The sequence below is a fragment of the Arvicanthis niloticus genome, chromosome 16 (genome assembly GCF_011762505.2).
Source record: "Arvicanthis niloticus isolate mArvNil1 chromosome 16, mArvNil1.pat.X, whole genome shotgun sequence".
In the NCBI taxonomy this organism is placed as follows: Eukaryota; Metazoa; Chordata; class Mammalia; order Rodentia; family Muridae; genus Arvicanthis; species Arvicanthis niloticus.
Window position 1 is genome coordinate 18,321,013 of NC_047673.1, and position 55,191 is coordinate 18,376,203.

Consider the following 55,191-nt stretch of genomic DNA (forward strand, 5'->3'; position numbering starts at 1 on the left):
GTTAAACCTGAGCTGGCTGGTTGGGCCTTTGGGCTCCAACTTTCCCATCATTTCTGGACACGTCTTACATGGAACACAGCTGCACGTGGGCCCCCACAGGGAGGATATGGAGAAGGGCTGGGTCTCCATCGAAATGGACCTGTGGTTGGAACGGCATTTTCCACTGTGACTGTGCTGAGAGGTGGGACCTAAAGGAAGTGATTAGGTGTGAGGACTCTGCTCCCATGACTGTGGTGACTCTGTCTCCTGAGAATGGGGTCAGCCGCTCAGGGAGTGGGCTCCTAATGAGAGGGGCAGTTGGCCTCAGGCTCTGTCCTGTGCATGCCATGTGGTTCCCCTACCACACTAAGATGCAGCAGGAAGGCCCTTGTATGGTTGGTCCTTCCATCTTGGATTTCCCAGACTCCGGAACTATGAGAAATGATTTTCTTTTCTTTATAAATTACTCAGTCTGTGGCATTCTGTTACAGAAGCAGAAGAATGGGCCAAGACAGAGCACGTACAGTGGGTGCCATTCTAGTTGACATTTTATTTACATCTAACTTGCATAGGTTTAAACTGCAGTCTAGGCTACCATGTTTCCAGGATGAAAAAGCCCATTTTATGCACTGTGAAATGCACCAAAACATCTGAATTTTTATGAAATAGAACTGGCAGTGTTGTGCAAGGAATATTTTTCAAACCTCAAAAATTGCATTAAAAAAAAAAAAAAACAAACCTCACCATAAAATTTTCTAATCCATCCCCCTACATTTCAGCCCATAAAAATAAAGGAGTGAAAGTGGCCAAAGGGCTGGAGAGATGGCTCAGCAGCTAACTGCTCTTATTACTTTGGAGAGCACTGGCTGCTACTGCAAAGCTCCTGAGTTCAATTCCCAGCAACCACATGGTGGCTCACAACCATCTGTAATGGGATCTGATGCCCTCTTCTGGTGTGTCTGAACACAGCTACAGTGTATGTATACACATGAAATAAATAAATACATCTTTTTTTTAAAGGAAAGTGGCCAGAAATCTCCAGAGTTAGCTGGCATTAGGAATTCCTGACTCTAGACTAAAAGCATCCTGCAAGTGAGACCTGCCCTATCCTCTTTCTCTACCAAAGGAAAGAAACTTGCATTATAATACTAGTCATCCAGGAAGAGACCCGTGGAGGAGGCCACTAACGAGGTCGAGCCAAACTGGGAAGAGGAGTCAGATGTGACATTGGGGTAAGAAGTTCATGGAAAGGAGCTAAAGGCCAAGTATATATAGATATACCATATATATATATATATATATATATATATATATATGACATATGATATGTGTGATATATAATATATGATATATATGATATATGAAATATATGATATATGATCTTTATTATATATACATACATGCACACACACACATACACACAGGCTCCTCTAATCCTCGAATCTCACTCTTCTTTGTCTCATCCAAACTCATCCAAATTTGTTTTCTTGGAGTATTCTATGAAATTAATTCACAACAAGATACTAATGATTATTCAGGAGAAATGTCTCAGACATTTGGAAACTACCTTTTAAAGACAGATTAGTAGGGAGGCTTTTAGCTAAAAAAAAAACGGCATCACCCACAAAGACCCACTACCATGTTAAACCATGATCTCATATCTACCCATCTGACACTTCCTTCACAACATGAAATTCTCTCCGTAGGGATCAGCGCTCTATACTGGAGATCTGCAGGCGGTCAACATAGAGGAGTGCTCTATGTGTGTCATCTTAGCCACCCCTTACAAGCCGCTGAGCAGCCAGATTCTGGTGGACACCGAGACTATCATGGCTACCCTCAACATCCAGTCCCTGGAGATAATCTTCCATGCCCAGATGCCTGTAGAGCCAGGTCAGAACAACTCCCAAGGAAAAGAGTCTAGCAAGGATGGAATAAGGGAAGATATTAAATCCTCCCTGAGTAATTTTTTTATGAAGAAGAAGGTTTGGCTCAGTTGCCTTCTGAGGTTTTCCAACTCTGATATTATGATAGTGGGAATAACACCTACAGCCACTTCCTCTGGAATTACAAATCAAATTAAAACCCTGATTTGTATTAGATGGTCTTTGGCTCTTGGAAGAAGCATTGTCAACCTAGATGAGAAATTTTTATTTAAATATATTTGTATATTTATACACAAACTTAAATGTACTGTAGGCTTTGTTAGGTAGATAGTTAATAGTTCTATCACATGACTTTTTCAGACATCCTTATTTTATCCTCCTTTCTTCACCCCTCCCTAATTAGAACCCCCCCTTTTCTCTGTTTCCCCAACCTGATCACTTGAATTCTGACATTTCCCTCTATTGCTTCCCCGCCCACCTACCCCAGCCATGCTCCTTGTTCACTTGATTAGTTTCTGAAGTTAAGGGCAAGATCTGTTCTCACATCTGAAGATTTGGTGCTAGGAGCCTCCAAGGAGAAAGAACATGCCATATTTGTCTTCCAGGGTCTGGGTTACCTTACTCAATATGATCTTTTCTAGTTCCATCCATTTACTAGACTAGCCCCTGGAGAAGAATCCTATAGGTCTTCCCCCCCACCCCCCGCCACCCTTTTTAGGATACTTTCAGTATGTGAATTACAGAAGATTATCTTCAAGGTTCCTTCAAACCTATAGACTAATGACCCCTCCCCCTTTGCTTTAGATTAGAAAAGCATGTTGAGAGAGAAGCAGGGTCTGCTCAAGGTGGAAATCCTCTCTTTGCCCCTTCTCTATTTCTCTTCAGCACTTGATTTAATAACTGAATGTATGCATAACCAGTACCCATGGAACTGAAGTAAATGAATCTACAAGTTGGACTCCCAAAGAGCTTCCAGCTCCTTGACCACACCTAAAGTGTATCTGAGAGCAATTCCCACTGCAAAATTGTGGTTTTTCCTTTTCACCACCAAATGGGAAAATGCATATACATTGGTTTACTCATTGACACTATACCAGTCAACCTCATATGAAGGTGTTAATATTGAAGAGTATTCTGTATCAAAAACAAAATTTTAATTCAAGAAATAAAAGTAAACCATGACTGGAAATCCCTGGACCCAGCCATCTTCTCTGGAGATGACTGATGTTTTGTACCAGGTTCTGGAACTGGGTTGTCAGGCCACATGGCTGCTGACTACAGCTCATCCATCTTGAATCATCATCATCATCAGGAATCATCATCAGGAATCAGATGTCACAGGCATGACAAAGATCTCTGTGATTGCGACTGCAAATAAAAATGTCAGTGAGTAAAGATGGGAAAACAAAATATATTCTCATCGACTCCTTGTTCTTTTTGCTAGGATGGGAAAATGTGAAGTTCTTGGGACAAAGGAGTAAAGAAGTCATCTAGGCTTTGGTGACAAGAGCCATCTATTCAATCCATCCCCCGCTTAGCAGCTAACCTAACTCAGCACCCAAGGTTTTGGGGTATTCTTCAAGGAAGAACTAATATAAAGTGCTTCCTGAATATCAGAGGGCTACTAATAGTTAGAAAGTATTTAAGTCCTGGAGTAACTGCAGGCACTTTCCCAGAGATAAAGAGAAAAGCATAGAAATCAATCTGGGACGCTCCATGGCTCTTCTATAGAGAGTCATCCCCATGTTGGGGCTGTGGGGACAGAAATGAAGACTCTCCAAAGGATCCTTAAGTGTACCAGGCCTCCTGGACATGTCTATGGGAAGCTTGAATGGTTTCCAGTAATTCTCTAATTACTACCCTGTCACACTGCAAGGGGAACAGGTTGGCAAACCTAAGTAGTGAACTAAATAATCTGTGGCATAATCTAAATATATAACAGTAATTAAGTCTGACAACTTAATTTGCCACTGAAATTTAAATGTACAGTAGCAATCTACAATTAAGCAATCTTTTGTAATAGCACCCTGCCACCCTGGGAAATTTCAGGTGTAATGCTGTGTACTATTAGGTAGCAAAAATATTGACACTAGTAAAGCGTATCCGGGCCATGATCTGACATTTATTCAAATTAACTATTGCTTTGCAAAGGAAGAGAGGTTGGATGGAAATAATTCAGTTGCTGTAGTCTGTCATCATCTACTTTAGACACTTAGAAGTCCCTTCTGCTGATGAGAGTGTTTCCATGCACAACTGACACTGGACTCTGAATGTCAGGTACTCTGAGTCCTTTCTTGGTTGGATTCAGTAGGAAGGAAGAGGTATCTCACACTTTAATAGAGTCATGAGTGTTACCCTAACAAGGGCTTGAAGAGGATGCTGGCCAGGACATGAAGCCTATGTGTAAGTGCTTTCCTCATTTTCCGGAGTGATGTCACTGTATTGTCTAGGGATAATGTGGCAGTTACATCACTCTTCCTGCCTGACCATGTTTATTGCTCACGGACACTAGAGGGGGTAGCTTATCAAAGTCCATCAGGTAATCTCACTTCCTCACTTAAAACTCTGTAAAGTTGACCCATTCTACAAACATCATACAGGGCATTGCAGGTCATAGGAAATGTGACTTTTTAACCTAGTTCATTCTGTTAATGCTGACTCATTCCTGCCTTGGCGTTCTTACTCCACTTGCTTGAATACTGTTTTCTCATTTCTTGTCCGTCATCTCACTCAGCTGATAATACCTTTGAGCTTGTGTTTTCACTTTCCCATACCAGTGACTACAGATTAGAAAAGCCTGAGGCATTCCAGAGAGAGGTTCTAGGTCATGTGTGTGTTCTCTCTCTCTCTCTCCTCTCTCCTTCTCTCTCCCTCTCTCCCTCTGTCTCCCTCTCCCTCCCTTTCCCTCTCTCTCCCCCCTCTCTGTGTTTTCTGAGGAGCACAATGAAGACACAAACAAGTGCTCCCATCCAGAGAGGATCTTGGAGACCCTAGAAGCGGAACACAGCTATTCATATACCCTTGACAAAACAATAGTCCTCCTCTCTCAGGGAAGGTAGAATTCTTCAACCAAATGTGAAGATTCAGATAGGATGCACATGGAGCCTTGAGGGAGGTAGGGAACACCTCCCTAGCTAGTCAGACCAGCCCAATCAACTCAAGACAGTATACTGAAGAGGTAGAAGGCATCAGGAGCAAGGAACCAACTGCCATGTTTCAAAGAACACTCATAGGATGGTACCACCAATTTCTTGACAGCTCCCTAAAAATTCTATAAGCAAATTAATGCATTCTGAGTCCCGCCAAAACCTGTTATTCATTACTCAAGCACTAACACTCCATGGTGTTATCTTAAGGATGATGCCAATGACAGTGAGTAGAAGTTTGCCTGTTCTATAATTCATTTGAAGTAGCACTTAAAACACACAAGTACACATGCACACACATATCCATGCACACAAACACGCATGTATACTTGTGCACATGTGCATTTGTAAACATACACATGCAATGTCCATACAGGCAAAATTGCACACACATGCACACACATGCATGCAAATGCACATAGATGTGCATGTGTGCACTTGCACACACACATGCATATGTGTGAACAAGATCTCAAAAGAAGACACAAAGGAAGCCAGCCCTCTGTACGGTAGGTTCCACAGCTAAGGACTGGCCCAACTGCTGATGGAAAATATTCATGGAAAAAGCACATTGATGCTGAACACGTACAGACTGCTTTCATCTTTGTCCTCTAAACTATGATATTATAGCTATTTACATAACATTTACATTATAAGCAATAGAAATAATCTAAGATAATGTAAAGCAGGAGAATGTGCATAGGTTATATACAAATACTACTACATTTCATGACAAGAGGCTTGATCATCCAAGAATTATAGTATCTGTGGGAGCTTCTAGTGTCAGTTCCTGAAGATATCAAGGAAAAATCATCATGTAATTTTTTTTTCTAATTCAGAAAAGGATTTAGGATGGGACCTTCAAGTACCTTTGCTAAGACAAAGCACCAGGTCACATGGTTTTCTTCTACATCCCAACCAAGCCATTTATTTGCATTTATCACCTTTTACTTATTTATTTATTTTGTTGTTGTCTGCATCAACAGAAGGCATTTCACCTGGCTTTAATGAATATGTTGGGAAAATAAAATATCAATGAGTCTCCAGCCGTGCTTAACCGAGTAAGTCGTGTTTTAAGGGGGAAAATTCAAGGGAGAGATCTTTATGATGCATAATTGATGTCCCAAGGTTCTCTCTGAGAATTCACAGTCAAAGGCCTAAGGAACCAGAATGGCGCTCAGAGAGCTTAAGTGCTTGGCTACATGTCACATTGGGCTTTTACCCAACTGATGACATCACCTAGTGGAGCCTGTTCTGTCTGGGCGTTGGGGTGCAGGAATCATGTCTGCCTTCCCTACCAGCCTGGGTTCTAGCAGAGAGAAGGAGGCCAGCAACCGCCTTACTTTTACTCAGAGAAAGTAGGCATGGACTCTAACAGCACATGTTTCTGGTGCTGATTTATCTGTCCATTGCTGGCCTTGGAGCTAGCCTTTTTCCTTTTCTGTGGCCACAGCAGTGTCAGAACTAAGGTGAGGCAGGTGATCACGTGGCATGCAGACTCCGAGGATCTATGTCTACATCTGGGGATTCTTAAATTTCGTGCCCCAGCTGTCTCCCTTACATTCATCTTAATTGAGGCCCTGGGTGATGTACGTCTGAACCGGAAATGCCTTTGGAGGAATGAAGAAGCTACTGTCTTTCACTAACATCTATGGAAAATGAGTGCCTATGAGACTTTCATGGACACAGTGAGCTCTGGGAGCAAGAAATGATGTGAAGGAAGTCAGATAAAGGAGCTGTGTATGGATGTTGGTGGAGTACCACGGGACACACAGGGATTCACTATTTAGAAAGACTGAAGGCAAAGCAGGAGCGTACGACAGGAGAATTAACACAGGTCGAATCAATTTGGTAACATCTTCTCAAGATACAGTCCTGGGCATGTGGTTTAACCTGATTCAGGAATATAGGAGTATGCTCCCAGGGTACTTTACGATTCGGTATATCAAAGCCCAGTGAGACTTCACCAAAGCAGATAAACAGATCTGTTTATGCTAGAAACAGTGGCTTTCTGAGGAAGCAACTAGCAGGCCCAATCCTGGAAGCCTGGAATGACAGTGAAGCCAACTAGGAAGGAGTGCTGCATTGCATTCTGGGTAAAGACTCTCCAAATCGAGCTGTGAGTACCTTAGACTCTTGTTTCTGACCAGTATCTGTCCACCTCCCTCTAACCACCTTGACTCTCGGCTCCAGGTTTCATGTATATTTAAATTTTTCTCTGGTTTGGAACTCCCAAATGTGTCAGTACGCTGCGTCGTATGTGAATTGGAATAAGCTGATATATTTGATAGGGAGGGGATGAGCTAGCTGCTGTCTGGCTGGCAGGTGACACCATATTAGATTCCTTAACACTCTTTTATTCTTCACACACATTGGAGCATGCCCTGGTGGAGAGTTGGTAGGAAGGCAAAGACCTCATTGTTCCTAGTAAGATATAAGTTCTGTAGTTAAGGGTCCCGTGCTGCCACGCCCCTATGATGACATCACTGCTGACCAAAGCTCTTCTCTCCTAGATCAGTCCTGTGACTCTTTCTCAGAAAGACTTCCAGGCTCCATAAGCTCTGTCATTGAGTGACATCAGTACCACCCGGTACCACCTGTCATAGGAAGAGTAGTGACATCTCAGATATTTAGTTTCACCTTGTTTGTTTGTTTGTAGAGTGGAGCCGTTACTGGCCTTAGAACTCACTTTGTAGACCAGGAAAACAGGCTGGCCTGCAACTCACAGGAACTGGCCTGCCTGCTTCTACTGGGATGGAAGACATGTGCTAAGATGTCAGGGACACAGCTCTTGCAGGTAACAAGTTGGTTTTCAGCCCCACATTTACCTGTTTCCAAAGACAGACATCATGACCACAGTCCACTCCCCTCCAGGAACCTGATAAGACTCTGATGCAGTGACTTCCTGGTTTTACTTAGAAGACTCCATTTCTAAGTATGCAGGGACTGCTGAGGAGACCAGCAGAGAGGAGGAGCCAAGGCTATGCCCTTCACACCTCTCTCCTCCATCAGGCCAACCCTGCTTTCTTCTGTGGTGTACATGAGGCAGCTGCATAAGATACGCCGGGAGAAAGATTTCTGTGGTTATGGGTTTGAAAACATCCTACGACCCACAGACACACACAAAGAACATTCTCTTAGTTTCAAGATAGGCTTCCAGAGCCCTGGCTGTGAGGGTAGCCATGCTCTGCCATCTGCACATACCTGTTCGCTCCCCAAGGATGGTCTTTCAAATGTTCTTCCAAACTGTTGTGGAGCTTAGTGAGCTGAGACCCAGCATCCTTTGCGGCACAGTCCATGACTATGATTAGACCCCAAACATCTATTTCCCGGATGTCCACACTAATAAGACAACAAGGCTAAAAATAAGGTGCCCCCCAATCTTTCTTCCTTTCCTCTTCCTCCTCTCTCCCTCACCCTTCTCTTTGAGATAGAGTCTCTCTATGGAAACCAGGCTGGCCTCAAACTCAGAGAGATTCACTTACCTCTGCTTCCAGAGTGCTGAGAGCTCCAGAGTGCGGGGGTCAAAGACCTGCACCACTATTCCTGGCTAAGTGGGTTTTTGTTTTGTTTGTTTGTTTTCTGAATGGTATTTTTAAGGTCCCTCAGCTTGTTGCATCTTTTCTACCACATAGCTTCATTCTGAATTGGAAGAGTTTCTGGAAGGATGCTTGATCTCAAACTTTCTGGGGGCTCTCAGAATAGGCAGCAGCATGTGGCTGCAATGTTAGTGTCTATACCATCGGGTGACACTCCAGATGGTGAGGCAACCCTCATGCTTCATCGCAGATTAAATCTAAAATGCTTCTGGTCGCAACATTTTCTAACACTGGAATCCAAATTTGAGTAAACATTATGTTAGAAAGTTAGTCCAAGTTTAGAAGTCCAAAAATATTTCAAGCACATTTCAACATGCATAGTTTCTTGAGACAGGAAAAAAAAGAGGGAAGATGTGTGTGTGTGTGTGTGTGTGTGTGTGTGTGTGTGTGTGTGAATGTGCAGAATGAGGGGAGCTGAAAGAAATTAAAAGGGAAAGAAAGAAAAGGGGATTGAGAAAGGCCCAGACCAGAGAACTCTAAATAAGAGTAAGAAGATGAACTCGCAGAACAAGGGTGATCTCCAAATCCCATTTCCTTCCAATATAGCATCTGAACCCTTTTGATGTCAAATATGAAATGATGCATTCAGAAGCTAAGCCTCTATGTTAAACATGCAAAGCATACGTCTCTAGAGTCATCAGCAGCAGGATAACCCTAGAATTTACACCTTTTCCTTAATCAGTGGGAAATGATTCTAATAGTATTATGTTGGATCACTCTTCACTTAGGCCATGTGTTCTTAGACAGATTGTAGCTCAGCCTGAATTTGCATATTCCAATCCCTGTCTGAGTGTCAAGGGACTGAGTCCACAAACACCCTTCTGAGGTCATAGGAAGAAGGGAAGAGCAGAGAGAAAAGCCAGGAGGATATTTTTCCAGTTTGGAGACTTCAGGGATGTGGGGGAGGGAGTCATCTTTTCACCTGAAAAATTCATAAAATTATATGGATTTTCAAATCAACATAAATCATATTATTTCTTAGGTTTGTTTGTCCCAATGACCTCCATTTTACCAGCGATATTTGTTTATTTGATAACCTTTCACCTGCCCATTGCAGTCGATATTCTTACAGCTTCCAATTACTTGCCTCGTTTAAGTACGGCTGAGGACGTGGACGTAGTCCACGCATCAGTTCTGAGGATCATCAATATCAGAAACACTAGGGGTGCTCTTTAAACTCTGGTTCTCACTTCCATTCATGAGCTCAGACCCTTTGAATCTGGGATTCAGAGCTCTCTCTTTGGTACAACTCCTCATGTAACAGATACACAGGGGCCAATTTCTGATGACTCAGATTCATGAGGACTAATTGGTAAAGGGAGTATTTAGTAACAGCTAAGGGTAGAGCTTATGAAGAATCCTACCAGCAATTTGAGGAGCTGGTTGTTAATATGTCAGATTTAAAGACTGTGAAAGTTTCAGAGGAGAGAGAAAAAAACAAACAAACAAACAAAAAACAACCCGAGGAGTCACAAGGCACTCAGCTAGGGTGTGAGAGAGTCCATGGTTCAAACTCAGGCATAATTTCATGTCAATGACTATGAAGTACAAAAGAATGAACTAGAATAAAAGTCAGAGGCTGTGAGATGGCAGAGGAAAGTATCCTCCCCAAAAGGCCCGGACTGCTAAGAAACAAGCCAGATGCCCAAAAGCAAAGGCATGAAGGAGCAAAAGAAAAAGCAGTCACAGCCTCATTTGCCTTGCAGCCGCAGAGGCTGGGGAGGAGCCTAGGATGGGAGGGAGGTTAGGTAACCGAGGCCACAGTTCAGGAGTGCAGGCTTGGTTTTATGGCAGTGTTGGCAGTGTTGGCAGTGTTGGCAGTGTCGTGATGGGAAAGCTTGGATGGCAGAATCTGACTTGTGATTGTGGAGGCGATCTGGAAGCATCTTGAACAGTGAGTGGCAAGGGAGGAGAGTGCTAAGGTGGAAAAACAACCACACCACACCACACCACACCACACCAAGAAAACCCCAAACAAACCAGGAAAGAGGGACTGGAAACAATCCAGGGTTTGTAAGATGAGTCCTTGAACTCAGGAGTAGGGAACATGATTGGTTAAAAACCTAAAAATTCTAGAACCATAACATTCTTATGTATTTGAGAACATAAGCTTTCTCTTCTTGTAAGCGGCCAGAGGTGATCTGTGAAGATGGTTTGCTACTCCCTTGACCAAGAAAAACCCACAAAATCATTCAAATTTAGAGATTCAAACCTTTGTGTTCACTTTAAGAACACCCAGGAAACTGCTCAGGCCATCAAGGGTATGCATATCTGCAACGCTACTAAGTATCTAAAGGGCGTCACTTTAAAGAAGCAATGTGTGCCATTCTGACGGTATAATGGTGGAGTCTGTAGATGCACCCAGGCCAAACAGTGGACTGGACACAGGGACGGTGACAAAAAAAAAAAAAAAAAAAAAAAAAATGCTGAATTTTTGCTGCACATGGTTAAAAACGCAGAGAGTAATGCTGGACTTAAGGGTTTAGACGTAGATTCTCTAGTCATTGAACACATGCAGGTGAACAAGGCACCAAAGATGCGCCGACAAAGCTACAGAGCTCACGGCTGGATTAACACATACATGAGCTCCCCCTGCGACACTGAGTTGATCCTCACTGAGAAGGAACAGATTGTTCCAAAGCCAGAAGAGGAGGTTGCACAGAAGAAAAAGATATCCCAGAAGAAACTGAAGAAACAAAAACTCATGGAACAAGAATAAATTCAGCATAAAATAAATGCACATAAAGGAGAGAGAGAGAGAGAGAGAGAGAGAGAGAGAGACACAGACAGAGAGAGACACACAAGTATTGCTTCCTGTAGGGAGTATATAAAACATATGGATATTTCATTTCTACTGGAGTAGAAATATAAGTTACATAAGACAAGGAATGGAAAAAATATATACATATTTACATATATGAATATATATTTATATTTAGTAAATTTGAGAAAACCTACCAGGTAGAACATTTTAATGCCATTCATACGTGTATTGTGTCTACCATATACTGATTGTGGAGAAGGGAGTTTCTAAAGGCACCTTGGGCTGTTTTGACTTACCCTTGTTCAAAATAAGAGTTTGCTCCACATTTCCTCTTCCGATTTCATCTGGATATTTCAGGTTCTAAAACTCCATTTATTTGTTTATTTTGTACCAGAATGATGGAAAAATGAAATGTTAAAAAGACCTAAGACCACCTTCCACAAAAATAGATGGCAATAATATCAGCATTCATTCAGGGAAAAATCTATAGCATATCAGATTAAATACACATATATTTCAAAAGTGTAAACCAGTAATATTTAGGGCACTGTGGCCTGACATACTCTTCTGATAACCTGTGTCGAAAAAGAACCCTTTGAGAAGGGGTAGTTGTGAAGGAAGTGGGAAAGAAGAAAGGGGAGGGTATATAGATTCTTTATCTAGAGGAAAGGGAGAAATGGACAGGTATAGTTACAGGTGAGACATGTACCCATGGAAATTGTACTTAGCATAACCAGTAGAGAGAGAGAGATGGAGGAGGGACACAGTTCAGAGAGAGATGGAGGAGGGACACAGTGCAGAGAGAGATGGAGGGACACAGTGCAGAGAGAGATGGAGGAGGGACACAGTGCAGAGAGAGATGGAGGAGGGACACAGTTCAGAGAGAGATGGAGGAGGGACACAGTGCAGGGAGAGATGGAGGAGAGACACAGTGCAGAGAGAGATGGAGGAGGGACACAGTGCAGGGAGAGATGGAGGAGGGACACAGTTCAGAGAGAGATGGAGGAGGGACACAGTGCAGAGAGAGATGGAGGGACACAGTGCAGAGAGAGATGGAGGAGGGACACAGTGCAGAGAGAGATGGAGGAGGGACACAGTGCAGAGAGAGATGGAGGAGGGACACAGTGCAGAGAGAGATGGAGGGACACAGTGCAGAGAGAGATGGAGGAGGGACACAGTGCAGGGAGAGATGGAAGAGGGACAGAGTGCAGAGAGAGATGGAGGAACACAGTGCAGGGAGAAATGGAGGAGGGACACAGTGCAGAGAGAGATGGAGGGACACAGTTCAGAGAGAGATGGAGGAGGGACTCAGTGCAGAGAGATGGAGGAGGGACACAGTGGAGAGAGAGATGGAGGATGGACACAGTACAGAGAAAGATGGAGTGATGCAGAGTTGAGAAGAGATAAAGATTCAGATTGACTGCTGGGTATGGAAGCAGGGTTGTCATGGATACAGGAAACAATGGCTGACTCTAAAGTCAAAGCACCAGAACTGGAAATCCTGATGAAGTTAGAGAGGATACACTCAGAGGAAGGGAGTGTGAGAGAAAGAACGGTGGGAGGGTGTGGGCGGAGAGTGATTTACTGATGCTTAAGATTTCTGACATGGGACATTGTCAGGAAGTGACAGCATTCAGGGTGCACCAGTGAAGCTGTTTGAGGTGGAGAATCTTTGAATATCGATCAAGTGTCAGAGAAGTGAGCCTGGGTGACTCAGTTGTAGACCACGTGGACACTGTTGGAAAGAACAGTGGTGATGCAGTTTGAGTTAGAAAGAAAACATTGCCCAAATGTAGAAAACCTCAATAAACTCAATAAACGTGGAGGTCTGTAGAAGATACTTACATAATAGAGAGGGTTCGATGGCTTTTCAAAATTCACCCTAAGGGCTGATGAAATGGCTGAGTGGGAAAAGGTGTTTACTGCTAAGTCTGATAACCTGGATTTGAGAGAATTAATTCCCCTCACAATTATCCTCTTACCTCCTTGTGTGGTACATGGCACATACACATGTACACACATGCCAAATAAATAAAATATGTTAAAATAAAAACAACTGATCTCAACTATGGTTGGGGGGGGGGGGGAAGAACAGTGTTAATGGACCAGCACCAAGAAACACAAATGATTCTGATACAAAATAATCCCCTACCTTGCCCATCTGAACTCTAATCTCTGTCCCCAATGCCTGTGAGAAACCTGTGGAATATGGATTTTGGACTTCTATGCAGCTTACATTTGGAAGAGTCTAGTAAGGAAGTGACACATGTTTGCTTTAAAGGAAATGTGGGGTCATGGTGAGTAGAACTTAGGAGAGAACACAGGTCACAGCAGATGACATGATAACGAGACTAGTTACTGTGCAGAGGCTGATCGTGGATGAAGAGCAATGAGCAGAAGAGAAGAGGGGACATCTGCAGACAGCAGTGATGAAGTACTGGCTGAAAGCGCTGAGTGGTTACTCAGCTCAGGGTCAGTCATGGGTATCGATTAACTCCCATCTATTGATACTCACTGTGAACTAGTGTCTTGTTAAGGAGTCCTGCTTTCCAAGAAAGTTTTCCCACGTAGGCACAGGCTGTAGCTGATTTTTTAAAAAAAATATACTAGTATTATACTTAAATTTGCTTTGTTTACAATGCTCTTGTTCTTTTAGCAGGATTCATTCAAATGTGGAATCTGGCAGCACAGGCATTGGTTAGGATAGATCTAAAACTGGGTGGAAATATCTGGAATAGTGTGTGTATATGAGTGCACACTTCAGGGAGACATCTCTATCCTTAACTTCTTTTGCTAACAGAAGCTTGCCCCCCCCCCCAATTAATAAGCTAATTAATGTACACATGAGGCAAGGGATCCACCAGTGAGCGACCTCTCATCATGTTTCGCAGCCCGCTAAGCACTCGTTATTGTTGGAGTTGAACCTTGCTGTAGCGAATATTACAAGGAGAAAAACCAGGGGCCTGAGAGCAGCTACTTCAGACTACAACCTGAGTTCTGTCTTATTAATAGTATGAGCACCAAAAGGCCCAGAGAACAGAGATGTCATAGCTAAGGTTAGAAATTGTCACAGGAGCTGGGAGAACAGCCAGTTTCTTAATTCCCAATCTAGAATCTCTTTGAGTATGCTAGAGTTATTTACTATTAATGAGAAACCAATGAAAGACCAAAACATTTCCTCTCCTGGCTCAGCAAAATGACATCTTTATTTTGACCATGGCCTGTAGCCGCCACTCCAACCTGAGCATCTTGGAGTTCAACTTTGCATTTTCTCACAAGTGGCTAGCCAGTGGATGCGGGCTGCCTTCTGGAAGCTTACATTCTATGCTATTCCTCTCAGCAGTATTTTCCACAAATAGCATGATGTTTCTTTACCTCAGATGACAGATGAAATTACAAACGTAGAATGACCATCATCAGAAATGCACCAAGACATAAACTACCATCCCACAACTGGCACAAGGAAAAAGAACATCTCAGTATCCCCCCATCCATCAGTCCATCCCTTGGAATAAACCTCTGCTACTTGATTTTTAACAAGGAAAAGTGGAAGCATGCCACATTTGCTTAGCAATTGACCAGAAACGTAAGCCCAAGTTGTTTTGGAAGAGACAAACATTTAATCTTATTCCATTGGATCTGGTGTGATAGGAGGAAAGCCCATTTCTCTGGTCCCCTCAAACAGAAGATGGGTTAGTCTGAGGTACATTAAAGAAGCCTTCCATGAATGGGCCTGAGTAGCTCTCAACCATGGGGAGCAGACACTGAGACCTGGTCAAGTGCTGAGAATAAAGGACCATGAGAGCTCAGAGCTGAATGGGACATCTTTATCAATACTCCTCCTTCCAACAACCAAGGCTCAGGGAGCATCTCGGAAGAGGAGTTGGAAAGAATGTAAGAGCTGGAGGAGGTAGCAGGTCTTTTCTAGACATGGCTTGGCTGTTGCCCTCATGAGCGGACACAGCTGTAGTTACCTGCACAAGACCCGCACAAGATCAAGCCAGCTGAAATTCCAGCATTGATTTGAGAGGAACTCACGGATCCCTCTTCCTGTCTCAAGGCTATTGGGAGGAGGTTGCTTCTGGGAGAGAGAATCATTATTTGGCTGTGTGACCACTGGAAGATGCCCATATATACTTCATATGTATATGGGCAGTATTATGTAGACTTGGTGGGTTATTAGAAGAGAAACACAAGGGGTCATGAAGTTGAGAGGTGTGTGTGTTTGTGTGTGTGTGTGTGTGTGTGTGTGTGTGTGTGTGAGAGAGAGAGAGAGAGAGAGAGAGAGAGAGAGGTGTCAAACAGACAGGGATGGATATGGTCATATTTCATTGTATACACATATGGTATTCTCAAAGAGATTTAAAAAGAGAACTCATCCACATGGCTCCATGGTGGTTGGAATTGAAACTAATTTTACTATGAATTAGACCAACATACATGCCAGAGACACAGCAGGCGTTTAATAACATGAATATTATGTTATATTAGGAAGGGGTGTCTGGATAAAATCTGGTAGGTTGAAGTAGGCAGCCTTCCAAACTCCTAATTCAGGAACAGTGATAATAACATAGAAGTGGTAAGACTTCCCCCCATTTCATGTTTCAAAGTAAATCAGCTCACCGTTCCACAAACTTCATCTTCAATGAAATCATTTCCACCTGGGATTCACCCTGCTAACCTAACAAGAAAAGCCCAGCACATCTGAGAAACCCTGAAGCCCAGCCTTGGTCTTACGATGGTGAGCTTGGTAAACATAGCCTCCTTGCGTTATTGATACAACAGAGATAGAGATAGAGATAGAGATAGAGATAGAGATAGAGATAGAGATAGAGATAGAGATAGAGATAGAGATAGAGAGATAGATATAGAGATAGATAGAGAGAGAGCCAACCATGTCTCCCTAAGTTGTTTTGTACAGTGGTTATGATATCCCTTCATCCTGATATCTTTAATGACTTGGGATTATTGTGCAGTTTATGAGAAACTATGTCACACGCAAAACACCAGTTACGTTTGAGTTGCAGATGAATAAATTTTGGTGTAAATATTGGTTTTTTTTTTTTTTTTTACAGTTATTTAGTAACTGATTAAAATGAGATTCACACTTGGCTCATTTGACCCTAGACCTATGTTTCCAAAATGTACAAATAAAAGAAACAAAACAGAAACATTGATTTAAATAAATTCATATAAATAAAATTATTTTTGTCAGTTAAGCTTTGGTTGTGATGCCGTCATGTCATATTTGTGGGAGCATGAGTGATTGTGAAGAACTTTGGCAGGGACCAAGGCATCTCTCTCCGTCTTCTCTCTCTCTCTCTCTCTCTCTCTCTCTCTCTCTCTCTCCCTCTTCTCTCTCTCTCTCTCTCTCTCTGTCTCTCATTTATTTAGAAGTTTACCTAGGTCATCTTCTGCTTGTCCTCCTGCTCCTCCTCCTCCTTCTTTTCTTTGTCTTCTTTTTCTACAGGCTTTGCATTTTCATCATAGCAGTCCAGAATGCAATTCCAAAGGTATGATGTCACACATCCACTCAATTGATTGCTATGGAATCTCAGGTGCTAATTTATTTATTTAAAAAATTAATTCATTTATGTAGCCCTGGCTGGTCTGGAACTTAATATATGCAACACACTGACTTTGACCTTACAGAGATCTGCTTGCCTCTGTCTCATGAGTGCTGGGACTAAAGGTGTTTGTCAGCTTACCCAGTCTCGGGTGTTAATTTCCTGTACATGATGGACTCAGGGTGATGCTCTGAAGACTGAGGCTGGAGGATCATGGCAAGTTCAGGGTCAGCCTGGGCTAGATAGTGAGTTCCAAACTAGCTTGAGCTACATATTGAGATTCTATCCCATGAAAACATATACAAAAACAAATGATGCCATGACAGACTCTGAGAAACAGGTCTCATTTTAGTCTAACTGCATTGAAGAGCTTCTTAACAATTTAAGTACCAGAATGAGTAATAGGATTTATGTTCCCAGAGATGGTTCTGCCACTTACTGCTTCAGCATTATGACGCTTGAATTCTTTCTACAAACACCCCAGAATGCTAAGTAAACTCTAAGGGAAAACTTTAAAAAGAACAGTAATAAAAATGATGGAAACACCTTGCTAGAAGCAAAAATGACAACATACCCAGAGACAGTAACTGATACTGGTGAAGAGTTTGTAGTCACTATTGTCTATAGATGAGAACCAGAACCTAAGTTAGCCATCGAGTGGAAGGACTCTCCCATCTGGAAAGAGTAATGGACTCCTTTCATTGAAAAAGCAAGAACATTTATCTTTGCTTAAGTGTCCAGCTACACTAAAATACTTATAATGATAAGTTGGATCCCCAAGTTTCTATCATGTGAGAGTGTAGTATCCAAGTTTTCATTGTATATGTTGGTGGTTTAAACTTAGTAAGTATGCAATGAGGAAAATACATTTACAGACCAGTCACATTTTCAATTAAAACATTGTGTGTATGTTTGTCTGTGCACATGCGTGTGTATGCCACTCTGCACTTGCAGAGGTCAGAGGACAACTTTGTTGAGTGAGTCCAGTAGTTCCACTTTACATGGGTCTTGAAGATGGAGCCTAGATCCTTAGGTCAGTGTAGCAAATCTTTACAGACTGAGCTCCCCACTGGCTCTAGACCAGTAACATTTTGATGTGACAGATAAAGAATCCTTTGCAAGAATGGTTGCTCCTGTTTAAGGAGCATAGATCTCCATCAGGACTCCACCATATACAAATTACCACACAGAAATCAGTAGACTTTCTGCAAATGATAAGACATACTGAGCATGTCGAGGAAGAATTCAGGTCAGGAGTATCACTCACAGAAGCCTAAGTGACCTTGAAATAAACAAAACCCGGAAGTGAAAGACTTTTAAAACAAAGCAATTAAAACACCAGTGAAAGACATGGAGGAGGTCACTATAAAATGCAAAAACTTCTCATGCTTATGCAACTGAGGAATTAGTATTGTGAAAATAACCATCCTATCAAAAGCAATCTGAAAATTCCATGAAACCTCAATAAGAATACACATTCCTTTCTTCAAAGAAATAATAAAGACAATTGTAAGATTCATATGGAAGCACAAAAGACCACAGATACCCAAAGCAATCATCAGCAAGAAGTGTACTTCTGGAGGCATTAGTATACCAGATTTCAAGTTTTGCTACAGAGCCATTGTAATAAAAACATGGTTCTGGCTCAAAGCCAGACATGTGAATCAATGGAACAGATTAAAAGACTCATATATAAAAAGTCTTTGCAACTGTAACCACTAGACTTTTGGCAAAGGTGCAAAAACCAAAATGTATCCTGGAGAAAAGACAGCATTGTAAACACACACACACACACACACACACACACACACACACACACTGGAGAAAGGATAAAATGGTGCTGAGAAAAAGGGATATCTACATGTAAAATAATGCAATTAAATCCTTAATTTTCACCCTGTCTCCCTATCAACTCTAAAGGGATCAAGAATCTTAATACAAGACTCAAAACTCTGAAACTGCTAGAGAAATCAGATTAACAGGTGATAACATATGCACAAAGAAATTTTACTTAACTGGAAAGTAAAATAAAATTATGACATTTCCAGGAAAATTGATGGAACAGGAAAAATATATATGTAAGTTATAAACATCTGAGGATTTAAATGCTTGAATAAGTTATAAGGGTCTAAGAAATGATTTAGGATATATAAATTCAAGTTATAGAGGTATAAAATAATGTAAAATAAAAATGTTTCAGATTTCTTCTCTGAAATGCTAAGATCTCAAAAGTTCAAAGTTTTAACATTGATGAGTAGAGTTCAGATAAGCTGGTGAAACACTTGACAACTATTATTAGACACAAGCTCAAGATTTTAAATTTCTTTTGGTTATTGCCTAAGTGTAGACTTAAAGGTACTTCTTGTCACAATTTTCATCATTCGGAAGACATCTCTGTCCAATCTATATGTACCCAGCCATCTGGACGAAGAAAAGAATGTTCATGCTTTTTAAGCCAAAGCAATAGCTTTTGCTATGACTCAAAGGTCTACTCCAGCTGATTACAGACAACTGTTAGATGATTTTTCTACAATATGGACTTCAATACAGATTATAATCAATACTAATGCTAACATACCTAAACTTTTATCTTTTTCATAAATTTAAAGACTCATATAAGCTTCAGGGAGATGTACCTTGAATCTACCTGTCACAGGTCAAACAGACTCCAAAATATATGATGTTATTTTTATACTTTTATAACATACACAGCTTAAAAATGTTATCCAATTATTTATCACTAGACACAAGTGGTTGATTACTGAGAGCAGTCATTGCAAAGCAAGTTCTTTTAAATAAAGAAATAGTAAAAAAAAATAATAAAAGTTACATTTGAAACCTGTTTATCCTTTAATATGAAGCCTGTTAGCAAGGCCAACAAAGCTCCAAATATAAGACTTTCCTCTAAGTTTCTTTAACTTCAGTTCCTAGTCTCTATTTGTCCCGACAGATTTCCACTTGGCTGACAGACACCATTCAGGAATCAGTTGCAGACTACAAATTGTTCCAAAGACAATCTACATCATGCAAGACCCAGGTAGTCCTACAAAACTAGAGAACCTTGGACTTGCCAAAAGCTAATATGAACCATGACAACATTTCGCTTCTATCTTTTCAGCTGGATAAGTGAACCAGATGCTTCTGATGAATGTCCCTTTGCCTAAATTCCCCCTGGCTTTTGACCAACATTCCAACCTTCCTGGGCCCTGCCAACAACATCCTAATTTCATCTGGAAAACAGTTCAGAAGAGACTATGTTGCTCCTTGTCCTCAATAAAGGCTGGAACAGGATTTTCAGGTAGGAATATACATATATATATATTCGGGCAGAGGGTAACACAATTAGATTACTTACCTGGCATGGGACAGAATTTTGTTTTTAAGGTTGAATCTAGAGGTGGGAGGAAGCCATATCTATCAATTGTAGAGCCAGCTTTTCAATAAAATGGAACAGCACAAAACAGTATTTCAGTATTATCTATATGGAGCAAACTGGGAACAGAGAAGATTCAGAGATAAAAATTCTGAGCTCTGCTTCCGGTCTGGGCCCAAGCACAGAGCAGATCCTGGGTGGCAGCTCTGCCCCCAATCTCATAGAACCCAGAGGAAGCAGGCCTCCCAGAAACTCTAACCCAGGCAGTATCTTAGGTAAGGAGACAGCAACACCCACCCTAAACAGGGAGTAACTGGGACCCACTGGGACCCAGGAATTTACTCCTGGCCTGGAGCACTGGTTCCTTCTGGTCTGGGCCTGGGCATTGAGCAGATCATGGGCCTCAGCTGTAACTCCAGTAGTAACACCCACCCCATACACTTCTGAAACAACCAAGATAATAGGAAAGACAGGCTCCAGTCAGAGACAGTGAGTGCAGGTAGCACTAAGGAGATTCAGATGGCAAAAGGCAAGCACAAGAACATAAGCATCAGCAACCCAGGGTACTTGGCATCATTAGAACCTAGTTCTCCCACACTAGAGAGTCCTGAAGTCCCCATATCACCAGAAAAGCAAGATTCAGATTTAAAATCCCTTCTAATGATGATGATAAATGACTAAGAAGGACATAAATAACACTCTCAAAGAATTTGAGGAGAACACAGGTAAACAGGTAGAAGCCCTTAAAGAGGAAACACAAAAATCCCTTAAAGAATTACAAGAGAACACAACCAAACAGGTGAAGGAATTGCCTTCACAAATGCCAGCCCAGGCTACTATACCCAGAAAAACTCTTAATCACCATAAATGGAGAAACCAAGATATTCCATGACAAAACCAAATTTACACAATATCTTTCCACAAACCCAGCATTACAAAGGATAATAGCAGGAAAGCTCCAATACAAGGAGGGAAATTATACCCTAGAAAGAGCAAGAAAGTAATCCTCTTCCAACAAATCCAAAAGAAGATAGCCACACAAAGATAATTCCACCTCTAATAACAAAAATAACAGGAAGCAACAATCACTGTTCCTTAATATCTTTTAACATCAATAGACTCAATTCCCCAATAAAAAGACATAGGCTAATGGACTGGATACGTAAATAGGACCCAGCATTTTGCTGCATACAGGAAAACCACCTTAGTGACAAAGACAGACACTACCTTAGAGTAAAAGGCTGGAAAACAATTTTTCAAGCAAATGGTCCTAAGAAACAAGCTGGAGTAGCCATTCTAAAACCTCCAGCCTGAGAACACAAAGGAAGGGACTCATGGCTCCACCCGTATAGGTAGCTGAGGGTAGCCTTGTCAGGCATCAGCGGAAGTGGAGGGCCTTGGTACCTGAAAGTTTGGATTCCCTAGTGTTGGGGGATTTGAGAGCAGGGAGGCAGGAATGGGAGAATGGTGGGAGCACACCCTCATAGAAACTCCCAGAATTATATGGATTGGACATGACAGAGGCAGGCTACCAGGAGACTAGATTTCAGAATTCAAACAAAAAATTATCTTGATACTAACATTTGTTTTGAGAATTGTATAATGCAGAATACACAGCCTTGGTGTATCTACTCATTAAGCAAGCTGAGCAGACCTGCTTGAACCTCTGATGTCCTGGAATTCCAGCTGGATGCTGTTAAGACACAGCATCAGAGGCTTATCAATTTACTCTTCCCCTCGCCCCTCTTTTAATATCTCAATGCCCACAATCAGCTTGAAGAAGTTAATGAAGAGTCGGCACTCCTATTCCCTGGGCTTGGGGACTGAGGTGGTTAATATTGGGCTGTCTTTCTAGGGAAAAGTAGTGGTTTTGTTGGAAGAGGGAGGAATAGCTAGGAGTTTTTGCATAGCCATAACCTATTGGTAGAAATCTGTATAATTGTTATTAAGATGAAGTTGTAATTTCTTAAATGGTACAAAATTTACTTTCAAAGTTAAGGTATATCATTGGTACGAGCTTCTTATTGATATAAAAGTGAGATTAATATTGTTACTCTCATAGGCATTGTGCCTATATAACACATTTAGGTATACAAGGCTTAGACCCAGTCCTTCTTTAACTTTTTTAACTGATTTGAGATGGTTAACTTGTGAGTTAAGGGTCTATAGCAAATTCATGGCTCTGAGCTTATTGTTAGGGTGTTTTCTATATTTTATTTAGAAATAGCTGAGAGGAGGTAATAGACAACAGTCCAGATTGCCTTACATGAATAGTTGGTTTTCTAAACATCAGAAGTCCACAGAATTGATGTTACAAGCATTTCTGTATTAATGTTCATTTTGATTAGAGACCTGTCTGCTCCTGACAGCTTCTTGCCTTGGATTCTAAGAAGAAATTGAGCATCTTTGGAGTTACTCCAGTTGTGGTGAGACAGCCACTAGGCAAGAATTGCCTCTTTTCATCTACAGACAAATCATTGTCCAGAAAAGGACACACTTGTGGAATAGTTGACTGACTATATCTGCCAAGACAGAGTAATCAGCCTTTAATAATTCTGCATCACTAGGTCTGTCAGATGATCTTGGTCCAGAAGGCTGAAGATCGGATGCTCCAAATTTTTTAGTATAGGGGCTTTCCAGGTTTTCAGCGGTCTCTATAAATTGGCTAAGTTTTAGAAGCTATGCTTTGTGCTCCCCATAATTTCAGTTAACTCAGTCCTTCTGGATTTCTGACAGGGTTGAAGACCTATAGTCTCATAGCCAATCCCGGCTATTTACTTTGAGAGAAAAGATTTGAGAGGATGGTTTTCAGCTGACATTCATTCTAAAGCCAAGAAAAAAGCCAGGTTCAGAACTAAGTGTTCTAGTTAGGAGAGATGACAGAGGTTCTGATTAGTCAACAAAATGATGGACTAGGTATTAGGTCTATCTTGCACCTTACTGATACAAATTGGGACAGTTATGCTCTAATTGTATTTTGAGAGAAAAGTTTTTTTTTTTTTTAAACAGGAAGGGTGATATGTAGGAGGAGCTAAGGTGGGAGGAGTAAGGAGAGGAAGAAGAGAAGTAAGGAGAGGAGGAGAGGATGATCTAGGAGATGAGAGAGAGAGAGACAGAGAGAAAGAGAGTGAGAGAGAGAGAGAGACAGAGACAGAGAGAGGGAGGGGGAGGGGGATGGGAGAACATAGAGGCGGATGTTTGCACGTCTCTGCCAGTCAAAGGTAGTTGGTATATTTAGGTGGGGTATTGGGTTACACTTCTGATTGTATGGGCATATTATTATTGAGCATAATATTATTATTGAGCATTACCAAACTTATAAAGCCTTTAATTAACATTTTTTAAAAAGTTACTAATAAAAAAAAAATTCTGAGCTCCAGTTATCAAAACAGACATGGTAAGTATCCAAAGCTGCCTTTGCACTGGCTGGCTGCTCAGTCTTCCTACATTGGGTTGGCCTTCCTTGGACCACAGATTTTTGTTTGTTTGTTTGTTTTTTGTTTTGTTTTTCATTTTTCTCTGGGGCAGGTGACTGTAGTGGCTGCTGAGCCAAGGATTTAAAGGGACAGAGAAAACAAAATTAAAACAAACAATAAACACAGAACACAGAATGTTCACACAGGTAGAAGAGACTGGTCAAAAGCAGATATGTGGTGGCCACCTCGTTCATACATTTAACTGGGCTTGACCGATTTCCATCACATCTTCCAGCATCCAAGAGCCAGGCAGGCAGAGTAACTTTTCTCTAGTGTCCCAGGCAGGAGACAAACAGAATAAAACACAGAGTCCAAGAACCAGGAGCCAAAAAGCCAGGTGAGTGGTGTGATGTCTCACTAGTGCCCTGGAGAGGAGTTCATGTACCTCACTAGTTACCTCTCTGCCCCCCAGAAGGAATCCCACCAGAAACAGATATCATAGAATGAGATACCTTACTATACCTTACTACTTATTGATGGAGGCCTCCTCAGACAAGTGCTTGCTGGCTATTATTAGTGTGGAAGTTCATTCCAATAGTCTACCAAACTGAAAGCATGCCTGAGAGCATTGGAACATCTTCAAGGTACACACCTCCTGAGGCAGCATTCTGGTACTGAAGCCCTGGAGTCCTGGAGTCCTGGAGTCCTGGAGTCCTGGAGTCCTGGAGTCCTGGAGTGAAAGTCTGGCTTCAAAATCTGGTTGGGTGATCTTAATCTTGCTGGGGCCTCCAAACGTTAATCTCACACACACACCAAAAAAAAAAAAAAAAAAAAAAAAAAAAAAAAAAAAAAAAAAAAAAAGAGTAAAGACTGTTATTCAACTTCTTTTTGTCGAATTAAACAAGCTTTATTTTCTGTCAGTCAGGGTTGTCTCTCTAAAGTGGGTAGTCTTATGTCAACTTGATACAAGCTAGAGTTATCTGAGAGGAGGGAGCCTCAACTGAGAAAATTGCCTCCATAAGATCCAGCTGTAGGGCACTTTTTTAATTAGTGATTGATGGGGGAGGGCCTAGCTCAGCCCACTGTGGGTAGTGCCATGCTTGGGCTGGTGGTCTTGGGTTTTATAAAAAAAAAGCAGACTGAGAAAGCCATGAGAAGCAAGCCAGCAGGCAGCAACCCTTCATGGCCTCTGCATCAATCACTACCTCCAGGTTCCTGTGCTGTTAGAGTCACTGTCCTGATTTGAACAGTGATGTACGAGTGCAAGCCAAATAAACACTTCCCAAGTTGCTTGTGGTCATGGTGTTTCATCACAGCGATAGAAACCCTAAGTAAGACAGTGATGTTTGAAAGAAAAGCATCAAACACAGAAGAAGGTACGGCTTATATTAGCCCCCAAACTACAAGGCTAGGGGGTTTTCCAAGGGTTTTTGGTTATGCAGTAACTTGGCAGAAGATCTCAAAATTGTTTGGCGGAACATCTAATAGGCGTGGAGATCTGTGTGTAGGGAGGGTATGGACAGGTCAAATTCTAGAAAGTGGGTCAAGATACAGTCAAACTTAAGTTTTACAGAAAACAGAAATAAACTTATTTTGACCTTGTAATGAGTCTTAAGATGGAGTCAGGCTGGTTCATCATTTAACCCTCTCTAAAAGTTCAGGGACTGTCACAGAAGAGAAGGTAGAAAGAATGTAAGAGTCAGAAGAAGCACTCTGAAATACTGTGGTCTGGATTGACATATCTATTGTAGTCATGAACCCATTGACATGGGTGGGAGAGGGGCTCGTGATGTCACGTCTCTCTTTGAAGAGTTACTGGCAGTTGCTGGGTTCCTTTCATGGGGTTCCCAGAAGTGATTCATTTTCTTATATAATGTAACCACTAGTAAGTTGCCCAAACTACTGTAAATAGTGTCCTTCCATGCTCATACAAGAACTCCCGAATTAAACTAGTGGGTCTTCCCTACAATAAATGAATGTATCAAAGTAGGAGGGGAGCTAGTTGAAAAAGAAAAGGGTTCAGTGGGAGAGGGATAAAAACCAGAGAGAGCAACAGGGGTGAATCTGATCCAAGTACACCTTATATGTGTATGGCATTGTTAAAAATCTCTTCCATTGTATACATGTATGAGAGTGCTAAAAATACTGATTAAAAATAGCCTAATTAATTATAAACTCAAGGTGAGTACCATCAATCTGTAAAGGAGTTCAGAGAGGTAGGTGCTCTCCTAGGAGAGCAATAACCTATGCTCAGATCTTAAGGACTGTTTCTTCCAGGCAACAGAGACAAAAGGCAAAAGACCCGAAAGGTTACATTTCTTCAGCTTCCGATTTGCATGTCTAAGGAATACTGGCAAGAGAAGGAAACCTTGGGTTCCAGGGCTGAGGGAGGGAGGGTAGGAAGGGGGAAAGGCCTTCATGCTAATTAGGTTTGAAAGACAGCAGGATCGGTCCAGCCACAGCCTGCTGAGAAGACAGGAACCATAGCAGCTGATGCTAAGTTCAGGCTAAACTCACTGGAAGTCCCTCCGGGGAAAGTCACAGGGTAAACCTGATAGTCCCTGTCATTTACAATCATTATCAGGCAGGCTGCTTCTGTAATTTTACTGGGGAGCCAATTAACAGCTCCCGAAGCTCGAGGGGAGGATTTCCCAGCCCGCTGCTTGTTTTGAAAAGAGAAAATAAGGGCGCTTTCAAGTGCTGTCTGCAGATGCTGTCTCTTCTAAAGGCACAATGACTTCATACAAGGTGGTCACTTCTCAGGTCAGACAAATGGTTGAAGTCAATTTCTCTGTCTTAATTTATTCTTTTCTCCAGCAACCTAAATTAGCTTCCAGATAGTCCAGTCAGCCTTGGTTCATCCTTTTCTAAGCCCTGGCAATGGTGACCCATCTTTTTACCCTAGCCTGTCTATAAGAAAATGCCTTTGCTGCATGCCACCTTGTAAATGAGTCCTGAAAGGAAAGGCCAGTTAATGAACAAAGGAGACCGACAAGGAAGACCATTCGTGTTGATCACTTAGTTTCACGGTTCCCTGCCAACATCTTTGCCCTTGCCTTCCTAATACAGTGAAGTTAAAAAAAAAAAAAAAAAAAAAAAAAAAGGAATTTTATTTTATTTTCTGCCTTTGGGTGTTTTAACCTGAGTGTATGTCTTATGTCTGAGCACAACTTGCAGTCGTGTGAGTTTATTTCTAGAAATATTTTACCAGCAGTTAAGTAGGTGGTTTTTGCCAGCAAGCCCCAGCCATCTTTCTGACTTTCCCCAACATTGCTTAGATTACAAGTTGGGCAGCTATGTCTGAGATACACACACACACACACACACACACACACACACACACACACACACGGCCCAATAAACCACTAACTACAAAAATATGAAGAAAAGCAAAGAGATGCAATAATAAAATTACTGAAAAATCAGTGACCCTGAGAGAGCTTAAAAGCATGCAGTGGGGGGCATATATTATAATATATATTATATATGTATGTATATATATATTCTGATATGTATATCATGATATACATAATACATATGTATATCAGATTATATAGATATGAGATTATATGTAATCAGTTATATGTCAGATTATATACACACACATACACACATAAATACACACACACATACACATATACACACGAACACGCACATACCGACACACACATATACACACAAACACACTTTTACCCACTGAGCCATCTCTCTAGCCCAAGATTTTTTCCCCATAGCATGTTTCTAAGATTAATTTATGGTGGTATACTTCATGTCAATCACTTTATAGTATTCCATTGGATAAATACAGCACAATAAAACTATTTTCATATCAACGGACACTTTGTTCTGTTCATCATTTCAAGCAATTTTGTATATTTGTCTGTATAAGATACATGTATGATATAGTAGTGGAGTTATAGACCATGTGAACAGCAACGCCCCCTCTCCCCTGTATGGTTTTAAGTCCTCTCTTGGTCACTGATTTTTCAATAATTTCATCATTGCATCTCTTTGATTATTTTTTCATGTTTTTATAACTACTGATTTACTGGGTCTCTTGAGTATATGGGTTTTTAAGGTATTTTTCCAATTATAAAGTTTTGTTTCACCAATGTCTTGTCCCCTACCCCACCTGGATGCTTACTGTATATGTTTTGAGCTTCACTGAAGTCCTTTAAGTATGGTATATCTCTTTGTTTATGTGGATTTTATCTATTTCCCTTTGGTTTATATATATATATATATATATATATATATATATATATATATATGTATATATATATATATATTAGAATATAAATTCAGTTGGGGCTGCAGATATGGCTCAGAAGTTAAGACAACTGAAGCTCTTTGACTTCCAGGACCCACATGGCAGCTCACAACCATCTGCAACTCCAATTCTAGGTGATCTGACTCCCTGTTCTTCCTCTGTGGCCACTACATGCACATGGCACAGACATATATGTAGGTAAAATACCCAGACACATATATAAAATAAAAGTAGTTACAAAAGCTAAAATAACAACAACACCCCATGTACATACTAATTATTGTATACTTCATGATTTTTGATATAATGATTCTTAGTACATTTAAGAACTTCCAAATTTACGTGTTTTAATATTTTTCAGATTTTTTGGAGGTTGTTTTTTTTTTCCATAGGCCTTTATGTCATTCTTGAATAAAAGCTTTTCTATTTTATCTTCACTTCTTGTTATGCCCATTTTCTCTTTTAAGGGAATGATTGGAACCTCCAATACAGCTTGGAAAGTTAGCAGTGCTGCTGGTTTCATTATAGTTCTCTGAGGATTTGGCTCACTGTCTTCGGAGCATCTGATAAGGTGTGTGCTATAATCCCTGTGTTCAGTCTGTGGGGTTTCCACCTCTGGCTACCTTCATTAAAAAACAAACAAACCAGCATCTGATTATCAGCAATTTTACTCAATTTTACGAGGTGTGTGTGTGTGTGTGTGTGTGTGTGTGTGTATACTCTGTTTATCATTCTCTGGAATTCTTGGATGTTGTCACTCATTAAAAATTTAAACTCTGTATCTATTGTTTTGTCAAAATTCTTTCTGCACCACTTTCTTGCTGTCTTCCGTCTCAGATCCAATAGTGTGCACTGGAAATCAGTCATCTGTGATGTTCAATTTCCTTATATACAACAGCAATTGTGTATCACTCACTCACATACTTCTGTCCACTTCAAATCATTATCTCTAGATTGCTTACAACACCTTGTACAGTAAATCCGTCTGTTCACTATAGACGCCATTAGAATTTTCTTCCTGTGGTCAGTTCAGTCTGTGGATATTGAACAGATGTGGACAGCCAGCTCTTTTTGTAAGCTGTCAACCAGTTTTGCCATGCAAGTCAATAGTAGCCTGTGTCAGACCCGGTCCTAAGGCAGGAGCTTAGGTGCTTGCTATTCATTTAGAGCGAAGTTACAAAATAAAATAATAAAAGTAGTTACAAAAGCTAAAATAACAACAACAACACCCCATGTACATACTAATTATTGTATACTTCATGATTTTTGATATAATGATTCTTAGTACATTTAAGAACTTCCAAATTTACGTGTTTTAATATTAACACACATTTTAACACAAGACCGATAGAGGGGCAGCAGGGATATATTATAGCATTTCTCCTACTTCCGAGATGAGATATTTTTGCTCTGTCACTTGGCTGAGATCATTTTGAGAAGCATTTTCAAGTGAAAACACTAGCTAGTTGATGGCGTAAGTCCTTATTTTTATTTAATTGTCTTTTCACAAGTTGACTGATCTTTCTATCTCCTAGTTCCATAGAAGCACTTGTTGCTCACGTCATTCATGGATGAGGAGGGTTTCTCACCTTCATCAACCTCTCAGCAGACTTTTACATACGCGACCATTGCGCAATGAAAACCCATTCCTCTTTTTCATACTATGGCGATCAGTTGTTTGTGTTATCCGTTTTCTCCGCTCCGAACTCCCTGGCATATTAGACACAGTCTGTTATCCAGCTTTGATTTCTCAGCATTACAGCATTACAGCTAACGCTGTTTCTTTCCCTGTGTCCAAAGACTTTACCGCTGTGTCCCGTCCGAAATGTCACGTGACTGAGGAAGCCCAATGGATTCCACATTCCTTCACCCCAACCCTCTTCCAGCTCAGTCCACGCCCTTCTTTTTTTGTACCCAGTTGTACAACAGAAAGTTCTTTTCCTGAGCTCCATATCTAGCCCATTAGCAAGTCTGGTCAGCCTCGTCTTTAAAGCAGATCCAGCCCATCTACTTATGGCCCCTTGTTTAATCAACACGAGTTTGTTCGCTTCGCTTCACCCTTTCACAGCCAGATTACTTTCCTGACTTTTTGACAGGTCCCGTTTTAAGTCAGTTTATTATAAATGACACTTTGTAAAAAGATTCATTCCGTAAGGTATTACATTGTTGTTGCTCCAGTATTCTCAATGCACTGAATAGTACAGATACTGAATTTTAAATAGGTATTGGTTGGGTAATGAAAAAAAATGTGAACTTTTATAATCGAAGAATCTTCTAATGGTTTTATCAAATCTCTCTTAACTAAGTCACACATAAATTTACGTTGTTTTTTTTTTTGTTTTTTTTTTGTTTTGTTTTTTTTTTTTTTTTTTATCAGAACATGGGCCATGTAGTTTTGAACCATAGACACGAACAAAACAATTCCAAATAAGAGCAGATCATTATTTTATCAAAGATAACTCCATTTAAGCATTCTGATGAGCAATATTCTAATATGAGACTCGGAAGAAATCTCCGGAGCCTGCTGCCTAGGAATTAACACTCTAAGAGGTTTAAAAATATTAATATTGTTCTTTGAAAAGCCTCTTCAGAAAGTAGGTCCCTTCTTAATCCGTGCATTTAGAGCAGCCCATTAAAAGTTGAGTAGTTAATAGAATTTACTACTTAAAGTTATCCCGACATTTCCTACACTCCATCCTCACCGCATGGTTGCATTGTTATTTTTAATCCTGCCTTTTCGTAACCCCCTAAATAACCAAACTCCAGCCTCATTAGAAAACTGTTGTTCTATCCAGGTGGTGGCATATGCCCACTATCCTAAATCGTGGGAGGCAGAGGCAGGAGAATTGCTGAGTTTTGGGCTAACCTGGGCTATGTAGTGAGACCTTGTCTCAACAAAACAAAATAAAACAAAACAAAACAAAAAATAAAAAGGGAGAGAGGAAAAGGGGGAGGGAGGAAGAGGGGGGAAGGAAAAAGGGAAGGAGAGAAGGAGGAGAGTGCTCTCTTCTGCTTGGGGCAAGTTCTGGTGACTTCTGTATGTGAACACAACAGAAGAAGGATAGAAGAGCTGTTAACGGCTCCTACTTGCTCAGTGGATTCTTGAGTGTAAACTTAGAAAAGAAGCCTAATTTCTTCTTTCTTTTTCTTTCTTTTTTTTCTCCACCTCAGAAAGATGGCTAAATAATGCCTCGCTTCCATACAGCTTGTGGCATCTGGGGTGGTGCCTGGTGCAGGTCCCATGCCCGGGTGGATCTTGAAAACGGTTCTGGGTCTTCCCTGAAATGTTAGGGACCAAGATGCTGCATCAAGGGCCGGTGCTGCTGCTGCTGCGACCAGGAAGCGTGGGCTGTGAGTTAGCAAAGGGCAGAGACTTGACTCTGAAGAGAAAGTTCTTACTGGGTCAAGGCTGCTTTTGCATAATTCTATTATCAGCAGGGAGAGGAGAAATAATCATATTAGGTGCGTACTGGCCTGCTGGATGTTTGAAGTCATACGGGTTTAAGTGCCGTCTGTGAGTGACTGCTCAGAGCATCCATCAATACGGCAGGTGCTGCCAGAGCAAAGCCAGGGACTGTTTGATGTTGACAATGACATGCATTCCTGTGCAGACAGGAGTAATCCATTTGGACACAGTTGTGTGTGTGTGTGTGTGTGTGTGTGTGTGTGTGTGTGTATTTTGCTTTCTGCAACAGAGGCAGTTCTGTCTGGGAGATTGGCTCCAGGCAAGTGGAGCACAGGTCTTCTATTCACAGAGTAGTGGGAAATTCATGTCAGAGCAGCTGCACCTGCCTTCCTGTCCTCTGTATGGAAAATGGACATTCTTTCATTCAACTACTAAGAGTATTGACTTCACTTCATCTGCTTACAGAGGCCAGGTCTCTCATCCGTTTGAGTCTCTGGCCAGCTTGCCTTTTTTCTGGAGACCAATGCAATCCACAGAGGAGTTTGTGTTCACCCCTGAGTCTTCTGACAGGGGTGAGCACAAACTCCTCTGTGGACTTATCAGCCGATGTGATATTGGCTTAGAGGTGGCTAGGAAATGTTTCAGCTCTTGTTTCATTTATTCACGTTGGGTATTTCCATGATAGAGGCCAGGTGACAGAGACAGTCTAAGAGGGAGAGGACCTCAAGCAGAGGTAGGGTGGGTGGGAGGGGAAGGACTGGTTTCTTCATGCTTTTCCCTTGAAAAAAAAAATATAAAAGAAAAAAAAGTCAACTCTTTTTAAAGATACAGGCACTCTTTTAATTAGAGTATGTTAACATTATATGTATTTTATGATGACTTTTTTCGAAATTATATAATGTTAACATAGTCTAATTAAAAGAGTGCCTGTATCTTTAAAAAGAGTTGACTTTTTTTCCACACATATATAATGCATTTATATATGGAATTTTCATATATCTATATCTGTATGTCTATCTATCTATCTATCTATCTATCTATCTATCTATCTATCATACCCCTCTGTCCCTGTTGCCCTTTTCTATGCCCCTCCCACTTTCTTCATTCTCTTCCCACCCACTTCTTGTTTCGTTTTCATATCATTAGTTATTTATCTGTTTATTGATTTAGTTGATCTAATGAGTTTCACTAGGGTTGCTTATGGGGCCGTGGGTGAGGGATTGTTTATGGAAGCATGAGTTACTTTAGCAGAGCTATATCACTGGAGAAAATGTCTGTCCCTCCCCTAGCAAGCCTTACTGCCTTGATGCTTAGGAAGGTGTGGGGACTTGTGTCCCCCACCCACTAGAGACCATTATCTGCCTAGTGGTCCTGAGGATGACTCACGAGCTCTTTTGTCCTTACGGTAGGACACCGGTAGGCCTAATTTTGCTCAAGTCTTTTGTGGCATTCACAAATGATGTAAGATCAAGAATACAGCAGCGACGGCCATTCTGAAGACAGTACTCTCCCTCACTCCTCTCCTTCTGAAGAATTATTCTCTCTTCCTGCTCCGTCTTCTGCAATGTTTCCCGAGCCTTGTGAGGGTGATATAAAGGTTCCATTATGGCTGCGCATTCAGTAGTCTCTTATTCTCAACACGGTAGCACCAGCGATATGTGTAAACATAAATCTTTATATGGAAATTTGATGGGCGTGTCATACCCACTTAGCAAAATAATAGGAGTAGCATCCTCACTGTGTGGGGACCAAGCTTATAGCATTAGACGTGGAATCCTATCGTGGGCAGGCGTTTAATCCGATCAGAGCGTGGTCACCTCCATCGCTGAGTCAGCACTATTGCAGCAGTAGCCGCTTATTCCCCGGCTGGTTGGTTGCGCAGCACACTGGACGGTGAGTGAGAATTTTTATGACAATTCTTTCTGTTCACCAAATCTTCCAGTATGACAGACGAGAGCTGGCCGTCATGGAGGAGGCTTCCATCCAAGGTCCATTGACTAATCCTTGTCCTATGACTAAAGCATACAAAGTTTGTCACGTAGTGAGTGAACAACCTACAGCCATGGCGAATGTCTGCATCACGAAAAGTTTCCTGACCAAGAGTTGCAGGAAAGTCATTCAATCCTGGCAATGAAATTTTCATATAATAACTTGTCACTTCTGGGAACAGCTTTATCCGGATATTCACATAGGGCACTTCCATTAAAATCTTTTTTAGACAATTTTTTTTTATTAGGTTTTCTTCTGGCCTTTAACACATCAGTAGGTTTTGTTGATCTCCGGCCCCCTCCTCTCGCTCATCTTGCCCGCCTCTCTCCTCTTCCGGTTCTTAGATTGTATGTGTTGTGCTAGTCCTCCCCTTTCCTTAAAAGTCTGTCACACAGCACTCACAATTCCCTTTAAATCACATGGCGACTCAGCTCCTGAAGCATTACAACACTGCCCTGTTCTAAAAATCACAGAACCCACAGGCTTTCTCTGGTTTAGGCAAGAGCTTTGTCTGCAAAGGTGAGAAGCTATATTAAAGTAACCCTTGCTTAGAGGCTCCATGTAACCTGAGAGCGCCCTATGGATCACAACGTTAAGTGTTCTACAGATGAAAAAACAAACCAGAAAGGACACATACAGCTGTGCTACCAGGGGGAGGTAGACTAGAGTTGTTAAAAAAAACATACACATGTTCCTGGCACCTTAGGCTTTCCAGTATGAAGAAGGCTTAGAGTATTAGAGAGTAAAAGATCAGGAGAAAAAAAAATCGGGGGCTGGTGAGATGGCTCAGTGGTTAAGAGCTCTTCCAGACTGCTCTTCCAGAGGTCATGAGTTCAAATCCCAGCAACCACATGGTGGCTCACAACCATCCCTAATGAGATCTGATTCCCTCTTATGGGTGTCTGAAGCCAGCTACAGTGTATTTACATAAAACTTTGGGCCAGATGAATTCATGATCTGATTAAAAAAAAAATCAGGCCTAGACAGGATATGGAGGACCTGTAATCTAGAATAGTGAGCTTCCTATTCTACAACTTGTAAATGATTTTCTAGTTGCTGAAGAAATCTTGTATTCAAATAAGCACTCATAGTAGGCACAGTACATATATACAGCATACATACCCATTACAGATTCTCATGCTAATGGCAGACATTACTAATTGATCACAACCTTATAGTCTCTGAGCAGTTTAAAAACTTTTCACTGGAGCCTTCTGGACACCTATAAACAACAGATCATTGTCTTCACCTCTTAAAACCTATGCGTCGTTATCAGTTCATTAGGAAAGCTATGATATAGAGGAAGGAAAGGCGACTAAATGAGACCCTGGGACAGTCGATGGGGTGAGGACAGTAATGTGTTGAAAGTGGCTTGCTTACGGCCACCAGAGCCACTTGAATGAATTCCCTCCAAAACTCACTGTCAACAGGAATTCTAAGTAAGAATTGTACCTTTAACCATGTAGTTATTTGACCAGTTCTAAGCTGTCAGTGGACCACAGGGGGAGTGTCTGTGCCATGGACATCAGTGACTTTTACGTTTGTGTGTGTGCGCGCGTGCGCACACACATGCACACATGCGCACATGTTTTCTTTTCTTTTTTTAAATTGGATATTTTATTTACATTTCAGATGCCATCCCCTTTCCCCAATTCCCTCCCTAGAAAACCCCTATCTCATGCCCCCTTTTCCTTTTTGCTTTTATACAATTTTTAAAAAAAATGTTAATGAAAGGCTTTATAAGTTTGGTAATGCTCAATCAGAAGTGTAACCCAATACCCAACCTATCAACTATCTTTGACTGGTGGAGACACGTGAACATTGTGCACATGTTTTCTGCAGGATGGGATATTTATTTATTTATGGAACGGGTTGTTAAACATTTGCTTATGTGACACTGACCAAGGATAAGATACCAGAAAGAGAAAATGGAGGAGGAATTCAAAGTTCTCAATACAGTCCCCATGAGTTAACCAAGGTTAGACTAAATACCCAAGCTGATCAATTTGCAAAGAGAAAACTCTTAGTTTGGGTCAGTTTTTAAAAGGTCTAGCTTAGGATACCTGCCTTTGTTGCTTTGGGCCTGTTGTGGGGCATCATGGGAGGAAGCTATAGCAGAACAAATTGTTCACCAAAGCCAGGGGATTTGATGCCCTCCTCCGACCACCTCAGGCAGCAGGCATGCATACAGTGCACATGTATACATGTAGGCAAACACTTATCTACATAAAACAATGACAGACGATGACGACGATGATGATGGTGGTGATGACGATGACGATGAAGACAACAACCCATAAATAAAGGAACGACTGTGGTGGCATATTCCATTAGTCCCAGCAGGTGGGAGAGAGAGAGACAGGCAGACGTCTGAGTAAAGAACAGCAGATGGAGAGGAAGAGACCTGGGTCTCACAATTCCTTCCCTTCACCGACATGCCAGCAGGCACCCAAAGAGCTCACAACAGGCCTATCTCCTAGAGGTGATTTTTCTATAGCACCAAGCTGGAAGCAAAACTAATTCATGATCATCAGAGACATTTTAGATGCAAACTGTGACTAGTCTCTCTTCTCACTCTTCACTGAAGTCCCTCACTGTCATGGATACAGCAAGCCCTATCTAGCCACAGAAGATTAATATGTGTTTTTGCTTTGAGTCAGATTCATACTTTACGAAAGCAACCCTGACTATGGAGTATCAGCTAAAGATAGACTAAAGGCTATGGTGTCAGAGCTACTATAGGCAAGGGAACCAGATGGTAGTCTTACTGCTCTTATCTAAATAAAAGATAACTCCTGAACTAAGGTGGGAAGGTAGGGGTGGTGAAGGGAGGGCAGATGTGTCAAATATTCAAGAAGCAGCTGGCAGGACTTACTGACTGATTAGGTGTCAGGATGAGGAATGAAAAAACACACGATCTTGCCCAAGTTTCAGACGATTTCATAACTCACCAAGATAAAACCTATGGAAGGAGTATCAGGCTGTGGTGGAACACTGCTGATTTAAGCTTAGAGCAGGTTGAGATGCCTCGGTGCTAGGTAGAGGGAACTAAGGCTTGGCAAAGCAGAGTTGATCTGAGTGTGTTCTGAAAGTCAGTAGGTGGGAAATGGATGCTAGGTCTTTAGAAGGCTTCACCGTGCAGGAAGACTGCAGAGACATAAATCGAAAATACAGTATTTAAGGGACATATAAAGAATTAATAGTCAGCAAAGGAGACAGGACAAGGGCTGCTTGGCTAAGTAGGAGGAGTTCTGGGAGATTCGCGAGGATATTGAGGTAACTGGTGGTGCTAAGTGTAAGGGAGTCAAGAAAGATGAGATTGATGTGGTAGTTTGAGTGAGAATGTCCCCTGGAAGTTTGAATACTTCATCCTTAGTCGGTGGCCCTGTTTGAGTAGGTCTAGGAGGCGTGGCCTTGGAGGAAGAACAGCTTCACGGGGGCGGGGCTTTGAGGTTTGAAAGCCACTATGTTTCCAGTTCTCTTTCTGTTTCTTGCTTTGTGATTTAAGATGTGACCTATTGTTCCAGAAACCACGCCTGCTGCTGCCATGTTTCCCCTTCGTGATGGTGAGGCTCCCATTTCCCTGGAACCATACGCACAAAGAAGCCTGCCTTCTATAAGCTGTTTTAATCATGGCCTTAGAGAAATAACTGATACGCAATGCAAACAGATAGATTTTAATTAGTTAGAGCATGAAGTAAAGCTTAGCATTCTGCTCTCTCTTGAAGTTTGACAAATTCAGCATGAGTGGTTTCTTTAGGTTTTTGTTTTGTTTTGTTTTGTTGCTTAAACCACCAGGACCAAAAGCAACTCACGGTAGAAAGGATTTATTTCAGCTTACGCTTCTAGTTCACAATCTGTCATCTAGGGAAGTCAGGGCAGGAAGTGATGCAGAAACCATGGAGGAATACTGCTTATTGGATGGCTTGCCAGCGCATGCTCAGCTAGCTCCTTTACATTTCCCACCTGCCTATGGATGATTTTGCTGGACCCTTGCACATCAATCAAGATAATTTCTCCCAGACATACCTACAAGCTAATGTGAACTTTACTCCAGGGTCCCCCTTTTTAGGACATTCTAGGTTTTGTCAAGTTGGCAATAAAAACTAACCAGCATGGTGATAAGATCTTAAAAGAAGCAGTTTGGGGGATGGGAGGCAGCACAATACTCTGCTTTAAACTTACATCAACCAGCTGACAGTGGTGGCACATACCAGGAATCCCAGTACTCTGGAGGCTGAGGCAGGAGGATAGTGAACTTGGAGTCTTTATGGGGTACACACAGGGCTTTCCAGACCAGTGTGGGTAACATAGTGAGACTTTGTGTCAAAATAGGCTAGTAAGTAAAAAAATAAAATAACCTTACGTTCCCTTTTAATATGGAGGGCCTGTTATATATTACATGATTTCATTGCACTGACTTTTTGGTATATTCTGTGACTTCTTCGATAGCTATGTTAATCAAACTCCTAACTTGGAAGCTCATATTATTATCAAACTGAGAGTAGAAACAAAACCTTTAGCCCAGCAAAGCATTCAAAATAGCTGCTGACTAATAAGTATTTGTTGAATGGGTGGGTGATTGCCTAAATAACTCAATGTATCAACTAGTCTATTGTCTCCAGCTACAAGGTTAACTCTAGGGTAAGGATTATGTCTTCAGATTGGTTTCTCAACATGCTCAGTCCACAGGAGATGCATTAAAGTAAGTTTAGCTACACAGGGACCAAAATATTGATGGAAAAGTCATGAATGATCAGATGGGATGGATGTTTTGAGGGGAGAATTTAAAATGAGCTAAATCTAAAGAAGATACAATTATCTTGTTCTAGCCAATATTTTCTGGCAATTGCTGGATTAATTGGAGTTTTAAATTAGCATCCTGGTATCTGGTGTTTTCCTTCTCTTAGTGCAATGAGCAGATCGTGAAAAGAGATGTCCAGAATCTCCAATTCCACATATTCTTTAGCTGCCTGAGCCTTAATCCTTATTGAGGCTGGGATAAAGTAGCCAATTACTGTTGTTCCTTGGCTTTGTGGTTTTCCTAGCCCCAGCTTCTCTAACAGTCCTCCTACCAGTGAGCACAGAAGAACCTTCAGGCAAGCAGCCTGCTCTTCTCTGCTCTTCTCTGAAGTGTCCCATAGCAAATGGCAGTGGCAGGAAAACGTCTTAATTTAGAGCGTTGTTAGCATAATTGATGTTCAGATGCATTGTTGGTAGAAACAAGCTCCGTTAATTGGGCTCTCAACCTACATTAGCTCTTGCGCTGCAACCAATTAGGCAGGGGCCAGAGGGCCAGAGGAGCTGTGGTTAGATCCCTGCGTGCACAGGCTGGAAAGATACACCAGCAGGTTGCTGGGGCTGCGGAACTACACTGATGTTGCCTGCAGCTTCACCGCAGGGGAGCCATCTGTCCAGTGAAAAACACAACTTGCCCTTGAAAAGAAGATGGTAACATTCAGGAGACCTAAGTCTGGCCTTTCCCAAAGAGGCGGAGTGGTAGTCTTTGAAAGTCACTGCTTGGAGGGTTTAAATCGTACCACTAGTCCCCAGAGACATCCCTAAAGAACACGTTTCTATTCTTCCTGCATCTTCTGAAAGGCGTCCTGGAAAGGAAGGATGAGAAAACCCCGTAGCCCCTGGCTTTCAAAGTGAGGCCCTCCAAGGAGCAACAGTCATATTGTCCACTCGCTTACTTAATGGAATGCAGAGTACTGTCCCTGACTGCTGCTGAGTCTGTTGAATCGGAATCTACCATAGAACACGATCCCGGGTATTTCCCGTGCCCGTTACAGCCCAGCAACTATAGAGAGCTTTCTGTGGAAAGCAGCTGTTTATGCATTTGCCCACGGGTCACGGCTGCTCGCTTTCTACAAAGCAGAGCTGTGAGGTTGCAAGGGTGACCTAGTGGCCCATAAGCCTAAACCATTTGCTCTCATGTTGTTTGCAGGAAACTTGTTTGTTTGTTTGTTTGTTTGTTTTTAGGACCCGGCCTCTAACCGCTACAGAAACTCAGGTCAGACTCCAGTTGGTTCTTGAGGGCAATGTGCACCAGATATTTAATTTTATCTTGGTATTGTCACAGACATTGTAGACTCAGGGGAAAATGAGTGTTGCCAGATAATGATCTCGGTTACAGAAACTTAGGAGGTGACTCTGACTTTAGTGGAGGCCAGCAAAAACTTTCCGTTTCCTCCTATGACTGAGTCAAATGCTAAAATATCCTTTTTACCTATTTCGTGCAATTAAGAAAAATGGCAATCTGGCACCAGTGAGAAAGCAGCCATCAGTTTTCCTCCCCACATGCCTGGGAGAATAACTGCGAAGAAGAATGTTAACACTCCTAAATATACCAAAGGCTGCCTTTGCTCTACTGCCCTGCACTGGGAATAATTTTATACCCAGCAAATTACTCGAAATGACCATGTTTCTTTGCTCTTGTTTTCCCACCAGTGTGAAACGTTAGAGACATAGGTTCTTTGTTGTTGTTATTATTGTTGTTTGTGGTTTTTTGTAGAGGAAGATGTTTTCAAAACCAACATGGCTGAAATTTTTGGACAGGAGCTCCAGGTGTGTAGCCCACAGATATGTACAAACAAGGATATTAAAGAGGCTTCTTCTTGTGTCTTCAAAACCTTAGAGTTTTCCTCTCAGAGTCCATCCTTCACACACACACACACACACACACACACACACACACACACACACACACACTGCACACGCACAAAAACCGAGATGGAGCCTTATGACTCCAGACACAAGCATCAATCATAATTGTGCTGGCAGCAGTCATGTGACTTTGTAAAGACCTCAGCAGCCTTCTGGCACTTAAAGGAGGAAAAAAAAACCATCTAATTAATCACAGGTGAAACAGCTTGGACTGTCTCCAAAAGCCCCTGAGTTTACTGCCAAGCTTTGATGCTAATTTTCTTTCTAAGTAACCCCCTAAAGAAATTTACAATTAGGTAATTAAAGTAATGAATAAAGAGATACTTACATGGAAGGAAATTCAGACTGGGGGGTTGGAAATGTCTAAATTTACATCCTGTTATAAATGCATCGGGGTAGGCATTTATTTGTGAACCCCAACTTAGAGGTCCTCAGCTGGATTTCTTCTGAAGAATATTCAAACAACCAGTGTTTGAAAGACATTGAAGTATATAAATGAAGCCAGGAACAGGTTATTCCGCTCTGGCCTGGAAGGCAGGGGAGGAAATATGCGGGTTGCCAGACCCTTGCTCTTGACTTTTTCTTTCTTTCCCTCTTCTTCTTTTTTTTTTTTTTAATGCCACAGTTTGTGTGCTTTGGGACAGACGTAATAGTTTCTCCACGTGAGCCAATTGGATAGTATTACTGGACTTCACTGAGAGATGTCATTTTTCTCCAGTGTCTCATGCTTCTGATGAGGTAGGTCTTAGATTTCTGGCTTTGATTGGATGGAAAGAAGTTGCTCCAGTGGTGGTATGTATGTATGTATGTATGTATATGGGTATGTATGTATGTGTGTGGGTATGTATGTGTGTCCATATTGGAAGTGTTCAAGAGAGGACATTGGATTTCATAGTTTGAGTCCCTCTGTTTCCATTGCTTAGTATCTGACCAAAGCAGGAATGGGGGTGCTAGCTAATTGCTTATTTCATTTACAAAATTAAATCGAAGCCCTCCATATTAAGCAGTACATTAAAGACGTTTCCCTAAATCTCCCAGGTGCCTGGAACTTCCGTCTTCGTGAAAAATTTTGCAAGCAACTGTTTTTGTCTTAATAAATCAAGTGTGATATGTAAAATGGTTTCTTAATAATCCAGACTCGTGTGTTTTTGAGTGAAAAAGTTCTTTACTCTGATTTATGTCAACCCTGTGAGAGAGTTTATAAGTTTTCTGCAAGCACACTCAGAGCGGGCCCTCGTTATATCTCTGCCAGGTCTAGTGGCCGGAACCTGCCAGCTTATTATGTGTTGTTGTGTGCTTGCGTTTCTGGTTTATGTGAAGGAGACATGGCAGGGCTGGATAGGTAGCTCAGTGGTGGGGCACCCACCAAGCATGCTAAGAGCCTCGGGCTTTACCTCTGTGGAGAAAAGAAGGCATGGGGAGCCTCTAAGATCTAAGTAAATACACTAAAGATGAATCCTGGAAATTTAGGTGTGTTTTTCTTATTAAGTTACTTATGAACTTTTGTATGTATTTTTTTTTCTCTTCCTGAAAGTGGGGGAGAGAAGATATCTGGGAGTTTGGACTATGAAGGAAGGAGGGAGGAAAGGAAGGAAGGAAGAAGGAAAAGGTTTTATGGTCTCAAGCTTTGTTTATGAGCTGAGGGCACCAAGGCCGGCAGAGGTAGAGATTGGCACAGACACACAGCCACCCAGTGGGTAATTAAGATAACAGGAGTTGAAGCCAGACATGCCTGTGCTTGTAAATTGTCTGCTGCTTTCCAGCTAAGGACCTGGAGGAACTAGCAGCCTGCTGAGCATCCTCTACTGATAAAAAAGGAAAAGCAACAGCATCCTGGAGGTAGAGATTCATCTGAGATACTCAGTGTTCTACCCAGGATGTGAACCACTGATAATTGATGCACGCTCTTACTAATGTTGTTATTCATTTATTTAAAAAAAAATCCTTAGATTTCATTATAATCCTACATTTATTTAACAGATTTGTTCATTGGTCACAATTTCTTACTATTATCTTTGGCAGGTGTGGCCATAGTCAAAGGCAGTATCTTTTCTCCCAGACAAATGGGTTGGATGGTAGGTAGAGGAACCGGGTCAGAGTTCACTTCCTCAGCACCAGAAAAATCCCGGCCTCTCAGGAGGCCTTTAAGGTGCTTTTTCTCTTCCCAAGCCACACAGACCGATAAGACCTTTGCAACTCATTTCTAACTAAGGACTAACGATGTTGTGTGCAGGAAAACATAATTTCAGAACATCAGTGAGCCCCGCCAGGGAGGCAGAGAATACGAAAGGATGTTATTTGGGGGTCAGTGTAGCTCCCCAGTCTAAGCCAAAGTCTACTCAGCCCCAGTGTCTTCCAGGTCCCAAGAGGCCCAGGAACTGGCTCCCCTTTGAACCTGTATCTGAAAGGTCTGGTTGGGGAAGCTGGAGAATCCTGCCAAATCGGAATTAAAAATGACAAAACAGCCGGTTAGATCTGAGGTGACAAGAATGAGAAATAAAAGCCATTAGAGCCCATTTGCAGCGCGCCTGCAGCCAGTCGAGTCTCCAGGCGTTCCCCCTGAAAATTATTAACGGCCTGACAGCGTTTTCTACACTGGAATCGGATACACGAAGTAACACCCCGGTACACACTCTGCACGGGGATGCTGGGGGGTGGGGGAACCTCCCCTCATTTATTTAACTTCGTAGATTTGATGAGACGCCCTAATCAAACTGTCAGGGTGAGCCCCACTGGAAGCAAGCTGCACGCAGAGGAGCAGATGTCCACAGACAGTTTTCTTCTGTGGTAGAGCTCCGCCAGTAGGTTGAGAACAGAGGCTAAGCCCCGTCGCTTGCTCAAGCTTTGTTCAGCCAATGAGCGTCAGGGGGTGCTTTATCTTAAAATAACTCAGGAAATTAAAAGGCTATTTTGTGATACATGGAAATGTTCTAAAATGTAGGATCAGTGAACCATAACTAAAGTTTTACTATATTGTTAAATTTATATTAAAGAATATACCGAGGTCCACTTTTTTTTTCTTTTTCTTTCTTTCTTTCTTTTTTTTCTTTTTTTTTTTTTTCGTATTATCTACCACTGTTACTACACTTCAGTGGGCTCATAAGGTCTAAGTTGTTTGTTATTTTGATCTTCAAAAGAGAAACTTTACCAGCGTCTATACTATAGGTTGGCTCGGCCAAACCACTAAAATTAACAAGTCTTATGCAGAGAGGAAAGTAACTGGAATTGAGAAATGCCTGAAGAAGTTTCCTAGGCAAAGCTGTAGCTTCAGTTTAGACTCCAAGCGTGGGAAACTGTCATAGGGATAAGCCCACCTAATTCTGAGAGCAACAAGGAAGCTATGGTTTCATGAACCACAGGAGTGAAGTTTGCCAGGTCTCATCAGGCCCTTTAGCAGTTCTAAAAAGCAGTGTAGACATGTCTTGCTTTTAGAAGTTGGCACATGCTGTCAGCCAGGAATCCCCCTTACTGTTACTGTCATGGGTAAGAGACATGGACAGCCTAGGGAAGACATAGATTCTAATTATTTCCTATCTGCCTCTGAGTCAATTAATATTTAACAAAGAGGCTTCTTCTTTTTCTTCTTCTTCTTCTTCTTCTTCTTCTTCTTCTTCTTCTTCTTCTTCTTCTTCTTCTTCTTCTTCTTCTTCTTCTTTTCTTCCTCTTCCTCTTCTTCTTTTTCTTCTTCCTCCCCTCCTCCTCCTTATTCTCCTTCTTCTTCTTTTTCCTCTTCCCATCCCCTTCCACCATCCTCCTCCTCCTTCTTCTTCCTCCATCCTTCTCTACCATCCTTCCCCTCCCCCTCCACCTCTTTCTACTCTGTAGCCTTGGCTGTCCTGACACTTGTTCTTCACACCAGGCTGGCCTCGAACACAGAAATACACCTGCTGCTACCTCTGAGAGCTGAGATCAAAGGTGTGTGTCACCACTCCTGGCTCATGGCCTTACTTCTTGATTCATGATTTCCTCCCTTCAGAGAATAATTGTGGTGTCATCTGGCAGCACCATTTACATGGAAGATGCCTGAAATCCTCTGCTCTCAGATTGCTTTCAATCTTTGTCCAACCAGCTTAAAGTGATCATTTTCTTTCTTCTAGCATTTTATAAATAAATGTCTTCTTGAAGTTAAGAAATATGGTGCTATTGTTTGAGCAGAATAGATGGCAGTTGGAGATAAATGGCTGAGGTGACACTAGTGAAAGAGCCACCACAGGACCAGCTGTGATGTCATTCACTCTGAAGTCAAGCTCCTATGAGCTCTAAGGTTCCAGGAGTTGCCAAGATCATGGTCCTGCAGGACAGATATTCATATATACACAGGTAACATAGAGCACAGAGCATGGACCAAATGGAAACGGCTAGACCAGATGAAGAAGGCTTCAGGGTTTCATGAACACATTCACTGTCCAAGTTAACAGAAAAGGCAAAAGTGGAATTGAGCAAAAGAGAGGGGTCAGGTTATACTAGTTAGAAGGGGCTAGTAACTGAGTTTGCTAAGGATAAAAACCACTTAAATTACCGAGTCATTTAATTAATTCATTATAGAAATATCTAAGCTTAGTTTAACTGCAGTAACAAAATACTTTAGATACTTATAAAAAAGATGTTCATTGATTTCTCATAGTACCAACAACTGGGAAGTTCATAACCAAGGGGCCAGCAGATTCAGTGACTAGGGGAGAGCTGTTTGTTCCCTACACATGATGCTTCCTTGTGGAGACTTCACATGACAGAGGGAGCAAAAGTGTGTGGGGCAAACCTAGACCTTCAGACCTTTTTTTGGTAGAAATTTTATATTCTGTGAAGGCCACACAACTTGGTCACTCCCCAAATGCCCTTTTTCTTAATTATTAACCATCCTATTAATCAGTGAGTTTCACCATCGGTGTCCCCATGTGAGTTGGTGAGACAAGGTTTCTTGTCATCTCTAGGCTGTCCATATCTCTTACCCATGACAGTAACAGTGCAGGGGATTCCTGGTTGATAGCCTGTCCTAACTTCTGAAAGTGTGAGATGTTTACACTGCTTTTTAGAACTGAAGACTCAGCAAGTCTCTTTATTTTCATTGACATTCCCCTTTAATATAGAATAAAAGGGTAACCAGTGGGTGGATCAGGGGGTAAAAGGGGTTTGTAGTCAAGCCAGATGGCCTGAGTTTGATACTAAAGGCCCACATAGTGGAAAGGACAGACAGACTCCCTAAAGCTGTCCTCTGTCCTCCATGTGAGCACCGTGGAGTGTGTGAACCCATGCACATAACGCGTGCACACATAAAAATAAGCACAATAAAAATATTGTCTCAATTGCATAAAGCAGGAAGGTTTGTCGCTTACTGTGTCTTTAAAACAAATTGCAGCTTGGCTTACCTCTGCCTTTGGAGGGATGGGAGGGGATACACGGGAGGCATAACCCTGCTCTTTTATTAGAAAAGGTAAAAATGTGGGCAATTTCAGCCTTTGACTAATGGAACCACAAAAATCTCCATTTTTAGGGCTCTTTGGCAGGATAAAGAACCTCTAAATTGGGCTGTGGAATGCAGGTCAGTTATTACCAGAAGAGAAGTAGTTTTTTTCCCCCTTTAATTTCAGAGTACCTTCTTTTCCCACAAGCCCTTTTTTTTTCTTTTAAAGATTTTACTTTATTTTATGTATTTGTTTGCCTGCATCTATACAATGCACATGCAGTACCCATGGAGGCCAGAGGAGGGCACCCGATCCCCTGGAACCGGAGTTACACACAGTTGTGAGTCCCCACGTGGTCCTGGGAACTAACCCTGGTCCTCTTCCAGAGCAGAAAGTGCTGAGGCCCTCCCATAAATTCATAAAGTTTTTAATTCACCTTTTCATCTCTTACCATGGACTCTGAGATTCCTGGTTCTCAAAGGGAAAGGTATCTCAGAAGGAAAAAAGCTGATTTAGCTGGGAGACCTCATGTTGACCACAAGAAGAAAATCATGCTGTTTATCAACCACTAATGGTGTATTTTGTTTTCTCTGGGTTTTTACTCTTTTTTCGGTTGCTATCATTTCTGAGTTTTAAACAGCGGGCATCCATCTGTCAAACTGAATAGGAATGAGAGACGCTCAAGGTAGCTGCTTTGCAGAAGAGTAAGTTGCAGAGAATCTGACAGAGCCTAAAAGCAGGGTCGGAGGTGTTAACACCAACCTATGCACCTCATCGCAGTAACTTCAAAGTGCTTTATGAAAAGGGGACCCTGTGAGGGAGCCGCTCTACCACCAGCAGTGCCTGGGCCTTTTGCTACAGCTGTGGTCCACGGGTAATATTAGATGCGGAGGTTTCCACGGGTGAGCGCTCTATACAAGTCCATGTGCTGTCCAGCATCCGTCTGGAGAAACACAGAGGGTTGCTCACGTCAGTGGGCTCATGTCAGCGATTATGCCTAGTGCTTCCGGGTGAATTCCTAGTAATCGAGACCTCTGTCAGCCCTCCCGGCTGGTCTGTTAATGGAAGGGTGGCTTCAACAGAGGTCAGCAGTAAGCATGCTGTTCTGCCAATTGTCTTCTAAATAGCCTGAATGAATCTTCTAAGAAGCACAGGGCCATCTCCAGTCCAGAAAAATATCAATGGTGATGGGGTGGGGTGTGTGTGTGTGGGGAAGTCGAATGCTCTAATAGATGTAAATGTGGATTTTTATAAATTAGACAGATCCTTCTCCATTACTCAACCGACCATGAGTGTGTGACTTGTATAGGGTAACTACCCTTCAGGAAAAAAAAAAGAAAATAAGAAAACAAACCCCTAATTGACAGTATGCTATCGTTATAATTAAAAGCCTCTTTTAACTAGAACAAAGTTTATTTCTGTAGAGACTCAGGAGAGAAGGTGGGTGAGTTCAGCACAGAGGTGCCAGCAGGTTTGAACTGCCTCCCTCTCCCCTCTCTTGACAGTCACAGGAAGCCTGAACCCCTTTGACACTCACCGCTCGATGACAGATCCTCCCTGGAGACTCGACAGCTGCAAACAAATGCATTGTTCTTCTTGTCAGCCCTCCGCTGGAAGGTGATCCGGAGCTGTGCAGCAATTGGCCTCATTTGTGAGTGTTAGCAAGCGGGGCTGAGAGCTTGTTACCCTAGAAAGGGAAAGCCGAGAACAAGTTCCTCAAACCAGGCTAAGGCATCAGGGAGCTGTCAGCAGCTTGGAGGGAAGGAAGGAGCCGCCTCCAGCTGGGGGATCATGCTCTTGTCCCACCCTACCTCACCCCAGCTTATCTTCTGAAAGCAGAGTCCCAGAGGTATGCTGGTTGAGGAACCAGAGTCTCAGTTGGCTTCCATGAAGACACACTGCCTCACAGTGGAGGGGCAAGGCCGTTCAGGAGTTCTTCAAACACTTACTGTTATGGAAGAATGGCTCCCCCCCCCAATGGAATTGTGACTCATTTCAGTCTCATACGTCTGGCAGTGTGTAGTAGTTGACTCATCTCTATTTGTTGAGCCGCCTTCACTAAACCATGAACGCCTCAAAGACGGACGGAAGGCAGGAGCATTGGTTTTGGTTGGGTCCAAAAGCTGGCCTCATCTTATACTCGAGATCAGCTCTCGGATCTTTCCACAGCTCACTTCTCTAGGAATTAAACTAAAGAAAGAAATAGGAGGTGGCTCGGGCTGAAGTATACATATAAAAATTCATGTTCAAACACTGACTCCCAGCTGGGCTTTCCTGGCACACACCTTTAATCCTAGTGCTTGAGAGGCAGAGGCAGATGGATCTCTGAGTTTGAGGCTAGCCTAGACTACAGAGCAAGTTCCAGGACAGCCAGGGATACACAGAAAAAAACCCGTCTTAGAAAAAAAAAATACAGAGTCCCAGTAAATCATACTGTGACTGCATTTAGAGATACGACCATTAAAGAGGTTATTGTGACCAGGTGAAATACTGTGTGACAAGAGGACAAGGACACATCCACACCCAGAGAGGAAAGGCCACATGGCAATGCAAGGAGAAGATGACTGTCTCCAAGCCAAGGAAAGGGGCCTCAGCAGAAACCTAATGACACATGGTCTTGGGCTTCCAGCCTCCAGGACTGTAAGAAAAGTGAATCTCAGCTGTTTCCCTTTCCCTGGGGCTCAGCAGCCTTAGCAGCTGATACACAGCACTGTGAGCCAGAGCTCAGTCAGCAGGAGTGAGCTGCATCCCAGCGTACAACTGTGAACATCACTTAGAAGGGGAGCTGGAGGTGTTGCTCAGTTGTTAGAACACTTGCTGCTCTTGCGGAGGACCCCAGTTCAGTTTCCAGCATCCACATGGGGGCTCACAACCATCTGTAACTCCAGTTCTGGGGAATTTGAGGCCTTCTTCTCACCTCTTTTGGTACCAGGTGCATGTGGTGCCCATGTGGTAGGCAAAGCACTTATGCACATTAAATAATCTATCAGAAAGACAACAGCAACGGAAACCACTTTCTAGGTGCTGGAGGCTAGGGACCCTCTGGGAAGCACACACACACACACACACACACACACACACACACACACACACACAGTAGGTGCAAACCATTTGCATGTTTGTGGCATATCTGTGGTTCTGAATGTCTCAACATCTTGGGGAGCTGATTGATGACTGTGAAAGAGAAAGAATACAACGTTTTAGTGATGGGGTTTCTGAGGAGGTGCCCCCCATTAAGTCTCAGGAGAAAGAGTTATCATTTGGAAAAGGGAGGCTCTTTCATCATTAAACAAGTCAAACTTGGCTCTGATATCTGAGATGTTTCTCCTTCCTGCTCAGATCTGAAGAGGGAATTCCAATGGAAGTGGTAGCTGATGGCCAAGGAGTGAGGTGCTTTGGCTTCTGGTTGTAAAATGTCTCCCCCTTTCAAAGCCACATTTATGGAGAATCACGGTCTCAGATTTTGGCTAGAACAGTCTAAGCAACCTTGACATGTTTGCCTTATTCTCTTCAGCTTGAATGCTCACCCATCACTTGAAACGGTGCAGCCATTGGGTTCTGGGTCTTTCAGGATGTAAGCATCTGTCCGTATTTTCTTCTCATTCCTCCTTTCTACTTCCCCATTATGTACATCCAGCAAGCTGAAAAGATTTTTGTGGTTGCTTCCACCTTAAGAACAAATTCCTCCGATCTTCGGAATCCTGGTGCTGCAGCAGCTCTAAGTTCAGGATTGACTTCAGTTCTTCACCTTACCCTACAGAGCAGGAGAATGCTTACATTGCAAATTGCAAATGCATCCCAGAGAGTCTTACCCCTGAGACCAGGAGCAGTTAGCACAGAGCACAGCAGTCTGTGCTAAAGTCGGAAAAAGCATTGTTTTATTGATTGGGCAAAGCCTTGCTTGGCCAGTTGTCTATGGTTGTAATGACAAGGATGGGTGGGGCACATGTAAAGTGATGAAGGCCTTGAGAAGATCTTGTAACCTGTTCTTAAAGTCACCTTTCCCCCAACTTCAAACCTGTAGAGACTTTGTAGAGTGCTGGCAGGGTGAACTAGAGGTGGGGGTGGGTACTGACAGTAAGATTTTCTTTTGAAAGGAAGTGGGCCCCATTTGATTAAAACTTCAGCATTGTTCTCGGTCTGAAGGCTGTTCTCCTTGAAAGCCCCTCTCTGTGGAGCTGGCTGAGTTAAGAGTGTTCTGGTCACAGTAGAAAATGCCAGTTTCAAAACCAAACAAATCCCACTGCTGTCACCTTTGGATTCATCCGCAGGAAGAGTCATTCACTCTTAGTCACTATGCAGACATTTACTTTTAAACACCATTCTCCAGAGAGCATCAATGAGGCACAGGGAGGAATGGTCAGACTTCCGTGAGGCTGAGTAAAAATAACGGCAATTCCAACAGAGATGTACATATTATAATTATCATAGGCTTATGTTGTGGAGACACAGTGGTACCAGTGTGGGATGGAAGAGAGAGGATGGGAGGAGGGAAGAGATGGAAGAGGAGGAAGAGGGGAGAGGCGGAGTGGTAGAGAGAAACATAACATTTGATGAAGAAAACTTCCCGGTTTCTTACCCTTCTCTCTGTGGGAGGGGCACACTCCCTAGGCTACAAATGGCCTTTTCTTTTATTCCTCCTTTTTTAGTGGTTGTATTTGTTCTTTGGGTTGAGAAAAGAGAGCAAAGTAGTGAGAGGGTAAGGTGGGCAACAATACCTCAGCGTGCTTCAAGTTCAAAGGAGGAGTGCACAAGTCCAGTTCTTCCTGAATGCCACCCTCATGGCGCCACGTGTCTTAGTTTGTAATAAAAGTTTCAGCAACTCTCTTCAGCTGTGGTAACCTCTGCCCCTGCTTGTTCCCCTCCCCTCCCCCGTGTGTGTGTGTGTGTGTGTGTGTGTGTTTGTATGTGTGTGTGTTTGTGTGTAAATTCACTTTTCTTTCTTTCTTTCTTTCTTTCTTTCTTTCTTTCTTTCTTTCTTTCTTTCTCTCTCTTTTTTTCACATGAGATTGACCCATAAAGTTTTCATCAAATCAACAAGGTGGGACAATTCCTTGCTGAAAGAAAGAGGCACTCATCCAGGTCTGGGTGTTGAAGTAAGAGCCGCGGGGCAGAAGGCTGCTGCTGCTGCTGCTGCTGCTGCTGCTGCTGCTGAGAAGAGTGCTTTACACAAGGGGGTGGAGTCCAACTTGGCAGGGGCATGACCCCTGGGTGAAAGGTTTCTCCTCTGCAAGCCCCAACAGCCAATGGCCAAGGGCTGACAAATCTGTCATTACAAACTGAGAGATGGAAATGATCACAGTTGTCAAAGAAGCCCAGCTTCAGCTCTCATACTTGCTGCTGAGAAGTTTTCCTAAGCAAAGTCAGGAATTCCCCCTCAGTGATTCCTACTCCTTCTCTTCCTCTCTCGACTCATACACTCCCTGGTTCCCATCTCTGGCTGCCATGGTCTCCTGCAGACTCCAACCTGTGTCTTTGAGCCTTCCCAACATACTCACTAATAGCAGCACAACACCCTGCAGCCAGGTGAAAAAGCAAACACTGATAGAGGAAACATATTTGGAGAGTTAATATCCTGAGGGGTGAAGACTACAAGGAAGTGAGCTTTATGCTGTCCTGTATTTCTCAAAGCTTCCCGTTAACACAGAGATGAAAGATTTGGAGTAGAATTTGGTATAGCCAGAGTTCAGATTTCCTGGTTTATCTCAAAAGAGGTTAATTTGACCACTGTTCCCTACGTTCCCAGTATCCTGATGAAAGGGAAAACTCAGTTTCCAGTGCACCAGGGAAGCACCTGGGTATCACTTCCAGTCTCTGAGTTCTGACTTTCCTTTCTTAATTATGACATCCGCTGAGTGCTGAATACTTACTGTTGTGTAGCAGGAGATCGAGGTGATGCAGGCTGGGGAGGCACTTCACTGTTGTGCTCATCCTGTCTCTTACCTCCATCACCACGGCGGGATTTCCCCCAGCTAATGCTCCAGGATAGCAGCGTTGCCTTTTATCAGCGTTTTCTCTTTTCCTTTGATTTCAGCAATTAAACGTAAACTGTGGTTATGTTTTGTTTCCTTTGCTTTGATATATCCTGCTGGGAGCATAGGATGCTCACGTCTTCATTTAAGTTTATGTATTTTGTCTTCTATCTTGGATTCTTTTTCCTGCTCCCCCTCTATTCTCTCATCTCTGGGTTCCTTAATTTTGTTAAGATCTTTTCATATTGGTTCAAACATCACTCAAATTCCATTTTCTTCCTATTGTATATTGGCAAGTGCTTTATACTTAGGGTTATTTACTCTGCTGTCAACTTCAATTGGCTTTTAAGACTCTCCTGGCAAATTTTTCACGAGATACAAAAGGACAGAACACTTACAAATTATTTTAAAGAAGCTGAAAACACCTGATACTAACTCAGACAAAGATCCAACAACAACAACAACAACAAAAGAGAATTATAAGCCAGTCTTGCTAATGAACCTAGATTAAAGAATTCTCATCAAAATACTTGCAAATCGAATTCAAGAACGTAGTGAAAAGATTATCCACCATGACCAGGTTGGCTTCCTAACAGAGACAGAGAGATGGTTCAACATATGTAATTAGTAAATGAAATCTGCCACATAAACAGATTCAAAGTCAGAAGCCCCATGATCATCTCATTACACGAGGAGAGGTCTTTGACAAAGTCTCATTAATTCTTGAAAATTACCTTTAAAATTATTTTTGAATAAGTCTAGACTTATAGAACAGTTGTAAAGATAGCAACTATGTTACTCTTTCTCACTGTATGACCGGGCTACAGCTCAGTGGTAGAGCACTTGCTTAGCAGGTGAGAGGTTCTACGTTCAGTTTCTATGAAAAAGTACCTAACAAAGTGATACTGGTATCCTCCTACTTACTGAAGTCCAGACTTTAGATGTTCACAGCTTCTCCATTTCCATCTCCTTCTGTTCCAGATCCAGTCCAAAGAAGCTTACGATGTTTGCTTGTCATGTCCATTTAGCCTTTTCTGATTTATGATAGCTTCTCAGATCCTCCCCCTCCTCCCCCTCTTCCCCCTCCTCTCCTCCTCCCCTTCCTTCTCCTTTTCCTCCTCCTCCTCTTCTTCTTGGGCCAGGTTTTTCCACTTTCAGATTGCCATTTTTTGTTAATTCTAGTCTAGTCTTTGAAAGCAAGTCATTAAATGTTGAATGTGGGGAGCACTAAACTCTGTTTTCAGTGGATTATCTATATACTGACTGGAATATCTCCTTACAGGATGACTTTCCTCATCTCCCCTGAACACTTATTAATCCAGTCATTCACTTATGTCAGTTGGAATCATGAAAATATATTTTAAAATTTAAGTTATAATTTAATATTACCTTGTTTTGTTGTGGAATCCTGATTTGGTTATGAGGAGCCTATTTTATTAATATGAGTTTTAAAATTTTTGTATCTAAAATTAATTTGTACACAAAACAAGAACTAATGGTTAATAAACACCCTTACTGATCAAAGAAATGCAAATTTAAATTACTTGAAATTCTCAAACTAGCCAGAATGTCTAATATATACATATATAAATATGTATATATATATGGCGTACTAATACATATTATATTTTTCTAATATAATCTACTATATGTTGATATATATTATCCCTCTGTTGTACTCCCGTATGACATATGTATGTACACATGCACACACACACACATATATACACCTATATATTTGTATTACATATTATATATTGAATATACATAAATATATATGTATATATACATATACATACACATATGTACACATAATGTATATATATTAGATACTGGTGAGACTACAAGGAAAAAGCAACTTTTCTTCACTGTTGGTGGGAGTGTAGACTAGATAGAAGTCAGTCTTGACTATTTGGCTCCTCGAAAAAATCTAGTAATAGAACCACCACATGAGCTATCTATACCCTGGAGGAAGGTGGAATCTAGGCTGACTTTCTTGAATTATCTCAATTCTCAAGCTTGCCATGGGCAAAACTAGTGCCAGAAGGAGGTCTTCAGCTGTCATAGGAACACTTAGGGTGGGGGAGTCAAAGATAAAATACATACAATACATACATACATAAAATAAGGTACATATGCTTCCTCCCGGAAATTCTATGTTTACTGTTATTTCTATCCTCATGCCCATTCTCTGGCATTTCCAACTAAAGTTAAGGCTAAAATCAGCCCACAAAAACACCAAACCAAAAATAAAGATCACCTAAGACCCGGTACGTATCTCCATTTCTTAAGATAGATCTACCAAGGGAGGCTGTTCAGTGCCGCCCCCCCCCCCCCCCACTCCACCCTGTTCTCTCTCATCTAATTAACTGTTTAGCAGAATTTACTGAAGACTTGCTGTGCCTCCATTATAGCCAGGACATAGGACATAGATGCTATCCTCAAAGAGCTTAAGAATGATTGCATGACCCACAGAAAAGTGATTTCCTCTCCCTGCGTTAAGCCCTACTTGTTCGGTTCTCTGTCCCTATGAGTGGGAAAATGGCTCCATCGGTGCCATCGCAGCCTGGGCTGCATTGCAGGAGGAAAAGCAACCCATGGGGAAATTGTCTTTACCTTTTACACACTGCTTCATTTAGCAGTCAATAAGCTGGATCTGAACTATTTGGATGCATTAGGCAATTTTCTACCAAATGCTCTAAATTCCTGAGAGACCACTCACATAATGTGACAAGATCCCCCTCCTCTTAAGAAAATGGCTAGCTCCCAGCCTGGCAAGATGGCTCAGTGGGTAAAGGCTCTTACTGCCTACCATGCCTGGCAAGCTGAGTTTGACTCCTGGAACCTACACTGTAGGAGAGAACTAAGTCTCAAGTTGTTCTCTGACCGCCACACACATACTGTGGCATGCACATTCACACACACACACACACACACACACACACACACACACACACACACACGTAAATATAAATGTAAATGTATATAAATAGATTAAGAAAAGAAGAGGCTAGTTCAGTGGTTCTCAGCCTTCCTGATGTTGTGACCCTTTAATACAGTTCCTCACGCCTAACGCCGTGACCCTTGCGAACCCTTGTTCCTCAGGCTGTGGTGACCCCCAACCATAAGATTATTTCCTTGCTACTTCCTAACTGTAATTTTGCTACTGTTACAAATCATAACGTGAATATCTGATATGCTGGATATCTGATATATGGTCTTGTGAAAGGGTAGTTAACACCCCCAAAGGGGTCCTGACTCTGAGGCATAGGGCTGAGAACCACTGGACTAGGTTTTTAAGGACTGGAGAGGTAGAAATACCAGGAGCATTGTTTTGCAAATGTTGGAAGAATGTTATTTAGAATTAGAGTTGTTTGTGATAGAGACCGGGAAGACAGTGATGCTCTTCCAAGTGAGGCAAACCGTTCTTTTATGTAAGAAGAGGTGTGAGTGGATAAATCTCTTTTCCCATGTTTTTGTTTTGCTTTGTGATGTAGAGCATTTAAAAATGAAACAAAACAAAACAAAAATACAAAACAAAATGACTATCCTGGAACTTCACAGGAAGACCAACAGAGTCAACTAATGTAGATCCTTGGGGCTCTCAGAGTCTGAATCATCAACCAAAGAACATTCATGGGCTGGACCTAGGCCTCCCTGCACATATATAGCAGATGTTCAGCTCGGTCTTCATGTGGGTCCTGAACAACTAGAGTGGGAGCAATCCCAAAAGCTGTTGTCTGTCTGTGGGAT

At 42.0% G+C, this 55,191-nt stretch overlaps 1 long non-coding RNA gene across 2 annotated transcripts; it reads right to left on the bottom strand.

Annotated features, from left to right (window-relative positions):
* Positions 1-2,997: 2,997 nt before the first annotated feature.
* On the bottom strand, positions 2,998-48,141 carry LOC117721759 (uncharacterized). 2 transcript variants are annotated; one of them, XR_013104319.1, is made up of 4 exons: positions 47,283-48,141; positions 47,004-47,153; positions 24,383-24,530; positions 2,998-3,233 (listed from the first exon to the last, which is right to left on the bottom strand). It is a non-coding gene; the product is annotated as an uncharacterized LOC117721759 (long non-coding RNA). The 2 variants fall into 2 exon arrangements; XR_004608469.2 differs by having other exon boundaries at positions 47,278-48,141.
* Between the last annotated feature and the right edge of the window lie 7,050 nt (positions 48,142-55,191).